The 62,819-nt window shown below is 38.3% G+C and overlaps 1 protein-coding gene across 1 annotated transcript; it reads right to left on the bottom strand.

Annotated features, from left to right (window-relative positions):
- Positions 1–25,220: 25,220 nt before the first annotated feature.
- Positions 25,221–62,576, bottom strand: STX7 (syntaxin 7). Its single transcript, XM_026666114.2, has 10 exons — positions 62,398–62,576; positions 52,769–52,909; positions 42,548–42,617; positions 41,851–41,941; positions 36,348–36,485; positions 34,606–34,658; positions 33,559–33,649; positions 32,386–32,458; positions 30,352–30,434; positions 25,221–26,878 (listed from the first exon to the last, which is right to left on the bottom strand). Exons 2-10 carry the CDS (start codon positions 52,851–52,853, stop codon positions 26,783–26,785), a joined length of 780 nt encoding a protein of 259 aa, XP_026521899.1. The 5' UTR covers positions 52,854–52,909; positions 62,398–62,576; the 3' UTR covers positions 25,221–26,782.
- Between the last annotated feature and the right edge of the window lie 243 nt (positions 62,577–62,819).

Genomic DNA, 62,819 nt, shown 5'->3' with positions numbered 1-62,819 from the left:
GGGCATCTTTATCATTTTCCTCCTGCACGTCGCGCGGGCCATAAGCCCGATCCCCGAGTGAGGCGCCCAAGTAATTTTGGCACCCGAGGCAGAAAATCCTGCAAGCTCTTCTCCTGTTGCCTGGCAAGCAAATAATCCAAAAAATTAAAAGCCATTTTCTGCCCATTCAAGGGACCGAGGCTACCTGCCACTTCGCTTTGCTGAACAATCCTGTAAAAGAATGGAATTAAGCAGAGGGGATGGGGGGGGGAGGAAACCAGGAAAGATGGGCTGAATATTTTTCTTTTCCAGAGCTGGGTGAAAGATTCAGGAGACTCATTGCCTCTTGAAGACAACATCAGTCTTCATACTGAATTATAACAGATTAGGCACCATAACAGATAAACGGAAGGGACCTTATAGGTCATTTAGTCCAACACCCCCTCCCCACCCAAGCAGGAGACCCTACACCATTTCTGACAGCTAACAGTCCAGTCTCTTCTTGAAAGCTTCCAGTGATGAAGCTACCACAACTTCGGAAGGCAACTTCTGTTCCATTGGTTGATTGTTCTCGCTGTCAGAAAATGTCCAAGTCTCAGGGCTTACAAGGAGGTGTATGACTGTCAGAGACAGGGGGAAGAGCCATAGCTTGTGGCCATGGCAAATGTTTCTGAAGAGCCTTTCCCTATTTTTTTTGGCTGTAAGGGTGACAAAGGAAGAAATACACTTTCAGACTTGCAATATTCTATTAATAAAGTGGAATTAGGTCATCTGGGTTTATTTCCTAACTGGAATATCTCAGAAGGTTGACAGAGAGGTTCAAGGGCTCAGCAGAAGCACAGCAAGGGCCTGAGTGAGATGGAAGAAGACAATGTAACATTTACTGTAAAACTTCCCTAAGTTTTGTGCTGCAATGAGAAACTTTCTTCAGATGTTGGGTGCAGAGATTTTGCATGTGAGATTCTTCCTGTGGAAATCCAACAAGGTGATGAGCAGGTTGGGGCATAATCAGTGTGATTCAGAAGAACAACTTTAGTTAAAAAAAAAAAAGTGAAATAAAAACCCTTTATACCTAAAAGTGAATCAAATCATGACCACTGCTCATGTTTACTGGCTGGGCTATCATCCAGACTGTTTACCACTGTTCTAGCATTGAATCAGCCATGAGGTAAGCTGCAGTCTGGACAAGTCACAGCATATCGTGCAATTACACAGGGTGGAAGCATTTCTTATTTTGACATTTTATGCTATTGTATCTTGAGAGCTAAAGACAGGTCATAACAGAGTGAAATCTGCATCCCAAAAGATTTAAGTAAAAATCCTGTGAAAAATACTGATTATGCATACTCATCTTAACTGCTAATTAGGTACTCATTTCCAACTTTAATTATCTAGTAAAATGGACACCAAAGTGGTTTATTCATCACCATTTATTCTATGCAATGTGTATAAAATATATGACAATCTTAATGCAAACACATTTTAAAAGAAATTTTAGTGTAACAGCACTCTGAATAATGTTAAAGTTTAAGAGTGATGAGAGTTCAGACACTATACTTGACTACTGGAAAATTCAAAGGATGAACTCAAGCAAAGCAATGTTTATTGCATAAGATTATGTGATACTGCTATAAATTTTATGCACCAGAAAGGGCTGCTATGTATAATCAATTTTTACTCTTTAAGATGTAGAAGTTATTTATTCTTAAAGTTATTTTTCCAGTCATTCAAACAAATGTTGAAATCATAACTGATAACATCTTGGAAAATTTCTAAAGCAAATGCTGAACCCAAGGGCTAGCAAGCTGTTGAAATTCACAAAAGCACCAATTGTGTAATAGAGGTGTAGTTTTGATTAGACCAAAACTCAGCTGCAACCATTGCTTTTTCCAATGTCTGTTGCTCCACCAGACTAGAAGTAGGATTTTCTTTTCTTCTTCTAAAGACCATCAGGATCAATTGCCTTGTTAGAAGAAGGAAGAAAACAATATCTCTGTCACCACATTAAATAAAGCACATTACTGAGTTACTATTCTTACAATAACGTTCTGTAAATCTTGCAGCTGAATCTAAGAAGTTGCTTTAGCCTATCCCACCTAGTGGAAATTGGACTGTCTGGAAGTGGCTTTCCAAGATTTCAGTTTAGAGATGTGAGTGACAACATCATATTTAGGCACCATGGATATCAAAATAATAACACCAAGATTCTTCAATCTTTATGCTTTGGGGGAGTAATGTTAAACTTAGTACTCAGGTCTTGTCTCTACTGTTTACTAGTACTCTGGCTCATATAAGCAAGACCATTAAAGAGAGATTTGTTTTGCTTTCAAAGGGGAAACAGGAGGGATTCTTGTGATTCTACTTTTGTGTAAACATTCTCTATATTTTCATATTGGTCCTGGTTAATACAAAGTGTTTTTTTTTAAATTAAGTGACATGCCCAGTTTTCTTCCTCTATAATGTATTTTTCAGTTCAAGTTAAATTACCTGGTCTTTTTCACAGTAATTAATTTGTGTGATTGCTCATGCAATCACATGATATTAAAGGGGTGGGTGAACACTTATACTTCTTTTCTTGCTGTCTCCAAAGTCTATTTCAGTTAAGCTTATCATACACTTCCAAATTGAACAGGTTCAATTTCAAGGAACATTTAATGTTTTAGAGGTGGGTGGAAGTGGTGGGGAGAACAATTACTAAGACATCAAGAATAAAGGCATTTTTGGCAGAAGAGTCATAGACTAACCAAATAAGTATGGAAGAAAAAATATACACCTCATTTGAAATAATGGATTGTTGATATAGTTCAATTCAACGTTTGAATTATTCTTTTTCTACAAAAGGAAAGGAAATTTTCTTGCAATATAATATTTTTTAAAAGATCTATTTATATATTACAATTATAGTGTCCTGACTCTAAGCAGTTTACAATAGAATTTAAAAACAAAGTAATCAAAAAAACTTAGAGAAATCAAACTCAATGTTTGTTCAGACAAAATTATCTTAACTACCTAGCTGAAGACAGATAGAAAAATACTAGGTCCATTTTCAATGCATGAAAACCACAACTGAGAAGGATTGCTTTGAGATTTGATTATGATTGAATTATCCTAAGGATGGGATCTTGCATATACCCATTGGCCAGGCATATTCTATCTGGACAAAATGATTCCTACAGAATATAGAGCCAAGGATATAGATCAAAACCAGTGCTTTGAAATGTTAATAAAATTTTCTGGTCCTTCCACCTGTTGCCATCATCATCAACTTTAAAGTTATATTATATTGTAAATATCAATAAATACATATATATCTTTTTTCTGCTAATTAATTGGAGTAGTAAAATCTGTCTACTAAACCATGGAATTTAGAGTTACCAAACTTATTTACCCCAACAGAATTGGATGGCCTCCAAATAAGTTCAAGCCAGTTTTGAAATTAGGACCTAAACACAAATATGTATGAAGTATCTTTTTTTTATTTTTAAAAAAACCCTTTTAAATTCATCTCTGCTTTTGTTTCAGCTGGTAGAAGCATTTTATCGGAGACTTAGAACACAAGTGTAAGAGGTCTCTCAGGCGTTAAAGCTGGCCTGGGTTTAAATGTAGAAAAGGCGCTCCTTCTATACTGAAAGAAACTTTAGAAGGAGATGCCCAGGAAATAATCAGAAATCAAGCTGACGTGAAAGAAATTGTACGCAGAAAGCTCCAAACAAACTTTGTTCATTGCCCTAGTTAACATGCTTGCAACTGGATATCTGATAATAGGAAATATTATTTCTGATGTAAGAATTTTGCACATCAAGAATAATGTCTCATTTTATTTATTACAGGCAGAGAGAAAGAATCATGTAGTCCTTTTCTTTCCTAGTTTTCATTATAAAAGATCATTATGACAGGCTATTACTAGGAAAATATCTCGACACACTCTAGGATATCTAGCTGAGTTATTCTACCATGGAAAGTAAGGTATTTTTGACTTCCCAGCATCATGCAGAAATAATAAACTTAATCTTTGCCCAGTCCTGAATTGTAGGTCATAGCTGCGTAACCATGCAATCATAATCAAGAGTAAGGTTTTAACAGAAACATCTCTTACTAAACCAAACCAGCCAAATCTCTGGGTATAAAAATGGATTTGCTGGAGAAAAGGAAACAAAAGAAAGCAGAAGAGTCTTCCAAATAAAATAATATAGTCAGTTGGATGAATGAGTTACTTATTATTATTTGCATTAATGAGATCTTGGATTTAAGTGCATGTTTTAAGAGAAGGGAATAATCTGTAGTTGAATAATGGGCAGGATATACAAGTAACCAATCAGTAGTGTCATAATAGAAATAAAAAAGGGAAACCATTGCTTAGAAAAATAAATCATGAAAAGAAGACAGTTCTTAGAAATCAATAGGAATTCTTCTGTTATGTACAAGATTCAAATATATACATGCCAAGTGCTAGAATTGGACACAAAATCACAATTTTTCAATTTGTCTTTAGGTTTCCATTTGGAAATTTCATAAACTGTGCTGTGTAGACATTTTCATCTGAAATATTTCCTGTTCCAGGTCCTCACAACTTCCTCTCAAACACCTTCATCCACAGCTCATAGTTCAATGGAGCAGATGTTCTGAACATGTTTCTGAAACTTGAGTGTCCCCTGAGCATTTCAAAGAGCATTGCCTTCAAGCCAGCAGGCTTTTTCCATGCACTTGTTTCCTAGATCTAAAATGTGTATTTCCATCAGAGGCCTATGTGCTAATTTGTTTAGATGCTAGCAAGCCTTGCAGAACTGTATCCACTGAAGAGGGAAAAGATCTCTGAATAAAAATGAAAGGTGCAAACTTCAAGATAATGAAGGGAAACTCTTTAAAATATGGACTGGATTAGAATGCTGCTAGAAGTATGAGCAATGCAGAAATCTGGGGAATACGTTTGACCCATTAAAGAGGATATATTGAGCAGCCACTTAAATTTAAATAATCAAAAGATATTCTGAGTTCATTTATCCATTGTAACCATAGTTTCTAGAATACACTATACACATATATTTGAGGCATAAGGAAATTGTGCACACAGAGAGAGACATATATGTCTCCATGTAAGTATGCCAATATACACAACAATATATTGCTACAACTTTAAAAGCACAGCTATAATGATGTGGGAAAATACCCGAACAAAGCTGAATACTGTAGCAACGTTTCGGCAGAATCTCATCTGCCATCATCAGGCTTCTGTATATTGTTCGTCTGTGAACCATACATGAATACCATACATATAAATACCTGCAAAAACTTAAGAAAACAAATATATATACATATATATAGTTCCTCATGGAACTAGCAGAACACTGCTTAACCAACACATATTTCATATACAAAGGACAAAGATACAAGCAAATTGAAGGAGCCCCTATGGGATCACCATTGTCACCCGTCATTGCAAACCTGTTCATGGAAGAATTCGAATCCAGAGCCCTAGCTAATGCCACCCACAAACCCAAACTTTGGTTAAGATACATCGATGACACATTTGTGATTTGGCCCCATGGAAAAGAAAACCTAAACAATTTCCTAACACACCTAAACAGCACACACCCCAAAATCAAGTTCACCATGGAAACGGAAACAAACAAACAACTACCATTCCTAGATGTACCGTGTTTCTCATAATAAGGCCGGGCCTTATTTTTGACCCCAAAAAAAACGGCTGGGACGTCTTTTCGGGGTGACTTAATTTCCCCCTCTTGCATCCTCGGGTGGGCGGGCGGCCACAGCTTGGATGTTCGGGAGACCTTCCGCCACCGTTAATTTCCCTTCCCCTTGCTGCCGTGGCGTTACAGCAACGCCGGGCGTTTGGCGCAGCCACGTGCAGCCAGTCAGGGCTCCTCCCTGCAACCGGAGCCCTGAGGAGACACTTTTGCTTCAGGCGCTCCTGTGGCCGCCTTCCCTTTGCCTTCGATGGTAAAGTGAATTATTTTAAAACCTCCTCTCATCCCATCAGGGCCGTGCGAGCTGAGCAGAGCCGGGAAAGCAAGCATGGGTGTTTCCTGGTTCTGCCCAGCCCGTGCGGCTCTGCCGCGACCCTGGCGGGATGAGCAGAGGTTTTAAAATAATTCACTTTACCTTCGAAGGCAAAGGGAAGGCGGCCACAGGAGTGCCTGAAGCCAAGTATACCAACAACAAAAGGCAAATCCTCAAGGTGGGCTGGAGGGAGGTGGCTACGTGCCCCCGGGCTGCTTCAATGCAAGGTCCTGACTTGCAGCATCCTGCTGTTGCCGCCGCGTCCTTTTCGCCGCCGCCGCCGCCTCCCTCTCTGACTGCAAAACTGTGTGCTTCGCCAAACGCTCCGAGCGAGGTGAGCTCTTTCTTTCATACATAGGGGGAAGACGCCGGCGTGCTCCGGCGGCTGGCTCTTTTCTCTAGCCGAGGCTGACAGGAAGTGCCTCCAGGGCCATGGCAGGCAAGCCGCGGGTGTTTCCTGGTTCTCCCCAGCGCGCACGGCTCTGCCACGGCCCTGGCGGGATGAGCGGAGGGCCCGGGCGGGGAGGCACTCGTTGCCTTGGTGACATTTCGGGTGCCGTTGCCGCCGCGTCCTTTCGCTGCCGCCTCCCTCTCCGACTGCAAAACTCGTATGCTTCGCCAAACGCTCCGGCGGGCGAGCTCTTTCATACATAGAGAGAGGGGGGAGACGCCGGCATGCTCCGAGAGGCTGGCTCTTTTTCTAGCCGATTCTGACTGAATCTCTATCCCGCTCCTTTATCCTCACGGCGGGGTCGGCAGCGACGCTCTCTGGTGCGGCCACCTCAGCTTGCCAGCCTTGCCCCGCTATGAGGGCGATACTGTGACAGCCGCTGCTGCCGCACTCCCTTCTCTTTCCTCGCCTCTCCTCCCTTCGCGGCAGGAGTGTGCGCGCCTGCTGCCACTGCCGCCGCTCCTGAGGCCATCTGGGGCGGGCAGGTGGGAAAGCAAGCAAGGTGGCTGCGCTGTCTTCTTTTCCCTCAGCGAAGCGCCGCCGCTTGCCGCCCGCCACCACCTGCGACGGGCGAGGAGGTGGCGGAGGCACCCGAAAATGTCACCAAGGCAACGAGTGCCTCCCCGCCGGGCCCTCCGCTCATCCTGCCAGGGCCGTGGCAGAGCCGTGCGCGCTGGGGAGAACCAGGAAACACCCGTGGCTTGCCTGCCATGGCCCTGGAGGCACTTCCTGTCAGCCTCGGCTAGAAAAGAGCCAGCCTCTCGGAGCACGCCGGCGTCTTCCCCCCCTCTCTCTATGTATGAAAGAAAGAGCTCGCCTCGCTCGGAGCGTTTAGCGAAGCACACGAGTTTTGCAGTCGGAGAGGGGCGGCGGCGGCAAAAGGACGCGGCAGCAACGGCAGGATGCTGCAAGTCAGGACCTTGCATTGAAGCAGCCCGGGGGCACGTAGCCACCTCCCTCCAGCCCACCTTGAGGATTTGCCTTTTGTTGTTGGTATACTTGGCTTCAGGCACTCCTGTAGCCGCCTTCCTTGCCTTCGAGGTAAAGTGAATTATTTAAACACCTCCGCTCATCCCGCCAGGGCAGCGGCAGAGCCGTACGGGCTGGGCAGAACCAGGAAACACCCGTGGCTTGCTTTCCGGCTCTGCTCAGCTCGCATGGCCCTGATGGGATGAGCGGAGGTTTTAAAATAATTCACTTTACCATCGAAAAAAGGGAAGGCGGCCACAGGAGCGCCCTGAAAGCCAGTGTCTCCTCAGGGCTCCGGTTGCGGGAGGAGCCTGACTGGCTGCACGTGGCTGCGCCAAACGCCGCAGCATTGCTGTAACGCTATGGCAGCAAGGGAGAAGGGAAATTAACGGTGGCGGAAGGTCTCCCGATATGAAGTGCTCCACCAACGCAGGCAGCACCATATCCGGGCATGCAACAAAGTACTTCCTAACGGCAAGCCTTCCCCCCCCCATTTCACATGTTTAATATGGGCCTTAATTTGGGGGGAGGGGCTTAATTTGATTTTATGCCAATAAATCATGCTGGGGCTTTCTATTGGTGGAGGCCGTATTGTACTAATCTACAAAAAAACAGATGGCACACTAGGACACACCATATACCAGAAGAAAACACACACCAACTGCTACCTCAATGCCCAATCCCACCACCACCCAGCACAGATAAACTCCGTGGCCAAAACACTAATCGCCAGAACCAAATGCCTGGCAGACAAGACACACATAAAGACTGAACTATGCACCCTGACTAAAGTACTGACAGCTAATGGCTTCCACAAAAGCAAAATCACCGGCTTGATCCACAAAAACACACTGAGACATAATGGAAATCTAGAAGATGAACAGACCTATGGAACAGCTGTCCTGCCCTACATAAGAGGTACTACAGACAAAATCAGCAAGATACTACACAGGCATCACATCAAGACTGCCTTCAAAACAGAAACCCCAAAGATAAAACAGAAACCCCAAAGATAAAATTGATCTGAAAAACCAAGGCATATATGAAGTCCCCTGTGCATCATGCCCTGCCACATACATTGGACAGACCAATAGAAGAATATGTACCCGCCTGGATGAACTCAAAAATGCAGTAAAAAAGCTGGAACACACTTCCTCACTAGTCCAACACATGAAAGCAACAGGTCATAGCATCGACTTCAATGGCAACAAAACCCTAGCCACTATAGAAAACCCCAGCCACAGAATTATCAGAGAAGCCATAGAGATTGAAAAAACACCCAAAAGCATGAATAGAAGAGATGATTCCGCCAGACTGTCAATTATTTGGAAGCCTGCACTCACAAACAAAAAAATCTCCACACCACAAGCCAGGCAAACACCTGGGCACAAACAGACCCACTCTGATACCTCCAGCTCAAACACACCTCAACCAGGCACCCAGATGAAACCTAGCTTCCTAATAAATGATAGCTGTCCATTTACTCAGAGCCAAGCCGCACTAAAAGCCTCCAATACAGGAACACAATGTTGCCAGCCAATCAAGACAAAAAAAGCCACAAAACAGACAGAAGATATTAGAAACACCAATCAAGCAGAAGACAGCAAACTCCAAGACCAATAAACACAGACCAAGACTCCCAACCAATCAGGATTAAGAAAAACCATTCTGGCACAGCAGTAGGCTAGACCCAAATTTAAAACAGAAACGGCTGTGAAAGTCTGACTCACAGATGAACCCAATACAGAAGCCTGATGATGGCAGATGAGATTCTGCCAAAATGTTGCTACAACTTTAAAAGCACAACTATAATGACGTGGGAAAATACCCGAACAAAGCTGAGTGCCATACATATATGTATGTATGTATGTATGTATGTATGTATGTATGTATGTATGTAGATAGATAGATAGATAGATAGATAGATAGATAGATAGATAGATAGATAGATAGATAGATAGATAGATATAGATATAGATATAGATATAGATATAGATATAGATATAGATATAGATATAGATATAGATATAGATAGATATAGATAGATATATGTAAGGTTCCCCTCGCACATACATGCTAGTCATTTCTGGCTCTAGGGAGCATTGCTCATTTCCGTTACAAAGTCAAAGAGCCAGCACTGTCCAAAGATGTCTCCGTGGTCATGTGGCCAGCATGACTAAATGCCGAAGGCGCATGGAATGCTGTTACCTACCCACCAAAGTGGTCCCTATTTTTCTACTTGCATTTTTACATGCTTTTGAACTTCTAGGTTGGCAGAAGCTGGGACCAATAACAGGACCAGTTACATGGCGCTAGGGATTCAAACTGCCAAACTGCTGACCTTTCTGATCGACAAGCTCAGTGTCTTAGCCATCCCCCCTCTCCCTCCCTCCCTCCCTCCCCACTCCCTCTCCCCTCTCTATATATATACATACATACATATACATACACACACACACACACACACACATATATATATTCAGGAGGTGTATATGTATCTCTATATATATATTCAGATATTAATCTAGATTTCTCCATATATATATGTGTGTGCACACATATATGGAGAAATCTAGGTTAATTATCTGAAATATATATGTTTCAAGATTTTTTTATATATACTGTATATATATACTACTGAAGGCAAGTAAATTGGAATTAGTCTGCCACTAAGACCTTTCCCCCCAATCTTTCAGTCATTTATTTACCTCAAAATTGCCTGAAAATAATATGTCATTGCTATTCCAAATGGAAAGAAAAAAGATTGAGGTTGAACACCTCTGCCTTTCTGAGTAAGCAATTCAACTTTTAAAACATTTCTTTTTGGTAAAAAAAATTTTCCAGATATTCAAATTTCCATTTTTTTTCTCTATCCACAAGGAAGAACAGATGTTCACCTTCTGTCACGGAACATTTTTTTCAGGTACCTGAAGATAGTGTCATACTGTCCCAATTCAATCCCATCTTTTCAAGCTTAAACATCACCAGTTCCTTCATTCCTGGTGAATTACGTAACCTTGATCAGATTTCTCCAACATTCTTTATACCAATTATAATGTAGAAAATCATAATGTTTTTGGTTGATTTTTTAATGGTATTATTTAGATATTTTACTTTATTTAGATATTTATGTTTTACAATAAATAATACACGAAATGAAAAAAATCTATAAAAAGAAGAAAAAAAATCTAAACAAAAGAACTTCCCATCTGCCTTTTTCTGTAATTTTGCTAGGTTTTTCTTGTAATTTGTATGCAATGTTTGTGCATAGATGGCAGTGGAAAAATAAGAATCTTCAGATCTCTGGGTGAAAGATTGATGAAGCTTCTACCATCCCCAGTTTTTCTACCTCTCTTCATATCCCACCTCATCTTAAGAATCATGTTCAAAGGCTGCCTCATTTCCATTAACAGGGTTGTCTTCCAAGGACACTACTGAGAAGGGGAGCTCTGTCTGCCTTGGGAAACAAGTATTCTAAAGAAAGATTGCTACAAAATAGGAATATTGCTTGGAGCATGGCAAATGAGTTTGACAGGTATAAGACTACGCACGAGTGTGTGCATGCAAGTACATATCCATCCATCAAAGGCACAGGCAATGTTCATCCTACCCTGTTTTTACCTGTTTAACTGATAATATTTATGGCAGGAGAGGAAGAGAAAGTTTAGAGTTGCTGTTGATTCTTCCCCTTTAAATATATGTCTGAAAGTGCCTGTATATATGGAATCTGTAATCTTACGCATACTGTAGTGGATATTTGAATAAGTAGAGTTACTGAATGCATGGATATCTTTTATAGACTCAATGTACGTATGTATGGGACTTTACACATCTTAAATTTACTTGAAATTCATTCACTCATTAAAAAAAACAGATAACACTAAAAAAGTAAACACAAATCACTCCTGAATATATCATGAGGCTGAGATACCTTTCTTTGTATTAATTAATAACGGCTGAGTTTTGGCCAATCAACATGACAGTATTTTGTTCAGAATACAACCTGAAACAACATGTACAGACTTCAGCTGGTTGCTTTTTCTTTTTACAGGCTCCACTTATAGTTCAATCTGTAATTTTGCCATTTCATAAGTATGCCAATCATTTGGGTTAAGATGCACAGCAAAATAATCATGTAGTTTTGTTAGGAATGGCAAAACCTAGACAATTTGCTGGGCATTACAGATGTGGAATCATCTAGTTTGTGTGTGTGAGTGTGTGTGTGTGTGAGAGAGAGAGAGAGAGAGGAGGAAGAGGAGGAGGAGGAAGGAAAAGAAAGAGAGAAAGAAAGAAAGAAAGAAAGAAAGAAAGAAAGAAAGAAAGAAAGAAAGAAAGAAAGAAAGAAAGAAAGAAAGAAAGAAAGAAAGAAAGAAAGAAAGAAAGAAAGAAAGAAAGAAAGAAACTTCTCTGTGTAAGTGGGAAAAAGTACATCTTGATTTCATTCTTTTATTTCAAAATGTTCAAAGACAAAAGCCTTGCCAAGAGAGCATACACATATTACTTTCCCATGTTAGGGCTAAAAGTTTCTTAAAGCTTTTGCTCTCTAACAATTACTTGAGGAATTTTAAGTGGAAAAATTGCAGGCAACAAAGGGTTAAGTAATTATAGCCCTCACTATTTTTTTTTTCTGTTCCAGATGGCTCTCAAGTTGCTGCAAGTTTGAGCAAAGAAATAGCCAACCTTAGTTGTTCATTCCCAAAGATACATTATGTGCTCTAAAATATTTCATTTGGCTTGAGATGAATGATGATTTAGGATAATCTTCCTCAGCCTGGCACCTTTTGTAGGTGTTGAAGTACAGCTGTCATAATCCTCATTTAATAGAGATGACAGGAGATGTTGGCAATGTTGAGGAAACCGGAATAGGGTGTGGGGGAGGGGTGCGAGAGAGAAAGTTTAGGCAGTTCTCATTGCAGTGAACTGTAAGCATCTTCCACAGCTTTGAAAGATCTACTTTAGATACAATCAACGATTACTACATTTTCCCTGCTCAGTTCTTTTAATGGACAGAGCTAGAATCAGAAAAAGGAAGGCTTTAATTTTTTAAAAAAATATTTACAGTAAAATTTAAATTAAAAAATATTTTAAGTCAGTTATAAAAATCTGCCAATCTGCAGAACTGCCACAATTCTGTTGTAGAAAGCCTGAATTTAAAAAAAAATCATTTTGACATATAAAGATATGCAAAGGGTTTTTAGAGAGATTGAAAATAAGGAAAATATTAGATTAAAGTTACCCACAAGACATATTTATAAGAATAATAATGTATTTACCCAAAATATAATACTCTTTGGGAAGTATTATAGCATTAAATATATACTTGTTTCTGACCTCTCAACTTATGTAGTATAAACAGTCACACCCTTTGTTTTGGGTTAATTCATATCTCTTCTGTAAATGGGAGAGAAAAAAACTGAGTAGAGCTAAGGCTGAAATTGTATGTTTAGCTGAAATAAGCTCCACTAAAATTGGTTCTAAATAAATAGAGTCAGTGTTATATTGTAAGCAAAACTGAAAGTGATGGGAAAGTACTTGTTAAAATTTGTGAGCAAAACAGGTGATAGAGATGCCCCATTTTTTATAATCTCTGTCTTCTTATATTTACCAGAATACTAGATCGGACAAAAGTAAACATGTAACTTTATAAGATGAACACCGGTTTATTTTCTATACAATCAGACACCTTCGTTGATGAGGAATATCACTTGTGTTGAAGGCTGTAACTGAAAAGTGAATAGGGAAATCTGAAAGTGAGGAATGAACCTATTTAAAATTAATGGACCCTAGGTCACACGTGATACCCCCAGAGAACTGAGAAGATGTAAGCATGAAACCTGGTCTGCTGTGAAAGCTACTCTGGGTTAACATCATATCATGTATTCATGACAGGAAGATTTGTAATTTATTTATTGAATAAAGCTTCCGAGGGATCTTTAAGATCTACCACTATGAAGAACAAAGTCCATAAGACGACCAAAGCTGATTGTCTGTCTGGAGGGTTTCCTAGTCCAAAAATGGATGAAATTGGTGCAAAGATGAATCTCTTCTTGGCCACAACTACCATTTGCTCCTCAAGCATGAATTCAATCTGGGTCAGTGGTGGGATTCAGCCAGTTCGCACCACTTTGGGAGAGCCGGTTGTTAAGTTTCTGAGCAGTTTGATGAACTGGTTTTTGAGAAGAAATCATTAGGACAGAGAACCGGTTGTTAAATTGTTTGAATCCCACCACTGATCTGGGTGTGTGGTTGTGGAGGGAGCACCTCTAAAATTACAATTTTGGAAGCCACTCAGTCTTACTGGGATTGTGTCTGATTCTGTTTCTTCCCATTCAGATCCCGTAATCTCAAAATATCCAGCAAGACTTTGATATGGGATTGTGAGATCTGCTCCCAAAGCTTCAGAAAGTATATTCAGGTGTATTTTCTTAACCTAGCCAAATTCAAAAGTTAATATTTGGGGGGAATTTGAATGGATGAAAATAAACATACACTGTCTTCAGCCATCATGCAGCAGATCAAACTCCAGAGAACAACCATAGAAAAAGCAGAACATTATTTAAGCATAGGTACAAAGGAAGGAGGATGATATGCAATCTGCCATTGTATTGTTGGAAGAAATATCCTTCTGGGTTCAATTCCAAAGGGGGGGGGAAACACTGGAAACATGGAGGCTGTTTGGAAAGATGGTTTAATGGTGGACAGGACCACATGGCCTGGAGCTCCAAAGTGAAAAGGATGATCACATGCTTCAGGATGTTGGGTGAAGGAAAAGAAGGGAGGTCTGAGATGCTGAGAGTCCCTTATATACCCTCTGTCGGGATTTGAATTTGAGTTTGTATTCTGATTGTTTGTCAGACTCCCATGGGGCAACTCTGTTGCCTGTCCTGATTGCCAGGCTTGGTTGTGGCTTGATGATGTAATGAAAGGACTTTGAGCAATTCCTATTATAGCTCTACCTGGAGATCTTCGTTATGTAAAATATTCTGGCCCAGGCCTTAATGGCCCACCCATTAACAAAGGTGGGGGTGAGCTTTTGCTTCTGAGGTGAGTTTCTGCTTTTGAGTTTCTACTCTTTTGAGGGGAAATATTCTGCCTTTTTAATATTTCCTAGGATATTTCATTTTTCTAGGAGAGGGGTGGGTGCTAACTTCCTACAGTATATCAGGAAAATATTTACTCTGTTATTCCAACTGCCTATTGCTTTGAAATTGAAGAAGCAAAAGTAAAAATAATTTTGGCCTCATTCATCCATGAAAACAATCTGGGCCACCAATTGCTATTTGAGTAAGAACACTTGTTATGGGAAGATCAACCTAGTCCAAAAGCCAATTTTAAACCATCTGGTTCTGGGGTTCAGGAATTCATCTCCCCCTCTTCTCCTTCCCTATATCTGCTAAATACTAAGACCCAGGTGTCTCCTAAAACAACTACATTGTATATCGTGAACTCAAATGTAAAAATCTCTAATTTCCTGGTAGAGAGCTTGACTTCCATATAATAACATCTGGCTACTCACATCTTAGAAATCCCCCAAAGAATGAAATTGGTCATGTGAAACCTACCTCCTAATGATCAATTTTCTAATACGTCTATTCTTTTTAATTTCCAAGTCTGATTGGAAGCTTAGTTTCTTTTTCTCTCAAACTCTCTTTGAATTGCAATGAGCCACTAAGCAGAAAGAAAGGGTGAGAGAAAAATTAGTATAATCAAACTAGAGAACAATCTTGAAGAAGAGTACTGTAAGATTGTTAGTCTGATCCATTGGAAAGGCCCTTCTCTCCTGAACAGTTCTATTTATTGTTAGTCAATACTATTGATCTACTATATTCCATAGGAATAAGGAGTTTTGCCTCCAGAAAATATAACTCACCATGCTAAGAATTTTATATTGTTCCTATTTTTTCAAACAGTAAGCTACCCAGAATTATCTGGGAGTTTTGAAATTGCTTGAGGGAGGGGGAAGCCACTATGTAATGTGTGAGGTAAATTAGATGTTATAATTTAGCCCACACAGAATTGCCAATATTACTTTAGATATTATGACATGATAAACACTGATTGAAAGACAACACAAAGAATAATGGCATTGATTAAAAGTGAAACACAAATTGAGGAAACGTAAAGTTCCCCCTTAATTGAAGTTTCTGTAAGCTTCTGACAGAATAACCTTAAATTATTAGTATTTTAAACCAAACCAAATAACTACATTCACAAGGCCTTGAAAATTTTGCTTTGGGGCAAAAAAAAAGTAATTTGGTTGACATAAGTGGCACTTATGTCAGGCACACTGGTATGGTGGGAATGGCCTTGGGAGACAGGGGAAAAAGCAGCAGGCAATTTAGCCCACAGAAAGAATTGCAAATGTCTCAGAAGTGACCCTCCCTATTTCTTGGGCTCTCAAGGTAATAGGGGAAGAAATGTACTTTCAGATTTCCAAAATTCTATTCATGTAACCTTGCAATAAAGCAGAATTAGTTTATCTGGGCATGCTTCTTATCTGGATTGCCTTGCAAGATCAATCATAGGTGAACAATCATAGGCTGCTTCATCCCCAAGAAGAAAGACAATTTAGCTCAGAAAAGCAAAGGTGATATTTCTAGGGTGCACTGGTGCACTGAATATGCCTGCCCATAGTGGAATGAGGGGCCAGCAAGCAAAACAAGCACTTTAAAATCCCTCTACTATAGATACCGATAAATGTATGCAGCATGAGCACAGATGTCTGCTTCTTTATGCAACTGTTTTGAAAACAGGTTGCAAGATTAAAGAAATAAATCTATCAAAAGCATTGGATTGGTTAGAAAACACAATAATAGATATTGTTAGCATAAAAGCTTAACGTTTTGGTGGTAGACATTAAAACCGTAAAAGAAGAAAAACCAATCACAAATCCTGAAAAATCTCTTGTGAATCAAAAGGGGGGGAGGGGAAATGAGGCAAATGTCCACTTGTATTACTTCCAAATGTTTTCAGCTTCAGGCAGAGACATATATAGAGATAAATGGTTTCCCCAATCAAATAAAGCAGGTCTTTATTTCTCATGATAGAGGAGGAACTGGAAATGAGGGAGTAGACTGGCTTTTCTTTGAACGTATGTAATGATTGGCAGCTTCTGCTCGATGGGTTTGTTGAGGCCCAACTTTGCAAAACCACAGATCCTTCATATGCAAGTAAAGGTAGCATCCACAATACAGTCAGTGTGGGAATTGATGAGCAATTACACGCTGGAGTGGCAAGGCTGAAACCAGACCTAATACAAGTTGAGTCCCAAATCTGAATTCTGGGGAAATTGTAAAGATCGAGTAAGGAAACTGATTTTGCCATCCACTATGTTTGCAATTATAAATTAAATTTTATTTGTGGTTAACCCATTTCTGTAACATGCAAATGAAGATACCTTCAAAAACTGGGAAATAATTTCCTCTTTCTGACTCAGAATTTGTTCTCAGTTTCCAAACTTCATAATTCTCCCCTGTAAGTACAGCAGTCAATGTTGAATGAGATCAATATGGCCTTTCTTTAAAGACTTTTTACATGAAAATATATTTGCATTCATTTTTCCTAATGCTCTCATATGTCCACACATACGCACCAAGGAAATACACATGTAATGATGTGAAATCTCAACCAGTTTTTGGTTGTTGTTGTTTTTTTTAGCATCCTTATGTCCTACATTGGTCATGATTAAATGCAGGTGGTGAGGCTTTATTTCCCACCTAGGAGCTTTTAAGGCATAGGAGAAGAAAGGGGGGAAATGCATTTCACCAAGAAATTAAGACTTTGACACTGTAATTCATAGGCAACACCCATAGTTCAAATGATTATTTAACAGTATTGATGGCACTGAAATTCCCTTTTTCTTAATTTGCCCAAAGTAGCTATTCTAAAACTTGTAAAATGCAATAAGAAAATAAGAAGCATTGATAAAAATAATGTAAAAATAAAGTTTGATATTTGATTTTAATCAATATGCATTTAACATCAGGGGTGGGATTCTACCACTTCGCATCTATTCACTAGAACTGGTTGTTAACATTCTAAGCAGTTTGGAGAACCAGTTGTTAGAAGAAATTACTGGCCTAATCCTGTAAGGAAGGCAGGAAGGAAACATTCTGGTGTTGCTTATAGAAACTGCCTCTCTGTTAACCCTTATTACATTCTTGGCAGGACTAGACTTCCTGTCTCAGGAACCTCTCTGGAGTTTTCTTTCCCTCTTTTGCTGGTACTTTGTTTGTATGGAGTGACCATTCAAAGTTACAATGGCACTGAAAAAAGTGACTTATGACCATTTTTCACACTTACAACTGTTGCAGCATCCCCACAGTCATGAGAGGCCAGGCGAGCAGATGCGTGCCTCAATGTGAGTGATATTGAGTTGGCCATGCCCAGCCAATAACATGACCACCAAGCCATGTCCACCCAGTCACATGACCACCAAGCCATGCCCACCACCTAAACCATGCCCACAGAACCAGTTGTTAAAAAATTTGAATCCCACCCCTGTTTAACATGTTGCTTTATTAGTCCCTATGTATTTTTTTTTCTAGATCCAAAATTACAATTCAGTGGAAACATTGGGTAGGTTTACATGATGCACCCAAGGATTTGAGGTGGTCATAAAATTTTCATTCATGTGATAAAAGAAATGAAGCTTTTTGAAATATGAAATGTATACTTGTCTTATTTTATTCCTGGTCAGATGAATACATTTAATATGTGGAATGAGGTGTCATGATTAAGATATTGGCCTGGGCAGTTTCTGCTTCCTAGAATTAATGGTAGTAGAAAAAATGTAAGTGGGCGGGGGGAGAAAGAGGGAGAGAGAGAGACTTCTAATTTTCCATAAGAGATTATCTCATTTTTTAACATAATAGCATTTGAAAATATAAAACAATATGCACATTTACATTCTGTTTCTGTCCTGAAACTATATCTTTAGCTGGACATTTTTAGCTAGTTTGTTTTTAGCTGCTTAGTTGTCAGACACACCTGCTGTAAATTCTATGGAACTGAAACCATCTACAAGGAGCTGAACTCATGGATCTTCAAACTTCAGATCATCATATACAGTGCATTTGCTTTCGGAGCTATCACACTTGGCCAATAAAGTATTCATTCTCTCTCTCCTCTCTCTCTCTCTCTCTCTCTCTCTCTCTCTCTCTCTCTCTCTCTCTCTCTCTCTCTCTCTCATCTATCTATCTATCTATCTATCTATCTATCTATCTATCTATCTATCTATCTATCTATCTATCTATCTATCTATCTATCTATGCCCTAGTATTCAGAGGCTGTAGGAAAAGATATAGACAATATAAAAACTCCATACTCTCTCTCTCTCTGTGTGTACATGCATAATTTTGTATTTATTTATTTATCTTTTCATGTTTGTGTTTATATTAGAGGTGGAGACCCTTTGAGAACTGTATGCATTGTAATTTCATTTTAATGTATGCCGATTAATGTACATTCAAAGTGACAATAAAATTATTCTATTCTATTCTATTCTATTCTATTCTATTCTATTCTATTCTATTCTATTCTATTCTATTCTATTCTATTCTATTCTACTCTACTCTACTCTATTTTTCATGTTCTCAAATCACAAAGATAAAGATTTTATATTATGCTATTCTCTGTGTACAGTTTTTCATATGACTACTCCTCCTTCTGGAGGTGAATGTTTTTTTTAATTTTTATTAATTTCTCTAGGAAAATGTATATTTTAGACCAAGTTAAGAAAGCTCTTTATAGTAAATACTTAAAATGTGTGTGGGGAAAATGTTGATATTAAATAACATATACAGTCAAGAGAATAGACTTCAATATATATTTTAAAACAACCATTGTGATTGTAATAGGGTGATAATGGGCTGGGTAGAATAAATTGGAATATAAAAACAGGGGCATATGGTTCCTTTTCTTCTTTTTCAGTTCTTGTTTACCTAACTAGTTCTCATTAAATATGAACCTTTTGTTCTGGACACATCAATTTTAAAGTACATTTTTTACAAAGACACACATCTTAAAAGTTGGTAACAGAGTTTATTCAGATCATAAAGACTAGTTAAATCTACATCTCCCTTCTGATGCATCCACCCTTTCACTACTTTCCTAATGTGCAGCTGTACATAACAGAGAGAAACCTACTTTTTAACATCATGCCTATAGAAGATAATGGGAATAACATTGGATTTAGACTAAGGAGCTCTGGATCCAGATGATATGCAGCCAATATCATATCAAATTACCTTTATGAACTTAAGGTTGTAAACTATGGTGTCTAGAACAGAGCAACCATAGCTGCATATTTAAAAATATACCGTATATCCTTTTTCTACCTAGGTTCTCCAATAGATAAAATTCATGGCTGACTTACAATCACACATTTTATTCAGCTTATTATTCAGCAGTATCTGATTAAATAAGCAAGATTCATTCACATGGAACTGTGCAGAAGTTTGTCACACACATATATGGTGAGTATTCCAAGAAAAACATATTGATTATTTTTAAAAAATCCCAAGAAATCCTGCCAAAAACTACCAGTCCTCTTCCTGCTTACCTATTATATACAGTATATGCAGTTAGGATTGTTGTTCATATTCAATCTGAAGCTTCAGTTTGTACAAGATTCAGTTAAATTGTCACTTTAAATTCCACCTTGAAATCAACTTGCTGAATCCGGTGCCTTCAAATAATCAATGAAGATTCAATGAACTCCTATACGTACACAAATGCATATTCATTGAAACACTGGAATAGGGCATGGCTTTAATCCTCATTACTTTACCAGTGCTTAAAAAGTTAGGAATTTAACTAGCTATTTGATTTTAATACCCATAATAAACACCTTTTCAATTTTTGAAGTGTTCTACTTCCATTTCTGTAATCTGACTTTAAATGCTGTGTTGACTGTTGTGAAGAGTTTGGACTGCTTGATAACCCTCACCTTAGTGAATATTGTTTTTGCCAGATTGCGATTTGACAGAGAACACATAAGAAAAAGGACTGTTTCAGACCATAGAATTTTACTCTAACTCCACCCATGCACCAGGATACAAGAAAGCTTTGTGTTTCTACAGGTGAAGCCTACACGCACAAAGCTCTCTGGAATGATTATTATTTTTGCTTCAGTAATTACTGCAGCAAGAAAAAACATCCTTGTAACCTCCCTGCCCTCAAAGTTCAAAGAATATGCAGCCACATGTGATTCTTTTTCCTGTACACATTGATGCCATGCTTCAGGTTGAGACCTTAAGTGCACTAGAAGGTCTGCTTTCTCTTAAAAATAGTCAATACCATTAGCTTCATAGCTTCATCTGAAGCTGACTATCTTCAAGCAAGCATGAAATTATGTCTTCATGGTGTTTACAATATTGATAGTTTTTATGCAGGCTAAAATATTTGTATATACCATCTTTTTATTCTTCTTACACTTAAGGGCTAGGAATTTAAGCAAACAGATGCAAATTCCTCTTAAAGAGCTAAAATGCAATGTCTGAGGTTTTACTGTGTTGAAATCAAATGGTGGTTTTTTTTAAAAAAAAAAAAAACCAACCACCTTAACTCCTAATGCATATAAACTCTGAGTCTAAACGAATCATGAATATGATGCAATTTGATTGTTCTTTGAACATGGATATGCAGAAGAAAACACCAAGGAAGTATTCTGGGAAAAAATATTGTCTTTTGAAATTGCAGAAGATAGAAAATGGGAGAAAAACTTGGGAGGCATATGAGATTATTATTTTTTAGTTTATTGTTTGTTATATAGCATGCCTATAGATGATTGTGTGAATATTGTTGGATTTAGACGAGGGACCTCTGGATTCAGATGCTGCTTAGACCCAACATTTCTAGGACACAAAATGCACATACCTTGTACAGACAAGATACAATTTCTCTTCTGCAGTTCTCATCTTTCCACCTCCCAAAGTACAGAAGATCTTTATATAATACACACACACACACACACACACACACACACACACATAAAATATTACTTTCTTAGATGAGGAAAAGGTGTGCAAACAATATTTATCCCATGGGATGGCAGAATAATGACAATAGCAGAAGACTTAACAAGGCTCTGGGCTATGTTACAATGCATCATATTGACAACTGTTCTCCTTGAACTGCACAGGTCACTGAAAGGACTGCATATAATGCACTATTCCAGTTTTCCATATGTGGAAGGCATTCATAGTGAAAACTCTACAGTGGAAAGCCACGCATTAAGAGAGACTCAAAGGCCAAGCAACTATCTTGTTGGCTTCAGCAAATCATTAAAAAAAAAACTGGGCTACCTAAGCAATGGATAGAAAAGTTTTTTTTTTTTTTCCCTTTCGGTTTTAGGGGCCAATAAAGGGGGGGGAACCGGGTTGCTTCCGGGGTTCTTTTTTTGGGGGGCCCGCGAGAGAACAATGGACACAATTGTGTTCTCTTAAAAGTGTCGCGGGAGCCAATCCTTGGCTTTACTAAGTTAAAGAGTCATGTGCAAGAGCTAGTAGTTCCAAACAGATTTAGCTTGTATTTAAGAAACAGATCAAGGTATAAAGTTTTGAATATTTTTCTCCAGTACAGTTATGGTGACAAAATATCAGTCTGAAAAAGTGGATCTGCCAGAATAATATTCAAACTTGACTTGAATTTCTTGAGAATACGGATTTCTTCCTTGATTGGTGTGATGGATGAAGAACTACATTATACTGGAGCAGTCACCTCTTCAACTGAAGTTGTAGTAGAGGAACAAGAATCTCTTTGTGCGATTCAGGGCCACACAACTTTTGGCAGCTATAGAATGTTAAAAATGTGCTTTATGTGTCATAAACTTCAGGGATTTGGTGATTTTCAAAAATGGTGCATATTGCAAGTCATAGACCAGACATTAAGAGAAGACAATGAGGTTGATTAGTGCCATATTTTTGGTTGTTCTGGATATTTTAACAATCCTGAATTTTCATTTACCTTGTTTCCTAATTGGCAGGCTATAGCAATCCACCATTTTTGTTATGCCATCATGGGTATAAAAGAGCCCATTTATTTATTCTTATAAATAAATAAATAAAATATTAAAATCAGATAGCACAGGAGCCAAGTAATGCCAGATATTAAATCCAGAAGCATTTTGGTCCCTCTAGCCACCATTATGGTTGTTCGGATTGAATTCCACTATGATAAGATTGGAGTTTTTGAAGCTTTCATACTAGAATAAATGTGTCCTTATACAGGTGAAACTCAAAAAAATAGAATATTGTGCAAAAGTTCATTTATTTCAGTAATGCAACTTAAAATGTGAATCTAATATATGAGATAGATTCATTATATGCGAAGCAAGATAGTTCAAGCCATGATTTGTCATAATTGAGATGATTATGACTTACAGCTCATGAAAACCCCCAAATCCACAACCTCAGAAAATTAGAATATTGTGAAAAGGTTCAATATTCTAGGCTCAAAATGTCCCACTCTAATCAGCTAATTAAGCCATAACACCTGCAAAGGGTTCCTGAGCCTTTAAATGGTCTCTCAGTTTGGTTCAGTAGGAATCACAATCATGGGAAAGACTGCTGATCTGACAGTTGTGCAGAAAACCATCATTGACACCCTCCATAAGGAGGGAAAGCCTCAAAAGGTAATTGCAAATGAAGTTGGATGTTCCCAAAGTGCTGTATCAAAGCACATTATTAGAAAGTTATGTGGAAGGGAAAAGTGTGGAAGAAAAAGGTGCACAAGCAGCAGGGATGACTGCAGCCTGGAGAGGATTGTCAGGAAAAGGCCATTCAAAAATGTTGGGGACTTTCACAAGGAGCGGACTGAGGCTGGAGTCAGTGCATCAAGAGCCACCACACAGAGATGGATCCTGGACATGGGCTTCAAATGTCGTATTCCTCTTGTCAAGCCGCTCCTGAACAACAAATAACATCAGAAGCATCTTACCTGGGCTAAAGAAAAACAGAACTGGTCTGTTCCTCAGTGGTCCAAAGTCCTCTTTTCTGATGAGAGCAACTTTTGCATCTCATTTGGAAACCAAGGATCCAGAGTCTGGAGGAAGAATGGAGAAGCACACACTGCAAGATGATTGAAGTCCAGTGTGAAGTTTCCACAGTCTGTGTTGATTTGGGGAGCCATGTCATCTGCTGGTGTTGGTCCACTGTGCTTCATTAAGTCCAGGGTCAACACAGTCATCTACCAGGAGATTTTGGAGCACTTCATGCTTCCTTCCGCAGATGAGCTTTATGGGGATGCTGACTTCATTTTCCAGCATGACTTGGCACCTGCCCACAATGCCAAAAGCACCAAGAATCTGGTTCAATGACCGTGGGATTACTGTGCTTGATTGGCCAGCAAATTCGCCTGACCTGAGCCCCATCGAGAATCTATGGGGCATTGCCAAGAGAAAGATGAGAGACATGAGACCGAACAATGCAGAAGAGCTGAAGGCCGCTATTGAAGCATCCTGGTCTTCCATAACACCTCAGCAGTGCCACAGGCTGATAGCTTCCATGCCATGCCACATTGAGGCAGTAATTGCTGCAAAAGGGACCCAAACCAAGTACTGAGTACATATGCATGCTTATACTTTTCAAGAGGTCCGATATTGTTCTATGTACAATCCTTGTTTTATTGGTTGTATGTAATATTCTAATTTTCTGAGATTGTGGATTTGGGGTTTTCATGAGCTATAAGCCATAATCATCTCAAATAGGACAAATCATGGCTTGAACTATCTTGCTTTGCATGGAATGAGTCTGTTTCATATATTAGTTTCACCTTTTAAGTTGCATTATTGAAATAAATGAACTTTTGCACGATATTCTAATTTGTTGAATTTCACCTGTGTCTGATAGCCTTGGTGTAGTGTTTAGAATGCAGTACTGCAAGCTACTTCTGCTGAGTGCCGGCTGCTTGGCAGTTCAAATCTCACCAGGCTCAAGGTTGACTCAGCCTTCCATCCTTCCGAGGTGGGTAAAATGAGGACCCAGATTGTTGGGAGCAATATGCTGACTCTGTAAACCGCTTAGAGAGGGCTGTAAAGCACTGTGAAGCGGTATATAAGTCTAAGTGTTATTGCTATTGCTATAACAGTTTGGCTAAATAAGTCAAAATTGGATTATTTAATAAAATAATAATCCACAACTAGAGCTTTTCTGCATCTTAATTTGGCCAGTTATCAAAACCACCAGTAATATTTTAATAATAGACAAGTCTTTATTTACTTAATGCATATGCAGATGAGTTTCAGATCATATTTCTCCCCCCCCTCTCTCTCCCTCCCTCTCCCTCTCTCTCTCATGTCTGTCAGAAATAATTAGTAATGTATCTTTGGACCATGGTAAGCAGAATGCAAGATTAACTTTCTAGGCAATTCTATATTTGTTCAGGGAACTCAAATCAAAATGTGTTCTAGTTCTCCCAAGGCTCAAAAGTGCTTTTAGGAACTTAGACAAGATCGTTCTTAGTGATGTAATTTTTACTTTTTTTTTTTTTTTTTTAATAAAATGACGAATAGAATTGTACTTGATTGTACTGCACTAGGGGAAATATTGCGTGTACAATCTTTATCTGAATCGCTATGTCCATTGAGACCAGAGGATTGCCTTATGGCAGGGACCCATCTGTAAAAGAGAATCAATGTAACAATACTACCACCAGCAGGGCAATTGTAGTAAATTCAAATGAAGCAGTATTATTTTTACTAGCCTTGTTGGTCTTCTTTTTCTGGAGTACGTTTCACCCGACGATTACTTCCTTTCAAAATGTTACACGTAAGGATAGAACAATTAAACATAACAGCAACAGATTCGCTTTTTAAGGTATCTTTATTTAGATGGTATAATCCAGGTTTGACTTTATTTCAGACCCCTTCCCTCCCCAAAAATCTTAAGTCTCAAGAGTTCACACTATAAATGCTGCTTCTCTATCAAACTGCTGTACAAAAAAATGTAACATTTATACAGTAATTTAATAAGTTTAATTTATACAGTACAATTTAATACATTTTTTAAAAAGCAAAGAATTGATTAGCTGGCAAATAACAAATTTTTAAATGGAAGTTATCTCAAAATGGCACCCAAAAAAGCAGTTTTAAAAACCTTTAATCTTGAGACAATTAAATGGTATGCAATTCTTCATAAATCAAAAGGTTTGATGAGGAAAAGAGGATTAATTGCTTTATTAAAAATTGGATATAAGATCTGCTGTTCATTGTGGCAGTTGATTGAAGTAGTTCAAATATAATTCAAACTGTTATTGATTGCTCTACGCAAGATCTCCCCCTTTATTCTGAGGTCATGCAAATAGGGAGCCAGATGACCTGACTGTGTTTTACTCCCAGTTTAAAAGTTTCATCCACTCCTTGGGGACCCTGTGGGTCACAAATATATGTAGGATTACAGATCCATGACTCAAATCCACTCACAGAGCTCCCACTGCCTCATTCAGTTGTGTTCCACAACATAACTAACAATACTTCTCCAAAGAGAGAATTGCAAACTATGGGCATTTGCAGTAAATTTGCAGTTAAGCAGCTATTCACATTAACTTTGCCCATAGACTTTAATCTTCAATCACCTAAGGAGTGTATAAATTAAGGTGCAAACAACTTGTTTTAAATGTGTCCCAAAGTCCCAACTGTAAAGTTATACACACAAAACTACACTGCCCAAGTTTTCTTGTTCAATGAGAATTGGTCAGGTTTGCAGATATCCAGTATCAGGTTTATACACCAAAAATGTGGCAATACAAAGGCAAAGTTTTTAAGCAAAAGAAAAACAGCAGAAACACATTTTTGAAAATGACAATAAGCATTCTCCAAGAACCTACTAGAATTAAGCTTGGCACGGAGTGAGCTAAATGGGCAGACCATTCTCTGATTAATGGAATGAGACAATGAACAATACATGATATCTCAAAGACGGGACATACTATCAGAAAGGCAGCCTTTGTTAAAAAAAATGTTCCTATAAAGTTGGAGTTAAATTGATATTTTAAATTGGTGTTTGACAACTGACAGCCCGCATGCACAACCCTCTATCTAGCCTTTGATCCATGTGTAAAAGGTTAGCCCACTTGGCCCAATAAGCTAAAATTCTCCTTGTATGCAGAATTCCAAGTAGTTTGGTCCAGAGGAGAAGAAATGCAAAGGAGAGGTACTATACAAAAACTTGCCCACCCCAGGGTTAAATATTGGTGAATTAGATATAAGTGATAACTTCAAATTAATCCTAGTACAGAAGCTAAGAAAAAGCACTCTTGGATTAAAAATGCACCTTGTGATAAAGCAGAAATTATCAAGTTTGACGTATCATTTACTGAACAACTTTCAACATGGGACATGACCAGAAGCCTCTTGCGTAATTGATCCTATGACTTCACTGTTCCCCATATAATTAGACCAAGGACAATTAATCCTATTGCAAGTATAAGGATGATGATGCATATTTTCTTCCGGGACTTGCGCTGAATGAGGGGAGAGAGAGAAAAAAAGGACACTATTAGTTTCACTTTCCAAAGGTGCAGAAATATACATTTGATCACATGCGATCATCAAATAAGTGCTTCAATGAGTTGCTTTTGCCTGTTTCAATATTAGGCTTTTATGCCCTAGATTCCCTCTACAGAAATTTATTTATTTAGTGTATGACAAAAGAGTGCAGGTAGTCCTTCACTTACGACCACAATTGAGACCAACGTTTCTGGTGGCTAAGCGAGATAGTCATTAAGTGAATTCCCCTCCATTTTATGACATTTCTTGCTACAATTGTTAAGTGAATCTGGCTTCCCCCTGGACTTTGCTTGCCAAAAGATCCCAAAATTTGTATCACATGATCCCGAGACACTATATGAGTCATAAACATGAACCAGTTGCGCAGCATCCAAATTTTGATCAGGTGATCATGGGAATGCTACAATGGTCATAAGCATGAAAAAAAATTGTAAGTCACTTTTTTCAGTAGCGCTGTAACTTTGAATGGTCATTAAGTGAACTGTTGTAAGTCAAGGACTACTTGTATATGGATGACAGTAGTAAAAATATATAAAGATATATAAATATATATACAAATATAGGAGCCTCTGAGGCTCAGTGGTTAGAGTGAAGGATTGCAAGCTACTTCTGCAGCCAGCTGCCTACATTTGGCAGTTCAAATTTCACCAGGCTCAAGGTTGACTCATCCTTCCATCCTTCCCAGGATGGTAGAATGAGGACCCAGATTGTTGGGGGCAATAGGCTGACTCTGTAAACCACTTAGAGAGGGCTGTAAAGCACTGTAAAGTGGTATATAAGTCTAAGTGCTACTGCTATAAAAGGAGCACATAATACTATGTGTATGATGGAAATATGTAGTCGCTTTTGTAAGGCATGAGGAACTCAAGAAGTTATATATAAATTATAGGTTGCACTTTGAACTATGTTAGTTCATGAGAATGGAACAAGTATATTAATATCTAGGCTAGGGGTGTCAAATCCAATTTCTTTGAAGGCCGCATCAGGGTTGCGTTTGACCTTTGGGGGCCGGGGTGGGCGTGGCCAGCTTGACGTCACTCGTGCTGGGGGCGCCTGTGGTGACCCGAGCGCTCTGCGAAAGCAGGCTCCCGAGCTCCATTTTTGGCTGCAATGGCCTCCTCTGCCAGCGAAAATGGAGCTCCGTAGGACCGCAGCCCTCCCGAGCTCAGTTTTTGCTGGCAGAAGCACTGCAGGCCAGTCCTTCGCTGTCTCCAGGGTGGCCCCACAGGCCAGATCTAAGCACCCCATGGGCTGGATCTCCCCCCCCCCAGGCCTTGAGAGTTTGACACTCCTGATTTAGGCCATTTAATCAATCGAGAGCAGTGTTCGTTAGTTGGAGAAAATCTGCTTTTCCTTCTGTATAAGCTCTCCAAGGGCAGCTAGTCACTAAATGATCCAGTGTCTGACAAGGAGCACCACAGTCATCTTCAGGGGAAGATACTCTGCCCCATTTAAACAGACAGTCTTGACAGATGTCATGCATCCCATTCAGAGTTTTCCAGCACTGGCAGGTGGCATCAAAATCTGCTAAATTTTGTGCTGGGTCAGATATATATATTTTTCCAGAATCTGGACAATCAATAATCAAATTTACTTTTCACTGGAATTTTACATCAAAGGCAGTGTTGTGCGATTGCGGAGCAAATATGAAGTGTGGGGGTTTCTGAATTTAAAGTATGATAAGTATGGCATAATGGTTAAGTATGGAACTGGCAGTTGTGGGTTACTGACAATTTTTTGGGGTGCACTCTGAGAAGTGCATCTTGTCTTGTAAGGCTGGTGGGACAGTATGGGAAGCCTCTCCACAGAAAAACACTACTGAGAGGAAAAGGGACACCGGCCCTTCCCTTTTTATACAAGCAGAGCTTTTCAAAGGGCAACTAGTTCAGTCATGCAAGCATCGCAACTTGCAACCTGAAGTGTGAAATAGCAATAGCTGACTCTAACAGCTTATGACCTTATGCTCTTATATTGGTTTTTTTTAACTGTGTTATTGTAAGTTTGGTACTGATGGGTCAATACAAAATGCTTGCATCTACTGCTGTTCGTCTTTCAACTGCTTTGTTCAAATTGTTAAAGGGTTAATTGTTAACTGCTTTAAATAGCTGAATCACTGAGGTACTAAGGCACAATAATGTAACTGCACAGGCATTTCTCACTTAAGAACCACTTTTGGGACTGACAACTTGATTATTAAAAAAAATGGTTGCCAAGTAAAACCACGATTGCATTTATGAGGTTCCTTCATCTTTACTTTGTTTTGCAGGATCACAAATTGGCCATAATATTATTTTTTCATTGCTATCATAACCGTGAATGGTTGCTTAAACAAGGCAGACACGAAACAAGAACTACCTGTAACCAAAGTTGGCTGGACTGTTTGTAGTTCCCCAAGAAATAGCATTCTCTCATTGAGAAGGATTTCTGTGCTTACAAAACTTCACATAAGTGCATTACTCTGGCTTAGCAAGGGATAACAAATGCATCAAACTGTGTCCTTCATATGCAGTAAAAGCATTAACTACCATTACTTGGCTGCAATCCAGCCGGTCTTGAGGCAAACTATTAAAGCAGAAGGGCTCAAGAAAGAAGAGGCAGTTGAGCCATACTGACAAAATTCAGACTACACAAGATGCTTGGCTTGCAAGGCAAGGAAGCATTGCCTTGGAAAGCCAGGAGAAGCGCAAAAGTATGCCTAATCTGAAATGTAAAGTTTAAGCTCTTAATGCATGAAAAGTGTCTAAAATACAGGCAGTCCATGTTTAGCACGGTAATAAAAAGTTCATTTTCTAAGCAATGCCCATATTGACAAGAAGAAAAGCCTTCGGTATGAAACCGATTAAAGTCTGGTCAGTTTCAGACCAGTTGCACCTAGTGGGTTCTAATCAACTAAGATCACAAAGCCAAGCTTGTTAACTTGCAGTTAACACTCTTGAAGGTTGCACTGTCCTGCTAAGAAAAACAGCTCTGGAAGAGATAGCTTGTTTAAGCAATCTCTATGCCTTGCCAGAGGGCAAAAAAGAGGCAAAGAAATATGCTAGGTACCAGTTTATTATACTAGAGAACATTATCTATAGAAGAGAATATTTGTAGCTCAGGGTTGAATCAAGGGATCTTTAGTGCTCTTTGAACTTGGTTATTTTCATACAGATGTTTCACTGATTATGTTACCTAGTTTGGTAATGAAACGTCTGCAAGAAAAATATCAAGGTCAGACAGTATCAAAGATCCCACCGAACTTTATCTGAATGAAAGAGCAGGAACCAGTGATGTGGTAGCATCTCTCTCTCCTCTGTCTCTCCCTCCCTCTCTCCCTGTGTTACATGTTCATTTAGCAACCATTTCACTAAATAATTAAGTCATCAGAACCAATTGCAGTTACTAAATGAGGATTATCTGCGGTACTTTTGATTATGGCAATCTTTACCTGGTAGTCGGATGCTCTTGACAATTGCTGATTTGCTTGCTGAACGTGGACTTCGGCTGTTTCTACATTAGCTTCTATGCTATCTTTGAGAAAGGAGAAAAAAGCATTACAATTTGTCTTCTACATTTCACATGCACGCAGAAACATCTTGTTCTGAGACTTTATATTTTTAGATCCATTTTGTAGCTTTGGAGATCAATCCCAAGAACAATTATTTGAAAAGGTATTGAATTAAAAGCAAGGACAATGGTACATGTTCCAAGACAGGTATTATTATTATTATTATTATTAGCGAATGGGGTTGTTACATTAGCCAGGAAACTACAGTGCAATTGAAGACTAGAAGTTTGGCTGCCAAGGTACTGGCTCTGCGTAAGAAATGCTCGTATACTTCCCATAGCGTGCCACAAGAGGGCAAGCTGGCTTTGGGCCAGAAAAAAAACACCAAGCAGATCTTCCTTTAGTGTCATCCAAGGCCCCTTCCCTCTCTGGAATTCCCTCGCATATGGGGTCCTGCAACCAGGAAGGTTCAGAGGGTAAGAATCTGACTGCCTGCATGAAGCACCAGCTCATTCCTTCCACCAAAGTGGTACCTATTTTATCTATTCACATAGAACATGTTTTTACACTTTTAGGTGGACAGAAGCTGAGGTGAATGACAGGAGCTCACGCGACACACAATGCTAGACCTCGAACCACTGGAGCAGAAACCACCTCCAGCTTCATTAAGACACTGAGCCGCTACATCTTTTCCAATACAGATAGTCCTCGACTTATAACCATTTGTTGAGTGAGATTCAAAGTTACAACAACACTGAACAAAGTGACTTATGACCAGTCCTTGCACTTGTAATCGTTGTAATGTTCCCATAGTCCCATTATCAAAATTTGGGGACTGGGTAACCAGCATGTATGGAGGATGGTTGCAATGTCCTATGGTCATGCTTTCAGTTGGCTACTGATAAGTCAAGTCAATGGGAGTAGCTGGATTTGTTTAATGACCACATGATTAGCTCAACTAATGCAGTGATTCACTTAACAACCATGGCAAAAAGGCACAACTCACTTAACAACTGCCTTAGCAACAGGAATTTTGGTCCCAATTGTGGTCATACGTCGAGGAGTACCTGTGCTGGATGCTGCTGGAAATGGCAATAACAGTATCCTGATAGCAGGAAAATGTGTGTTTTATGTCCCAAACAATAGGAATCAAGACAGAGAAAAAGAGACTAAACACTTCAAAATGGGAGAAGCTATGTTGAATACATGTAAATTATGGGGTGGAGGGGAGAAAAAGAATTCATAAATGACTGGCATTTTAGTAGAGGCCATTCTTGTTCTTGTTTTGAAGCATAGTTTCAAACATATTGTAATTCCTTTTTATTATGGATCTCACCTCCTGTATTATAATCATAACTATTTTGTTTTGAAATGAGCTATGTATAAACCATGCTATAAAAGACTTTTTAAAAAACCCTCATTGCTCAGGTATTCTGTGCATGTTATTATTACTTTTAAAGTTCTAATTAAACAAGACTACTTCTAATAATTCTGCTATGCATTCTGACCATTTTAACTCTGATCTGAACTCTTTGTAGGGTAAAGCTACAAGAAGTAAAGCTTCAGGAAAACCTGGAAAATACCAGGGAACAATTTAAAAAATTATAACTCTTGATTATTCTTGTTCTCAAAGAAATGGAACACCTGATGTTACATGAAGGTACCTGCACAACAGATGATAATATATTGAAATAGAACAAGGCATTCCATAACCAATTGCCCCTCCCAATGAATTTGAGCTAAAACTCTCATCCTAACTATATAACATATTCAAGGACCTTGAGACGACTAAGCTTTTGAAATCAATCTTGCTTCAGATTCTGGTGTACCAAATTTCCTCTTTATGTAAGTCTTTTTCCTAATTAATTATAGATTTTTCCTCAACTGCTACAACTTGTAAAAGCGAATACAATATAACTAGCATGCCCAAATGCGGCAAAAAGGCAAGGTTTCAAAAGGTTGACCTTTGCTTACCTATTACATCTCCTTGTTCATGAATCATCATTCCCAGATCTTTAAATATTTCATTTATGTCAAGAATGTCTGACTACAAAGAAAGAAACTGTATTAAAACAATGTTCAACACTGAACAATACCATCGCAGGAATAAACCACAAGCAATTTAGAGTAGAAAGAAAAGGAGGAAACAGACGTAGGACAGAGATGTTTTGATGAGACAGCTAGTTTGGAAGCAGTTTTCAATTTGAGAAAACTAGAAAAACCACCCTTGGGGAATGTAAATTTGAAGGATAGGATAAAAATTATGAATGGGTTGTTTATTAAGAGAGATTATACATCAATCACAGTGAAATATGATATATGTATATATGTGTGTGTGTGTGTATCACCAGTATCACAGGCATGAGCAAATTTTGTGTATTTGTATGCATATTGCTTAATTAAAAGCAAAAATAGAACAAAAAAATCACAAAGTACAAAGTAGAATAAATGTGTTTTAAATGCCGAATGTAAGCATGAATATGACTGTGTTCATTTCCTACCTTTTTAAAAATATAATTTTAGGCTTAATTCTTCCAATAAAATCATTTTAACTTTTTAAAAATATAATTTTAGGCTTAATTTTTCCAATAAAATCATTTTATTGCATTGATCAGACATCCTGAGTAAGAATACAAAACTTAGAAGAATTCTGAGGCAATTATTCATTTCATGTTTATATTATACAACAATAACGAGGACAGAAGTATCCAGTATTTCTGGTTCCACAGCCTTAATTAAATTCAAAGACTTTGCATTTTACAAATGGGTGTACTTTTGTCTTAGCAAGTTCTCTGCTGAATGTGTGGATTACACTTAGGTTATTCTATAGCAGTATTTACCTCAAAACTGGGGAAATTCATTTTAGGAATCAGACTCTAACTTCCAATGGGAATTGAGAGCCTAGCAGATCTTCAAGATTATGAAAGACCATTTTAATGGTCTAATACTTTGATATCCATGAAGAAAGCAAACTTTAAACTCTTGTAAAGTAAGGTAATGCTATGTGATGTCCTGAGTAACGCTGTACTTATTAATTATAGGAATTAATAACTTAAAGGGCAACCAGTTCCATCTCGAGCTCTTTTAGTTCACGGACATAATATAATAAATAACATCTTGTTCTTGATGTCATTGGCCAGTGCTCACCTCCAGCTGCCTGATGGCCGATTCTCTTTCTTCAATGAGCCGAAGGTCATCTTCTGTGATTTCTTCATCTAGTACTTGGGTCTGAGGTTGGCTTTGGGTTAAACATATACAGAACATATTATGCACTACACATACATAGTACATTATGCACTATTAGACTATTATATATGGAAAAAATATCTTTACTGCATTAAAAGAGATGCACCTCAAATTCTGTCTTTTCCTCCCTATTCTCTCTGGAGCCGCATGTGGCTCTTTCATCCCTCTGCTGCAGCTCCCTATTGCTAGTTGGCTCCACAATTGATAGGGCTTTTGGTTTGGACAGGTAGAGGAAAAAGGATGCCGCGCTAGGAGGAGATTCTATGGTAGGGGAACCGCCATAGAGTCTGGTCAGTTCCAGAATTGAACAGGGAGCTCCGGTTAGGACCTTTGTGGCTCTTTGAGTGTTTAAGGTTGCCAACCCCTGCCCTATTACATGTCATGATAGTATACTATCCATGATTTTCATGGATGATCTGTTTGTACACTAGAGGATTCATGGGAAGAAGGCAATGCCTTTGGCTCTTAGAGTTAATCTGCCACTCCTATCAATCCTCCAATTTCTCTTCAAATTGTACACAATAATGATGGGAGATAGACCATCTAAACTAAGGGACTTTCGAACAATGCACATTAACAATGAGGGGAAAAACATAATTCTGAAAACACAGAATATCAAGTTAAAATCAGAGTGTACTTTGTGTTGTACTATTGTTGCTTATTAGAGATGCAAGGATTTATATCTCTAATAAGAAGCCGTGGTGGCACAGTGGTTAGAATGCATTATTGAAGGCTTCCCCTGCCAGGTGTTTGATCCTAACTGGCTCAAGGTTGACCCAGCCTTCCATCCTTCGGAAGTCAGTAAAATGAGGAGTTTACAGAGTCTGCAAACCACTTAGAGAGTTCTATAAAGTGCTAGGAAGCTGTATATAAGTCTAAGTGCTATTGCTGTTGCAATCAAATTAAACACAGGGGTTTTTTCATACTTTGATTTTTCATATTTCTTACCTATCCCAAGATACAAGGGTTCCTTCTCTGTAACTTTCTTCTGTGGCACCACCCTGTCAAGTGATATGAAAATAACAAGTTACAACTTTGGAAACGGACTCAAATGTACTTCAATGCTCACCAGCAAGAGTTCAGCACTTAATAAGAGACCAGATCTGGAGAACTGTAGTTCCAAATTAAACTCTGATATAACAAGAAGAGATCAAGGGGTCTATGAAATGTTGTTCTAGAATCTGGTATTAGAAGATTTGTATACCACAAGCATTCAATGCTGTATGTTGCCCAAATCCAAGCATAAATGTGATTTAGACTATGGCTTAATATAGAACATTTAAAAGACCAAAACAAAAACAACCACCACCCCCAGCACCTAGCATCTTTCTGATTAAAAATAGGCACGAAGATTTGTGCATTGTGATAATAAAAACTGAAAGACAGAGAATGAAGGCAAAACAGAAATGGGATGTCATGGAGGTTAGAGATTAGCCATCTGAGTGGGTTGGGAATATTTTATTTTCCTGTTTTCAGAAAACAAGAGTGGATATCTATGTAGGATATCAGATCTTATAATGCTCAGGGAAAAACAACTGGGATAAGGTTAGATGCAACTGCTTACAATAGTAATATAAAAAAGGAAGTCTAGCAGATTAAAGACTAAACTGCCTTTTCTAATTATTGTGATCCTGAGCATCCTTCAGAGACGGTTGGGGCATTCCTCTAAATATTGTGAGATCAGTGCAAGAGTGATTCAATTTTAGATTATCCTTTCCGTCCACAGCAGCAGTTTTATCTGATATCCCGATCCTCTATAAAGGCTTTTTAGAGGAGAGGGGAAGGTGCAGGAGGTTGTATGGGATGAAGAGATTAAAATATTCTATCAGTTTTAACTTCACCTAAATAAGGATCAAGTTAATACACTTCCAAGTTCAGTAAAAACTGCTTAAGATTCACTGCTCAATGTAGACTTCAACTCCGTAGAAAAAAATAGCAGAAAGTAATGATTAGAGAGATGGTTTGGTGTACTGATTGGTTAAGGCATCGAGGATTCATGGGAAGAAGGCAATGCCTTTGGCTCTTACAGTTAGAAACCAAGCGACTATGACTTCTAGTCTTGTCTTAAGCACAAAGCCAGTTAGGTGACTTTGGATCAGTTACTTTCTCTCTACCCCAGGAAGCTAGCACTGGCAAACCATTTCTGAAAAACTTTGCCAAGAAAACTTGGAGAGACTTGTCTGGGTAGTGTCTAAGAATCAGGTATGATTGAACAGAAGAAAAAAAAATGCCGAGAGTCTTAGGGTAAATATTTACTTAGGCAAGTATAGTATCAAATAGCTGCACCACACAGTGTTAATTATTCTATTCAGGTGTCTGTAAATCCCACACACTGACAAAAATAAAGACGACAGTCCTCTTTTTTGGTCCATCATGTCACTATATTCAGATCTGACTTGGGCTGGCATGATTCCTGGACACGAGAAAATCTCTCAAGTTATTATTTCCTCTTGTCTCAAACTATTTATCTAATGTATAATTTATTGCGATTACAGAAGATCAGGCATTTGATCAACTGCATTTCCTAAACGGACTTTAGTAGCGGATTGCACAGAAATGATATTAATACTGTACTTCAGGCACTCTAAAACATACATTGTAATGGGAAAAGAAATAATATCATCTATTCTAGTTCTTTCAGTATCTTCCAGAATTAGTAGTGCAAGTGTGGATTAATTAATTATACTTACTGATACCCTAGAACTGGCCCGAACTCTGGCCACAAATTCTCTCTCCTTCTGAGCAGCTTGTCTTTGGACCCGCTGGAAATTTGTAAGCGCTGTGGTGAACTCATTCACTAGTCGATCCTTTTGAATTCTTCTCTGTCGCTGAGCAAAGAAAGCAAACAAATCAAATCAAAATAATTTCACCGCAAACCAGTTCTTTAACTAATCTGCTGAAGTTTGGTAAAAATTCAGCCACTATGACAAAATATTCGGCAATCATCTACCCCTAATTCTTGTTATGTAATTTTATAAAGTATCTAATTTAAATAAATATATCTGTATGTACAACTACATGTATATGTTGATTTCAATTCAGTTTCTTCTGACCTCTATCTATCTATCTATTTTATTATCTATCATCTATTATCTATCTATCTATCTATCTATCTATCTATCTATCTATCTATCTATCTATCTTATTATCTATCATCTATCTATCTATCTATCTTATTATCTATCATCTATCTATCTATCTATCTATCTATCTATCTATCATCTATCTTATTATCTATCTATCTATCTATCTATCTATCATCTATCTATCTATCTTATTATCTATCTATCTATCTATCTATCTTATCTATCATCTATCTATCTATCTATCTATCTATCTATCTATCTTATTATCTATCATCTATCATCTATCTTATCTATCTATCTATCTATCTATCTATCTATCTATCTTATTATCTATCATCTATCATCTATCTTATTATCTATCTATCTATCTATCATCTATCTATCTATCTATCTATCTATCTTATTATCTATCAATCATCTATCTTATTATCTATCTATCTTATTATCTATCTATCTAATTATCTATCTATCTATCTATCTATCTATCTATCTATCTTATTATCTATCATCTATCATCTATCTTATTATCTATCTATCTTATTATCTATCTATCTATCTATCTATCTATCTATCTATCTATCTATCTATCTTATTATCTATCATCTATCATCTATCTGATTATCTATCTATCTATCTCTATCTATCTATCTATCTATCTGGTCATCCAACTATCCAATGTAGATGGTTGCCCATCTCAATGAGTAACTTGGTGGTGAACAAAATTAAATTCAAATAAAAACAATTACAAGCATTATAAAAGTTAAAACATAAAGCAGCCAAGCAGCACAAACTCCAAATCATTAATATTTTGTATCTATTTGCAATTCTTTTTAACGTTCGCTGAAAAATAGGTGTTCACTTTCATGCACATTCCCCACATACACTTTTCTTCCATTCTTTTTCAAGACTGCATTGCAAAATGTGGAACAATGGGAACATTGTGGATATAACTATATTTCAGGGAATACAGAAGTGGAGATGAACTTCACATTAAAATGCAAATAAAATAATTTCTTCACCATCATTATTTATGGCAAGGTAGAGTGGTGCGGTGGCCTAGAGGTGGAGCTCTCGCTTCACAGGAGGCTATGAGTTCGATCCTAGGTAGAGGCAGATATTTCTCTCTCCGAGCACAATGAGAATATATCTGCTGAACAAAACTCTTCACTGGCAACAGGAAGGGCATCCGGGCATTAAAACACTCTGCTAGTTCCATTCAGTTGCCCAGACTCCATCCCGCAAGGCAGTGGTCCCCAACCTTCTTTATGCCGCAGCCCGGTACCGGCATCGGCTGGGCGCCGCCATCTTGTTTTGATGAAAAAGGGCTTCGGTGAGCTCACGGAAGCCTTTTCATCAAAAGATGCGGCGCCACTCCGTGAGCTTTTCCGGGTAGAAATGGCTTTCTACCCGGAAAAGCTCACCGGAAGCGCTGGGCGCCGCCATCTTGTTTTGATGAAAAAGGGCTTCCGGTGAGCTTTCTACCCGGAACCAGCGGCCCGGTAGGATTTGTTCCACGGACCGGTACCGGTCCGTGGACCGGTGGTTGGGGACTCCTGCCGCAAGGGATTATGGGGTAGTTAAATGAAGATGATGATTATTTATGACAAGGTCAACTATTATTATAGCATATCTGGATATTAATAATTATAGTATAATTATTTAGTATAAGTATAAACGTTTAGACATCTAAATGGACATAGGGACAGCTATTAAGGGCTGCCATACCTGTTCAAACAGACATCTATTTTGGGTAATTGTGACTTACCCAAAGGTATCTATATTCTAGTAACTCCTATCCCAAACTACTTAGAATATTTATTAATCATATGTATATTCTGCCTTTCTTTTAGAACAGGAGTGTCAAACTGGTGGCCCACTGATCGGATGCGTCATGCGCATGCCACGCCCACCCAAGCTCCCAGAAGGGGGAAAAAAGTCATGATACATCACATGACAGCAATGCGACACTGTGAGTTTGACACCAATGCTTTAGAAGTTCAAGATGATGCACATGGAGATTGCTTCTAATCACTGCACCCAGAGGTAACTTGGACAGAGAACTAACTAAAGTGATCAAGAAGAGGACTGACAAGTAGATAATTCAACCTGGGTTTCTTTGGTTCGAGCCCTTCTATCTTACCTACATCTAGTAGATAGATAAATAGGAATGCAAGAGATATACAAGAAGACAGAGTCCCATTGATTTTGGAAGTACATTTAGTGGGACCATGTAAAAGGACCTTTTCAGCAGTAGCCTCTTCTCTGTGGAACATCAACCTTGTTGCTTTTCTGAAAGATCCAAAAGTATGGTTTTGTCAGAGGGCCTGGGAATCATGAATGGAGAAGGAGCAATCAATTATTTGATTGTATTGCTGCTGCCAAGGGGGTGAAGGTTATAGGGAGTTGTGGTGGCACAATGGTTAGAATGCAGAATTGCAGAATGACTCTGCTCACTGCCAGGAGTTTGAGCCTGACTGGCTCAAGGTTAATTCAGCCTTCCATCCTTCTGGGATCAGTAAAATGAAGGTCCAGAATGTTGGTGGCAATATGCTGATTCCGTAAAATCATTTAGAGAGGGCTCTAAAGCAACATAACATGGTATATAAGTCTAAGTGCTGTTGCTATTATAGGTTTTTATGTTCTGGATTTTTATATATTGTAAGCTGCCTGGAGTCAGCTATGTGTGAGTTGGGTGGCTGTATAAATTTGTTTTAACCAACCGATTAATTAATTAAACACAATTCACTGATAAGCTGAACATCTGTTTCTAACACGTGTGTGCTGGATGGACTTAAATGAAAAAGTTTGAATAACCTAACTTCTCTTTTCTCAAAAGCACAAGAGGCTATTTACAGCACAAACAAAATGAAACCAAATGTTATGCTGTATGTCTTTTACATAAACATCTCTCAAGAGAATAGTTATCAAGAGGGATGTGCAAAACATTTCAGCCACCTGTTTTGGTCTCAGAATAATACATCCACATTTCAAGGGTTTTAGTCCCATCTCAGTTTTTTTTTTTTAATGTGAAGATTTGTTAAAAATTCTTTCCCCCAGCCTAGTCAAAGCAGTAATTGGCAATTACTGCTATTAATTTAGAAAGGCCAGGATGAGGTGGAAGGGAATATGGAGAAGAAAGCAATGAGTTGAACACATACCAAGAGAAAATGAAACTATTCATATAAGAGTGTCTGCCAAATAAATTATTGCTGTTTTGAAAAGATTCTATGCTATAAGGAACTTAACTGTGTATTTAGATAATGAACTGTAGTTAAAGCTCATAGGAGATGTGTTTTCTTGTGGGTTATTCTTGAAGTTAAGAAACAGTATCACACCACACACACACACACACACACACACACACACACCAGCAATTCATTTACATCAGAGGTCTCCAAACTTGGCAACTTTAAGACTTGTGGACTTCAACTCCCAGAATTCTGGGAGTTGAAGTCCACAAGTCTTAAAGTTGCCAAGTTTGGGGACCCCTGATTTACATGCTCAAACAAGAACTTCACTTACAATATCACAATAACGTTCGGGAAGGGGACTTGCCAAACTTGGTATCTGATCTTAGTAGGATAACATGGCTATTACAAACAAATAAAAGGATGCTGCATTTTTATGAAAACTTTTAAGGAAACGTCTCACAGGAACTTTTTTTAAAAAAGTATATTTTGTGCATATCTGCCTGGTTTATTTGTCTGAAGGCAACAAGAACTGCTAAGTGAAAACCGGTTGAGAGGTTAGCTCTTCTGTCCTACTAATACAGAGGTCTCCAAACTTGGCAACTTTAAGACTTGTGGACTTCAAATCCCAGAATTCCTCACCCAGCTATGCTGGCTGAAGAACTTAACTGTCTATTTACTGTACTAATATGTCACCCCAGTAGTTCAGGAATTATTTAAAGAACTTAAAATACTTCTTTGCTGAAATTAAAACCTTCAGCTCTACCAATAAAAGATTCTAATCTGAACAAACTGCTTTTTCAATAGGTGACAGCAGACTTGCATTCCCCTGGTTCTTCTGGGGATTTATTTTGATATTTTACAAACTATTTTTAAAAATGCATTATATTCACCAACGTTTCAGCAACATTGTCTAATAGCAGTCAGCATGGCCTGCCATTTCACCTTCTTTCACAGCCTTTATTCTAAATTTAATTGATATCTCTGAAAGAATTTCAAGATTTATCCCATCAGAACATAACTGATTAAAAGAAATAGATGGAACATTTCAATTTGGGTGTTTTATCCAAAACATTAAACAAGACATGTTTTTCATTTTGTGTGCTTCCTATCTACCAGGAAAAAAGTTCCTTCCTGAGTTAATTCTATAATTCCATAATGTGGCAAAAATACCTTTCTCAAAATGATGTACCCCAGATATAGCGTATTCATCACACTAGTTGAAATTCAGGAATTTAGATGGATGTCAGCGGGTATGGAAACTATGTTGTTTCAGAAATTTGGACTAAGTGCACAGAATTTGGGGTTTCTTTAATCTTTATCCTTATATCTCTCATGTTTAACGCACATCCTAAGCAGTATTCACACAAAAAAGGCACCTTTTAAAAACAGACCTATTCTGGATCTTTTTCATTCACCAAGATAGCAACCTAGTCTATGTTTCCAGGCTATGATATGAAGATAGTTCTAAATATTTTATAGTGTCATTATTAGACTGCTATATTACAACTGTTTTCTTTTGTAACATTGATAGTCACAAAATTGCATATTGTACACACACACACACACACACACACACACACCAACAAAATATTTGCTCCAGATTCAGCTTAATGTGTTTTATATGCCAACTCCAGATATTCACTGCAGCTCTGGGTATATTTTAGGCCCAATAAGATCAATATGACAATTGCACATTTTTACAGTCTGTGTTATTACAAGTACTATAATCAGCAGGCCAGTTTATAATCCAACCAGTTCAGAAATATCAAGCTTCTTCATTATGACAAATACACCAATTTGTTTTAGTATGTTTTACTGGATCAGGAATCAATGCTTACAAGCACATACCATAGACTTAAAGAATAACAACTTTATAAAAAAACCAAAATGTTTATACAAACACTACATTTCTATACCTGCTCACTTATTGAAGGCAGAGATCCAAATTCTTTTATGTATTTGTCTGTCTCTTTGGCAAGTTGGTTTGTATATTGCTGCTTTTGTTGCCTAGAACAGAAAGTTACAGGTGACTTGCTGGGTATATTTTACAAACATTACTATATCACTATTGTCTTTAAGATAAACCTTTGGGAAATAGATATTTATTACTGAATGTGTCCAAAATAATTCCTGGCTTTAGTTCAATGCAAATGAAGAACAAAGAACTTAATAGTGCTAGAGCAGATTTCACTTCATAAAAAGAATAGTTACTGACCAAAATTGGTGACATAAACTCCACAAAAGAAATTTAGCATTTATACATAGAGAGGCTCACAAAATCTTCATTCTGAGTTTGTTGCAGTTTGAATGTAACATTCAATGATAAATGTTGAAGATAGCAAACATGTAATTCAAACTATCTGAATCAATTAGATGACTTTTATTAGCTCAATAGTGGATTTTTTTTGTTTCTATCTGAGTGTTTGGCAATGCCAAAAATATACTTGATGTATTAACATGTCAATAAACAGATAAATGTTCACTCCCTCTCTCTCTTCCATTTTGTTGTCAAATGTTTTCAAGTTGCTGAGCACTTTGATAAGACCCCAGCATTTACTGAGAAGTTGCATCTACAATGCAACCCAATGAAAGGTCACCTCATGAAGCACTTACAGCTCTTGCCGCAGTTCGTGTGTGTCTTGTGGGGTTCCAAGTTGATTCAGTACTCTTTGTATTTCTGCAGCTGTTTGGGGATGGGGGTGGGGGAAAGTAGAAGAGATTTTGTAAGTGATACAGCTCCACCACAACGCCATGCATTCCTAATTGCAAATTCAGAAATGCGTACCAGTTAACAGGGTTGGAGAAGATCCAATTCAACACAACTATTGTGATATACATGCAACACTATATAAAACAGATCACGGTGCAACTGAACCAGTGAAAACTGAACCCCTTTCAAATCACATTTTAAAAATCTCTCAGTGCTTTAAGTAGAACTGATGCTATACAAATACTAAATGTTTAAGAAAAATTTTACTTGATATCAATAATCTCACGTTAATAGAACAAGAAATGTACATCAAAACAGACCGATAAAGGGCCCAAATCCATAACAAGGTACAGATGATTCCTTTCTGTATTATTTCAGGCAATGAAAATACTACAGATGTGACAAATACTGTCAAATAAAGATGTTGAATCTAGTTCTTAACTCCCTAAAATGTAAGGAGATTACTTACAATTTAACAAAAAGAAAGAAGGATTGTATGTGGAGATGACCCATTCTTGTGACTAGGAATCCTATTTTTAAAAAATCTAAAACCTTCACCCAAATGTACACAAAGCATGGGATATACTTGCTAGAATTAACCCTTTCCACATGCATCAATTACTACATGAAATAAAGAATGAAAAGTTTTGTATTTTGTAATCACACATATAAAAAAAGTGGTTATCAATTGTCAAGTACTCTTTTTTTTACTTTTGAATTTAGATTTCACTTATTCCAGTCCTGAAATTGGTGTAGTCCTCCCCAAACACGTGTTAAATTTGAACACTAGACAGATACACTGAAGGAAGAGGGAACCAGAATAAATGTATTCAAGAATTCAACATGGTTAACATACATCCTGGAAAATTAGTATGAATTGGATCTTTTCTTGTGTTTCTCATAGTTCCAAATCTCCATTTCTAAGAATTGAAAAATGAAGCCAAAAGAACCCTTCCCTTCTTGTGCATCTTCTTTGTACTTTTTAAGCTCCATTTTCAATTCATCTAGAAGTGATGCCATTGTATACATTTTTAAACAACCACCCGATTAATTTTTGTCATTCAAATGTAATAACCAAGAATCCAAAGATCACCAAATAATCCAAATACACGCAGGCTGTTTCTTTTTGCTCTTTTTTTCTTCACTTTCTCTTCCTGGGGTTACTATTTAGTTGCAAAGTTTCAGTTAAAATGTATCTTTTAGAAGTCTTGTTGAAGTTTTACTGTAGATTCTTTTTAATTCCAGGCAGTCTCCTCCCTCTTCCAAATCCTGCCCTTATTCTTTTTCTCTCCCTTCCTGCTTATGAAAAAGAAAATTTTTAATGTCCAGAAATCTTTATTATCCCTTTGGCATTTTGTTTTATTTTCAGCTTAATTGCCTGTTGATGTCAAAGCGGATTTTTCCAATTTCTTATTAGTTGTCTCTTAGTTGTCAGTATAGGGAAGGAGAGAAAAAAAAAAAGCCAAACCTTTCCCTTTTCACTTTCCTTCGCTGCTTCCGACTCTTCTTTGGGAGCGATGTTATTTTTTTGTAAGTTTAAATTCCAGGGTACCTTGCTTGTTGCTTTTACAATTTAACCCAGTCACCCAAACCTTTAACTTCTTATCTTCCTCCTGCACATTCTTTTCCAGTCGAGTTCTTCTTTGTGGTGGCCATTTCTGACCACTGCTGCAACCGCCTTCGGGAAAGGGAGTAATGGCCAGCTGAGGAGGAGAGATGTGGCTCTCCTCGACCCTGCTGGCGGTCTCCCCCTCTTCACCACCTCTACGGGGTGGCTTAGCCCCAAACCAGCCGGCTCGGGCGCCCAGCGGCGAGCCCAGACAGAAACCGTGCACGATCGCAGATTTCTGTCTGTCGCCGAAGCTCCTTCAAACCGGAAGTCTCCAGAATATTTAAAACTAATTCTTAAAGAGTTCCCAGAGACCATGATAGAGAAAATATATAAAAATGATCTGTAGAAAATGCTTTAAAGGCTTGAAAATTTATAAAAGTGATTTACTAAAAGTGCTTGAAATGCACAAGCTGACACACTAGCTTTTAAGATTATCGTTCAGAATTCACCCATCTTGAAGGAAGTTACATTTATGTCAACTCGTAAAGCATTCCTTTACTTAATTGATTTACTGAATTGATTTATTAATTTACTTAATTGGTTGCACATATTAAATGTGGTCTGAAATGGTATACAGACCACTAACACGTTTTTATGAGTGACTGCCACCTGCTGGCCATTTTTCTACAGCTTTAGAAATTAATTCCATGTCAAAATTCGCCCAAGAAATATAAACTTCTATTAAATGATTTCAGAGCAATTAAAAAAAATAAAGATTAGGCTAAGTTACAAGGAAACATTCTATTTGTTAGTTTTTCAGTCTCTCTGTTGATGTGAACCAATAGATGCCAGCATCTAGCTGAGCTTGTCTAGGCTCTAAATCTAAGTAGGTTAGAGCCTGATTAGCATTTGGATGGGAGATCTCCAGGTGATATCAGCAGTGTAGGTGAAGCTGGAGCACTCAGATGGCGATAGCAAACCACTTCCCAAATGTTGCCAAGTAAACAAGGGTGCCAGGAACAGAGCTTGACTTGAAGATGTTATAACCGATTGAAAATGTGGCCTTAATTAGTTAGAGTAAATCTAGTTAAGGTTGACTGAAAACTAGCTTCTTACAAAAGTAAATTATAAACTATAATCTTACACCTCTCTCTTCCTCTCCCTGATTTCTATTGTGTAACATTAGCATTTGAGGTATTGGATGGGCCACTAAAATGGAGAACACTCAATTAAGTCAATTATGTTTTTATAAGTTAAAAAAATTAAAAGTACAGGATTAGAACAGGGTTGGCAGTCTGATGTAGTTCAAATGTCTTGAACCCCCCATCATATCGAGCTAGTATGGCCAATGGCTAGAGAATGCCACTCTTGCTTACAAATAAAATAAAGGCATCACCTAGTGCAAGAATTGTCCTCAAAAGGACATCAAGGATATAGAAAGAAAAGTGGAATGGTGGAAGTGCTTAACTTTATTATAATTTATGCTGATTGTTTAAAACCACGTCTTTGTAGGACTCAAATGGCTTGACACATATACTGATAAAATATTTGGCAAGAAGAGGAAGGGCTGCTACTCATCCTTATGAGACTCAAGCACCAAAAATATTATTGATCAACATGTAACGATGAGGGTGAAAGTCCTTAAAAATCAAACTGAAAACTGCTGCTCCGGAGAAGTTTCATAAACTTTCAAACTACACCCTACAGATAAAACTGAAAAAACTTCTAAGGAATGATGGCTTGACATTGATCACTTATAAAACAGCTTTGCATCATTACTATTCCTTTGTTCTGCACTGGGCTAAATAAAGAGAAAAATAATGTTTCATAATGTTACTTCTAAAAGATGTCAGTGATGTCCAGGGTCGCAGAACACTCCACGTTAAAGATCATCATCATTTTATTCCTCTACTACACAGAAGAGCACCCATTAAGCTAGTAAATAATACATTTCTAAACTATAAACTGTTATTTAAATTGAAAGACATTTGGTCATTGTTTTAAATGGTGATATAGTTGACATTTTATAAAATAAAGTTTCCTGTCTTCTGATCCACTTAAGTTATTATCAAGAGCAATGACCAAATTCACATAATGCACTAATGTAGTTAATAATTGTCAGGGTTGGCATAACACTAAAGTATAAACCACAGGAATTAAAATTTACAGTCAATGCTAAATGAACCACATTATGATTCATCAAGATATGCGAACCTAATCAATATGTTCATCTTTGTTTTATAAAATAAGAATATTTTAGCACATCACATTACTACCAACAGCTAAAAAGCCCAGGGAATAGGACTATGTAAAGTAGCATTCTGTACTGTTATGTGGTAAAGACCTTGAATGATGGGGTAAAGAAATGCTGCCGAGGGAATGGTCAGATAAGAGAGAATATAGCCCAGATTTGAACAATGGGCAGAACAAGAGGCTCAGAATGGACTCTCCCTAGTTGCTCAGGCTGTGAAGATGGCAGGAAAGTTGTACATTTGCATGATTCTATTAATATAGCTTTACAAAAATAGCTCATCTGGTCATGTTTCCTGCCTGGTTTGCCTCCTTAATTTTACTGATTTCTTCTTTCCTGATGAAATTTGATAGCTGTGAAAAATTATATATATATAAAAATAATTTTTCACAGCTATCAAATTTCATCAGGAAAGAAGAAATGTTTAAGAGCAGATTGTATTAACTGAAAATTATAAAAAATTATAACATTTTTATGACCAGAAGTAAAATGCTTTCCATTATATAATATCTATCACAACTCCTTTGCCAGCTACATAGGATGAAAGTATTATATGCACAGAATGACTATTTAATTAAGGGGAATTTAATTATTCCATCCATCTTGCTCTAATCTTAAACACAAATGAACTATAGTTTTGCAGTTTTGTTGATTCATGTAGACTTTTAAAGATAAATTCCTACTGTCAATTCCATGGCGAGTGTTCCATGACCCTTGAACTGAATCTTGTTCTATCTAGAATGATTCAGAAGTTAATAAATCACCGTAGTAAGGTTAGATACAAAATTGTGTCAACAGCATAATCTAATTGCCTGTGTTTATCCTCCTGTCATTCCTACTCAAGGACTTTCCCAATTTGGAGTTCTGAAATTGAAAAAGGAAAGAATTCAAATGTTGAATAGTGGGGGGGGGGGGGCAGAACTATTGTGGCTAGATTCAAACATTACTCTATTATATTTTTAATTAAGGAGATCCAGTTGATCAATATTTATCAGATTTATGCTAACCTGATGTCATTCTATGTTCCTCACAACAATCAGTTGCCTTCCAGATGTCTTAACTCCTGGATGTTGCAACTTCCACTATTCCTAATAATCGGTGATGCCGGCTGGTCCCATGAATAGATTACTAAGACACTACATGTCTTATTTCTCAAAGCGACTGTCATGTAACAATACCTTTCATTTATTATTACAATTGTTGAGTCTCCCCGTTAGGAGAATGAGTGCACTCAGGGAAACATAGTGAGAGTGATGTTGAATAACACACGACCAGCATATGGATATACTGAATAGTAAAATATAGGTTTTACTTCCAGTAAATGGATAAACAAAGTCCAATAAACAGTCCAAATCATACACGGTTAAAGCAGTTAGTATCAGTCCAGGGATAATCCAAAAACGAAGTCAAGTATCATAAATAGAGTTCAGTAAACGGAGTTTGCTAACAGTTGCAAGACTCACAGCAATCCAAACAGAATGACGATCAGGCAATACAGCAAAACAGGAAATGCAAGGAGAGAACAAACCAGGTTTCTGGCTCCATCTTATGGCTGTTGGAGGAACCTCAGCCAATCACAATTACAGCATTCTCTTAAAGATACAACAGTATTAAATGACTATCCTGGTTTATATATATTTAGCCAACCCAACTGTTAGGGGACTATCATTCCTAATAACCATCAAAGCTGCTTATCACTGCCAACTCTCTCACAATGATGGAATATATGGCAGAGCCTGTGAAGTAGTTGTGTTCATGTTGGATTTTAATAGCTGTTTATAGTTTTATCCTGATTTCCAATTTTATATTTGCTGCAACCCAGAGTCATGACAATGAGATGGATTGCCTTATAAACCTAAATAAATAAATGACAATTGATTTTAGTGCAAACTGATGTGTTGTAGATATTTTGAACTAGAGCTTCTGAATGATTTTGTTGAAACCATCCAAATCCAAAGATGTTGAGACTTTGGAAAAAGTGCAAAGAAGAGCAACTAAGATGATTAAAGGCCTGGAGGCTAAATCATATGAAGAATGGTTGGAGGATTTGGGTTTGGCTAGTCTAGAAAAAAGAAGGACTAGGGAAGATATGATAGCAGAATTCCAGTATTAGAGAGGCTGCCACAAAAAAGAAGGAGTCAAACTTATTTCCCAAAGCACCAGAGGGCAGGACAAGAAACAAGGGATGGAAACTAATCAAGGAGAGAAGCAACATGGAACCGAGAAGAAACTTCCGAATAGTGAGAACAATTAACCAGTGGAACAGCTTGCCTTCAGGCGCTGTTGGTGTTTCATCACTGAAGGTTTTTAAGAAGAGACTGGACAGTCACTTGTCTGAAATGGTATAGGGTCTCCTGCTTGATCAGGGGGCTGGACTAGAAGACCTCCAAGGTCCCTTCCAGCTCTATTCTGATTCTGATTGATCAGTGGAAGCTATAATTCAAAATGTCAGAACTAAATTGCTTTTTCAGTGGAAAGGATCTTTGTGTATCTTGTCTTTTGTCCACAATTTCACCACTCATAAACAACAAACCTGCCAAGCAGTTTGGATGTCATTTACATGTGAAATAAGAATGAGTCACATTGGTAAATATCTACATGTCCATGTATAAAAACGAAAGGGGCAACGCTGATTTAAATAAAATGTGATTGAAGGCAAAGGAGGAAGTAGAGCAAATCAAGCTTAACAAATCCTTTTAAATATATACAGGTAGTCCTCGACTTACAACAATACATTTAGGGACTGTTCAAAGTTACAACAGCACCAAAAAAGTGACTTATGACCATGTTTCACACTTATATCCTTTGCAGCATCCCTGTGGTCATGTGATCAAAGATGGAGTAGACAGATCTTATCATCACGTGGGAGATATAACTCAGAAGTGCAGTTTTAGAAAAATGTTTGCAGTTTGAGAAATCCATTAAAGTTGAGAAAGAGACGTTCTAAAAATGCTCCATTAGATAAATGATAGTTTGCTTAGTTGCATCAGTTGTGTAGGTTCAGGAAGCCCTGTTCCTAGCCTGAATGCAAAGCTCCACTTCTACTAGGCGAGACATTCCTGTTTGTAGAATTCTCTGTAGCAGCTTCAGAATTAATTCTGAAAAGATTTACAATCCCATGAACTTCCTCATGTTCTCCTGAAAACTTGTCAGAAAGAAAGCAAAAGGTTCAATTCTGTTTTGGGCTAACCACAAATTATCATGCCAACTGAATTTTAAACTGGTTGATTATAGTAAGTGATCACAAGTCGGATTCATAAATTGTGGTTGAAGTTTACTTATATCCACTAACTAACCAAACTATCATCTATCTAGCTTCAAATGACTTGATGAGCTGTGATAAATTTTATCCTGTACTGAAGGCTTTCCAATATCTCTGTGGCCATATGGGAGAAAGAAGAGCAAATGTATAATCCTGGGAGCAAGCTATTCTTAATCTCCTAATAAAAAACAATTGTTTTTGATCAATATGCCATCCAGATCAATCCACTCGTGGTTTGCTCTCACTATTATTCTTGAAAGCATCATTGTTCATCTTGTTATTCATATGCATAATAAGCCTGCAATAATTTTAGAATGGAATTAATGAGCATTCACTAAAATTATTCACAGCTTTGAAAATCTAGGGTAGCAACATGGCTGAATGCCAATCTTTAACAGAAAAAGAAGCAAGGATATTCAAGTAGTAAGGATTTGTGTGTGGTGTGTGTGTGTGGGGGGGGGTGGATGTCATAACACAAATGATTTTTTAAAAAAACCAATACCCGGCTTGTATAGATTTTAAAATAGGAACATTGTTTCATTAGAAATTGTGTCTATTCAAAAGGATGGTGTGAAGCAAAGCAGTGCCTTTAGCAAAGCAAATCAGTCATTTAGCATGACATTTCAAAAACTGTATATCAGAAAACTCTGAGAGTTTGCCTACTCCTATTGAAGATTAAGGTGATCAGACTTCTTTATGTTTCTGCAAATTTTGGAGTTTTCCAAGATGTATCCCTCTTCCAATCTAAGGGTGTTATGCTGGTAATGTAAGCACTTTCATTTTTAAAAAGGAAATATGTCTAAGTAAAAAAATGTTACAACTATTGGCACTCTTATTATATAGATTTATTTAAGAGCTCACAAAAAGGGATCTTTGTTATCCAAATGCTGAATTGAAATTTTACAGAAAGAAATATATCAGCATTAAGTTGACAAGTCCAAAACCAAGAACGACACATTGGTGATTCTCCCAAGCTGACTTCTTCATGGGTTTTACTCCTATAGACAAAGTCTTGACAGCCTGAGGATTCTACTATTTGGAACTGCAATATACTCTGCGAACTACTAGGGAGGGGGCTTCATCCTTTTTTCTCACTTGACACCTGAGGACTGAGTTGCCTTTTACTTCTCTGTAATGTACCCCCTCCCTCCTGGGACTCCACCTCCTTACTACATTTAATCACAAAGCTATATATGGCACCCAATGATGCTGAAAAACACATTTCTTAAAAATTACCAGGTCCTCATAAAAACTAGTTTTAGCAATCATCAAATCCGGTTGAGTATTTTTATACTGGAAGAGAATCCACATGTTGTAAATTAGATATATTGTTATATGCTAGAATCCACTGGAGTTGGGTAATAATACCCTGTTTCCCTACCCCAAAATAAGCCCTAATTAAGATCATGCCCATCCAGAGTGCACGGGTAAAAAGCAAGGGTGGGGACAGGGGGTGGTGGAGCTGCTCTACTACTTACCTTTGGACAGTTGTAGCCAGGCCTCGCACACCCCGACACCTCCTTTGCCGGCCCATTTCTTCTGCAGCCTGCGAGGCTGGCAAGGCTTTCCTGAAGGCCTCTGTAGCTGATAACAAAGCTCCGGGTTGATCCAGAGCTCAGTTATCGGCTGCAGAGGCCTTCAGGAAAGCCTTGCCGCTCGCAGAAGAAGTTTCTGAAGGTCTCTGACAGTGAAAAGGAGGCCGGGAATGATGCACACAAGTGAGGTTAGTCAGTGGATGACATCCCCCCAAAATAAGACCTGGTGCCTTTTTTGGTGGCAAAAAATCCATATAAGACAGGGTCTTATTTTTGGGGAAACACGGTAGTAATAACATAGAGGTGGGTATAAAACAGAAGATGAACTTTGTGGTTCAATTGTTTGGACAATTTTAGATGGTGCTTGGTCTGGACAAGGCCTGTCAAACTGGCAGTCCATGGGCCCAATGCGTCACACACAAGCCACGCCCATTCCGGTTCCACAAAGGCAAAAAGGTCATGATATATCATATGATACGATCAAGTTTGACACCCTAGACAAACCAAAATGGAGAGCATTTTCTTTTCTCCTGACCTAATTGCCACATGCTGCCATTTGTGGCCTTACCTCTTCTCCATTATCATTCATGGCAATATACCTCTGCCTGGATCTGTTTGCTTCAGACTGGGTGGAGAGACCAATTGAAACCGTTTTGGGCACAATCCTAATACAATAACACTTGGGCTATTATGGTACTCAAAAGCAAATTGAATCAACAGGAATCGGAAAACACATCAGGAAAACACCAACAAATTTCTGTAGAAATCTAATTCGCATTCTCATGAAACTCAACAGCCATAACATTATATATTATACATTCTCTGTTTTTCTTATAAAATTCTGGGTCTACATTCATATGAAGCCAAATGCACTGAACAAACAGAACTGAGCTATCCATTGTGCACAGCTAATTTTCTTTAGCTTTTGGGGATGAAAAGTGAAAATCTCATACTGACACCTTTTATCACATTCATTTCACCAATTAATATGAAGCATAAACATTCTTGCAATACTTCTATTTTAACAACAGGATTGTTTTTTCTATTTTTTACATATGAATACCTCTCTTAAATTAGCACCTCATCATCATTTAAAACAGCAAAACTAATTTTTGCTTATAATTTCTTCCCCGCCCCACCCCCAAGGTTTAATAACAGATAATAAAGCGAATCAATTGAATGGCATATATTCAGATTCTACGTGGAAAAGAATCTTTCCAGGCCTATTTTGTCCTCTGCAGTGTTTTCTTAGCACTTAAAAACATTACACAAGGTGAATTCACTCTTAATTCTTCACCACTCAGAATATATACTTTAGATAAGATTATCAAGAGGTTTAATTAGTAGCTAGTACCAAACATTTACCACACAATAGGCACAAAATATCACTGCCTAACTAATAAAGTAAAGAATTACAAAAATGACAGCATGCTATTTAATTGTGGACATTTAAAAGCTCTTTTAAAAATGAAGTTTCTAAATTTGCATCAGTCAAAAAATTGTTAATATGAGTAGTTAACTTACTGCATTGTGTGATTTTCTGTATATTAGACGTTATATGTTGGGCCAACTGGTTAGCATCCCCAGCAGTGTTTGCATTATACGCCATGGTGTATTATAACCCCACTAAAGTCATAGAGTTCAGGGACCACTAAGCAACAACACCTGAAAATAAAGAAACACAGTTTAAGGACTTATATACAATGAGGAACTGTGCTGTAAAACCCACATTAATGAAGTCCTTTCAAAAAAAAGAATTTAATTTGGAAAAAAAAACATTAAAGTACAAAATTACAACAAAAGAGAAAAGATAAGAGATGGGAACAACAGGGAATGTTTAAAATTTGACATTAAAAACAAACACACACAAGAATAACACAAAAAATAATGGTTACGTCTCACTCTCTTCAATATCAATAACATTACATAATAAAATAAGTTTAAAGAGTTATACACAATGTAGAACTGTTCTATGGAATCCATATTAACTAAATCCTTCTTTAAAAATTTCTTTTGAAAAAAATAAAATACAAAATTACAATAGAGAAAAGCTGACAGATGGGAACAACAGGGAAAGTTTAAAATTTGACATTAAAAAGACAAACACAAAAAATAACACAAAAAAGAAATAAATGCCAACTCTCTTCAATATCAATACTATTATATAATAAAATAAACTCTTGTTTTAGATTATCAATAGAAAGATACAAAACTAAAAATATAAATGCAAATAATAACAGCAACATTATACATCATAATCTATTAATTTGAATAAAACATATCACCCATATGTGCATCATGTTATCATTCCAAAAATACACATTACTGGATATTTCTATAATGAACTTCTAAAATAGAACATCCTCTACTTTCAAATTAGCCAAAATATAAACACCTAAGGTAAAAATGTGTAGCTATCAATCTCCTACATTTCTCCAATCAGAATAATCCAATCCTTCTTGAAATCAGTAACAGATTTCTCAAATGCTTGTTCAAAAGGCAACTGAACATTCTTGTTTTTTCCTGGATTTCACTTCTCATCCAAGAAGCTTCTTCAGTTTCTTCTTCAGAACAGAAGAAGCTTCTTGGATGAGAAGTGAAATGTCTTCCAGGAAAAAAAAGTCCAGTTGCCTTTTGAAAACGTACCTTCGGGACAACCATGACCTGTCTGTGGGGACTCCCCCACAGACAGTAACAAATACCCAAATATATAAATACTGTATAACCAGAATACCAAATATTACTGTTGGGCTCCCATGTAAAAATAATAATTTGGTATACAATTTGCTTTCCTTTTACTAGCTGTAACATTTTTAAAGAAATGTTAAATTTTATTTTAGTTACTTTTCATATTCCATATAGTTTATTTTTCATAGGCTTCCCATTTCTTCTGAAAGATTTGCTTTCATGTTGGCATTTGCAACCCTGAGGAGGAACGAAAGCTTAGTAAGGAAGCAAAAGGAGAGAGTTCAGGAGAATGAGACATTGAAGGCAGTTAAGACTTCCAGCAAATCCCAAAGGAATCACATTAATAAATAAGGACAGCTAGATGGGGAAGGAAGACACAACTCTGAAAAACTGTCTGTGTAGAGAAGACCAACACATTTCTATACAAAAATGCACTTGAACAAATACACATCTAACACAGATTGAAATTATCAGAGATCCAACCTAGAACTAAGAAGAAATTCTACATCAACCTTCCCCAAACTGTTATCTTCCCGGTTCACTGAATTATATAATGCTCAGACATCACGAAGGATCAAGGAGAACAGAATTGTTTTTGCCTATTTCAGGAAGGTTTTTATGAACGTAAAAAGCTTTGCTAAAACCTATCTGTCAGATGTATGTTTAAAAATAAAGAAGGCATAAGATGGATGAGTAAGAACATTGTGAAGCCTTCCACCCAATTTCAATTGTATCCGAAGCCACAATAAAGATACAAGCTGCAGCTTTTCAACCCTATTTTTAAGTTCTTTTTCAATTCCTTTTACTACAGTGTCATCTTTACATATGGTGATATTTCCTCTTTCTCTGTTTTCAGTCTTTAGCAATTTCTGCAGAATTGGCTTAGGGGGGTAAAAGAAGTTTCCCAGGGACTTACTGAACTCATTGGGTCAGGGTTTCCTTCATCCTATTGTGTAAGGTATTAATCTGGAAAAATCAGCAAATTTTCTTTAAAAACACACACTTTTTTTTTTCTAGATTAGAACAATCACCATTCCTATCATCGTATTCCCTTTTGGGATAAGCAACATATAAAAAGGTGAAGAAATTGTGGGAGCACCATCACTTGAGACTTTCAAGGAGACATTGGACTGTCATTTCTCAGAAATAGTGTAGGGTCTCCCGCTTGGGTGGGGGGTTGGACTAGATGACCTACAAGGTCCCTTCCAACTCTGGTTATCTGTTATTTGAAATGAAGGACTGTGGTATAAAAAGCAAAATACCGTATTTTTCGCACTATAAGACGCACTTCTCCCTCCAAAAGTGGACGGAAACTTTTGCGATGGGAGGAGTGAGGTTGGTGTGCTGCCTCTGCTGGGGAACACTGGAGCTTTCGCTGCTGAGCAGCTGACTGGCAGTTGGATTGGCCTCCTGGAATACCACCGATCAGCTGTTGTAGGTGGCGGGGATCACCACTAACGCTGCCTATTGCCACCCGTTCACCGCTGTTCACCATTGCTGCTGCCTGTTCACCGCTGATTAAATTCTTTAATTTAAATAGGTGGCGGTGAACGGCAGCGATCCCCGCCACCTAGAACAGCTGATCGGCAGTATTCCGGAAGGCCGATCCAACCGCCAATCAGCTGCTTGGCAGTGAAGGCTCCAGTGTTTTCCAGCAGCGGCAGCAGCTCAGCTCAGTTGACTGGTAGTGGGCGCAATGGAGCAGAGCCCTGACAAGTTATGTGTTGGGGCTGCGATAATGTGCTGAAGCTGACCAGGCTGTTTGCTGCAAGGACGCTAGCCAGATGAATACCAGATGGATGCTGGGAGGCAGAGGCCGATTTTGTTTTCTTGTTTTCCTCCATTAAAGCTAATGTGCGTCTTATAGTCCGGAGGGTCTTATAGTGTGAGAAATACGGTAAATAAAAATATACAAATAACAAAAATATGGTATATTACAAATATCCTTCACTGTGCCTCTTTATACCTTTATATCTTTACAGATCACCTTTGTTTCCACTATATCCATTCATCATTTCAATACAATAGTTTTTTTTTTCTTTCCATCTTTGGACTTCCCATCTCTATAATTTTCAAGAACTCAAAAATTCCAGTTTTCCCAGTCTTCCTCTCCCCTCCAACAACTAGGTACTTTTTCCAATTATTTGTTACGAGAGTTAAAGTCAGTTTTCTTGAACAAACCACTTCTTCTACACTGGTCACTCACTTTTGTATTGATCCACATTCACTTAGCTCCCATTCATTCTTGATCTACTTCTGGTTTTACCACTCAAGTCTTAAGTGCATCCCATTATTTACCTTTATGTTTCTCCAAACATGCTCCATTGCTCCTTTCATTTAAACAAAAGAGGCACAAAGTATGCTCTTATACCTGACTAAGATGATTAAAGGCCTCGAGACTAAAACTTATGAAGAACAATTGCATGATTTGGGTTTGGCTAGTCTAGAAAAAGAAGGACAAGGGGGACATGATAGTAGCATTCCAGTATTTGAGGAGCTGCCACAAAGAAGAAGGGATCAAATTATTTTCCAAAGCACCAGAAGGCAAGACAAGAAACAAGGGATGGAAACTAATGAAGGAGAGAAGCAACCTGGAATGGAGGAGAAACTTTCTAACAGTGAGGACCAAAATGGCCTGAAAAACAGTCTGGTTTTTTGGCTGTTTCTCGGGCCATTTTCTGGCACTCTGGCACCCATGAAGACCACCTGGCCAGCATGCATGTTAGCAGTCAAAAACCAGAAGAGCACCTGGTGACGGAGTACATGCCCACAGAGAGGGCTCTGCGTGCCACCTCTGTCATGCTGGCCATAGGTTCACCATCACGGTTATAGGGTCTCCTGCTTGAGCAGGGGGTAGGATAGAAGACCTCCAAGGTGCCTTCCAGCTCTATTCCAATTGACTGATTGACTGGTTTTGATTTATTTTGACATTCATTCCTCACCAGGGATCACACATTTGATTTTATGCCATTAAGTCAGTTTCCATTCTTAGTAAACATATAGATTTCCTCTATGATGGATCACATTCTACCCTGTCCCTTTCTACCAAAATTTGTATGTCTTACAATTTCTCTAGCCTTTTTCTCCTATTTAGAAAACATTCCACCAATGTACAAAATGCATGTGCCTGCTCTAGTTATTTTGCCACCTACAGTATGCATAGCTAAGAACTATCCAGTTTTCCCTGTCATACCCAATTACCTTGCCTTCTTGGTACATTAATTCTCAGATCTATATGCTTCTTGGCATCATGCAAGCTACTCTATGTTGCAAATTATTCAGGATCTAGTCAACAATATGACAGCAATTATAACCATGAACATCACACACTCGCATGCACACCCAGTCCCCTTCTAAAATCACTACATCCTTTATACTTTATTCATAAATATATTAAACAACCATGACGCCCTATCCTTCCTGTTGACTGTTGAACCATATTCAACTTCTACATTTATTTTCACTTGTTTTTCTCTCATATAGTCTTGTTTTGAATTTAGCAACTCACTCCAGTTCCATCTAAAACTTTCCAAAATCCGGTTATTCACTTTATTATGTGCTTTCTCTAGTTCAATAAACGTGGAGTAAACTTTCTCATATTGAAACATCGCCTAATGCCATATTTCCCAACTGTTGCTCTCTGCCTTTCACTCTATGAAAGATTGTGGGCAGGCCAGTCCCCATCTAAGCAACTCTGTTGGCAATTCATCTTATAAATCACTATTCAGCAGAGAGACCAAGAAATCTGGGACAAAGCACTTCATCCAAAATAATCCAAAAAGTTTCTGACTCAATATAATGAAACTTATAAATTCCTTCCGCGGTTTCCAAGTTTTTGCATTTATCCCAAAATTAGCATAAGGTTTCCTTAGTAAGGTCTGTATAATTCTTTGATCTTTGATCATCAGCTGTGTGGTTCTTGATAACATCATAATTCCGCCAGATATCTTCCCAGACACATTTAACCAGCTAAAACCCCAAACCTTTTGCATTTACTCTTGCTATATTTCCTGCTGTGTAGGGGGACAGTAACAGCATACTTCTGATTGTCAGACATAAATCCAGTCTTTGCATACCTAAAACAAGTTGCACAGCCATTTTGTAAGCAACCCATATCTACATTTTAAGGTTTTACAGGTGTCCCATGTACACTTGCAGCCTGGTGGTTTTCAGCATGATATCTTTTCAAATCTGATTAGTAATTTTCTCAGAATGAAGACAAAGCCAATCTAAGAAATGAAATCTGGGATAAAGGTAGGGAGAGGTATTAAATCCATAAAATTGTGTTTCCAATGGGTTATAGAACTGACTGGTCTGTTCAATATGTAACATTCCAAAATTCTCAGGAAAAGTCTAATAAGATCACTGGAGCAATTCAGAAAATTACTTGAGTGAAACAAGCGCACTTTAAAAATACATATTCAGTTCAGCTTAATTATTACAAAGAACTCTTTAACTAAATCATGATTACACAACAACCAGAAGCATCAGCAATACGTTGTTAGCACAGTTAGCTATCCTAAAGCTGGGATTAGGTTCTGATTTTGTTTTAGAAAAAAAGAAAGCAACTAAAATATTTTAACTAAGAATACCAGAGTTGGAAAGGATCTTGGATATCTTCTAGTCCTTGGTCAAGCAGGAGACTTTATACTATTCCAGACAAATGGGTATCCAAACTCTTCTTAAAAACTCCATAGTACCCACAACTTCTGGAGACAAGCCTTTCCACTGATATTTTGCTGATGGACTATCTTACAAATATATTGGGAAATTTTAAAGCCACAGATTTGTGTTTTAATATTCAGACATCAGCCTTTTCAGAATTTGAAGAGGGCTATAAAATTGAAGTTCATCTCAATGGCAAATACACTGGACTGTTGTCTTGCTGAGAATGGAAAGGCAGCTTCCATTAATGTGGGGAGTTGAGATCTTACAGAAGTTTCCCTTTGAAGATTAATGTGACATCTCTGCCAATATCCCTGTAGCACTTACATTTTCTATAATGCTCTGGATATCATCAACCCTCTTCAGTGGTCCTCCAAGAGGAAGACATCTACATTTGTGGGCCTCAACCAAAGTCAAATGTAGATGCTACTCCTTGGCTGACTTCATACATAATGTAATGCCGCTATTCATTTATCTGCACTTTGCTAAATAAATTCCAGTTGGCGCGTTTGCCCATAACGCATGACTCTATAAATCATGCATTATAAACGAGTATGGGCGGATTCACACCAAGCCAAAATCAAACTAACCATATTATAATTTAATATTTAAGGAAAACAGCCATTGTTTCAAACTGCAAGACTGATTGCACAATCAGCAGAAATTCACATACAATTCCTTGGTGTCCTAAATATTATTCAATGGCACTCAAATTAGAACTGTTGTCAACCTAAAAAAACTTTTGTTAGTTATACTATTGATGAGAAAATGTATAAACAGCAATGTACAAATTTTCAACGGAGGAGTTTATACAAATAACTACTTAAGATGCCAAACTGGCTAAGCCTTCATCTTACCAATACTTAAGTACTTACCTAAATACTTTGCAAACATCTCTTAAATTTTCAAAAAGCATCTCAAAAAGCAAAAATGAACTGAAATTTCTCTTCCATTCAGATTTTAAAAAATCAAAAGCTCTCAAAAGACTACAGATCAAAAGAGTGGAAAACCATATGACCAAAAGATGATTATTTGCATCTTTTCTAACCTGTTTTTCCACTTAGGAAACTAGAAGCAACCCTCTGGTCAATCCAGCATTGAGTTCCCACACAGGGAGGATGCAGTTCAACCCTCCCAGCAATTAGCATTGAGAAACTTATTGCTTCTGATCCTAGACCTAAGATGCACCCATTACTACTATTTTACTATTTATTAAGCTTTGTCAAGCTAGTTTAGGAGCTATTGACAACCTTCTAACATGATTTTGCTTAATCGCCTCTTAAAACAATATAAGGCTTCCAACACCACAGCATTTCCCCCCCCCAAAACACAACAAGGGTTAAGTTAATCACGGATTACATGCTTAATTATAAATTTATAATAGCGCTGGGCTTGCATCTCACAAATACAGTTGGGTTCAAACATTGGTGTTCCAAGGTGTCAAACAAACCCAATTATTAATTTTAAATAATTGTGAACTTAATAAGTGAACTAGTTCCCACCCCACAAGAACTCTTTCATCCAGCAGCCTCTTCCCTCACATTCTAACTTTCTTCACCTTGACTTTCCCAATTCCACTGTTTTGGATAGTGTTAGAAGAGGCAGAATGAGGTTGTCATATTTCACTCTTTGTAGTCTAGACTGGAAACAATTAATTCTAATTATACTACCTGAGACTGATTATACTACCTGAGACTTCTCAGAAAACATCAAATGAATGAAAAACTGCTGGTAACCTTCTACTGCTGCACCAGAGTGCATTTTAACATACTGCACCACTGTATGGTTTGCCAATTGCACAGTGGCAGATAGGAAAGCACTCCAGAGGGTTAATGTCATTGCCCAGAAGATCACTGGTTACCCTCTTCCCTCTTTGGAAGAGCTTTATAGCTCCTGCTGCCTTAAGAAAGTTCAAAACATTCTCAAAGATCCATCTCATCCTGGGAACCCTGTTTTTGAACTATTACCATCTGGCAGAAGGTACAGAATAATAAAAACAAAGACAAATAGGCTGAAAAACAGGTTCTATCCCAGGGCAGTAGCTCTTTTGAATTCTGCTGTATAGTGCAGTGTTGGTGTGGTGTGTGTGTGTGGGTTTCCGGTTCAATGTGTGAAGGATGAAGGATGCATGTTTGTGTTTATTTTCATGGTCATGGTCATGATGTGCACTGAAGATGGTGTTTGGTTTTGTTGTACCAAGGTGCAATGACAATAAAGTAAACTAACTAAGGAAGAACCAAATGGTCTGATTAACAGCATTCCCTGGAAAGAGCAAAGTTACAATACAAGAATACCAGTGAATACGCTACATTCAGAAAAGATACCTACCTACCTACCTACCTATACAATTTAAAAGAGAATTGTTCTGTTTCCTACTAGTAGTCTTGCCTCTTTAAGGAAATCTGAATCTGTTATCTGACTTAGTAACAAATTCTTATCAATGTGAAAAACAATGGCAGGGAGGGTAAGAGATACCGATCTCATTTCTGTCAACATCCTCCAGTTGCATCTCCTTCCTCTTTCCAACCCACACCAAGCTTTTCTTAAACAAAGTTCATTTAATAATGCTAAGCCAGAGGTGTCCAAACTTAGCAACTTTAAGACTTGTGGACTTGTGGAAGTCCACAAGTCTTATGAGGACCCCTTTGCTAAGCGATGGGGTGGTTTCTGAACCCAGGCAACTGCAATTTTAATTAACCATGGTTAAACAAACCAAAAGCCCTACCTATGTATGACGGGTAGCTATATTGAACTGATTCACTTAAAATTAAGGTGGAGTGCTTCATGACTGGTTATGTGCCATCAAGAGTGTTCCCCACTCCAGGGGATCACATACATTTAGCTAGATTTTCTCCATGTCTTTGGCCCCTTCATACCAACCATAGCAAACTTCTACAAGGGAGACTTTAGCGGCAGGGTCAACCTACAAGAACTCAAAAGACTCCCGTATAAAATACCAATATATGTTTACGCGCAGGCTTAATCCTTCTTTTCCCTTCCCCCTGAAGGCTTTTAACCCATAAAGGATCGCGGTTTTCCTACATTATCACTCTCACATGACTGCTCCACCCAGAGGCGCTGACCAAAAGCCAGAAAGGAAGGGGCTATTTTCTCCTGCCTGGGCGGTCAACCCCATGGCCCTCCTCCCTCCACAATCCTCAGGCACAAGGCACCCCGCAATTAATCTCTTCGCTCCTCGGCTCCCAGGGATGCTGCAAAAAAAAAAAAAAAAAAAAAAAAACCACCCGACAGCGCAGAGCTAGCTCTCCTGCTCAGCAGGAAAGGGAGGCGAAATCCCACAGCATCAGGAAACCAAGGGCAGGAAAAGCAGGGGAGGCCGGGCAGAGCCTTCGCCCGCTTGTAGGATAACCCCTCCAAGGGAAAGCGCAGGAGCAAACGTATCCAAGGAGCAGCGCGGGGCAGGATCGGTGAAGCGCGCGGGGGGCTACTTAGGCAGGAGGAGGGCTGCGGTCGCAGATTAACCTCCGGCTCCCCCAATGTAAGGGGAGTGGGGGGGGGAAATGCGGAACTACCGGCCAGCGCAGCAGCCTCAGAATTCAGCTGGGAAACTGGGCCCAGCGAGTCTTCGCCTATCTTGCTCCCCCCCTCCACCAAAGAGACCCTCTCCGCCCCCGTTTCTTCTGGTCCCCCAATCCTTCCCTCAGGATTGCAGTAGCTCTGCGCCGGGGCTGCGCCTGAGCTATGCCACGCACACAGGGATCAGGGGCAGCCAGAAGCAGGATCCCCCTCCCCACCACCATCACCACCAATCAATCCGGATGCACTACTCCGCTTCTTACCCCCAAAGATTTGGCCTCTCGGCGCGTCCCGGGGTATATGGGGTGAGGTGGACGAAGACGGGAGCTAACTCTCCGGGTTCCGGAGTCGGCTCGCCCGAGCGCTCAGCTGATCCGCCGGAGACAGCCACTCCCCTCAACCCAGCCCAGTTTACTGCAGTAGGAGCATTCCCGGAAAAGGAGGAGAAGGAACCGAGGCAGGCCCCGCCTCGTTTCCAAAAGACGCTTCACACAGCTGAGATTTCGGTCGGCGTAACCTGCGGTGGGGAAACTAGGCACGCGTGGGTTACAAGTCTTGCTCGCGCGTGTTTTTTCCCTGGCTGTCCGGGGACTCTGTCCTAATCGGCTACGTTCAACAACGAACCACTAGGCTCATGTGTGGAAAAGGGCGGTGGAGGCAACTAAAAGTGTCTCCCCGGACAGCA

The sequence above is a fragment of the Notechis scutatus genome, chromosome 1, assembly GCF_049901735.1.
Source record: "Notechis scutatus isolate UNSWTSFEM ecotype Mainland chromosome 1, rNotScu1.2, whole genome shotgun sequence".
NCBI lineage: Eukaryota > Metazoa > Chordata > Lepidosauria > Squamata > Elapidae > Notechis > Notechis scutatus.
Note: the sequence above shows the minus strand (reverse complement) of the source record. Positions and strands in the feature narration are given on the sequence as shown.

Coding starts and splice junctions, on each gene's coding strand:
- STX7 (XM_026666114.2), bottom strand. CDS start 52,853: ATGGCGTATAATGCAAACACTGCTGGGGATGCTAACCAGTTGGCCCAA. Junction 34,659..36,347: donor GGGCCAGTTCTAGGGTATCA/GTAAGTATAATT, acceptor ATCACTTGACAG/GGTGGTGCCACAGAAGAAAG. Junction 33,650..34,605: donor ACCCTTGTATCTTGGGATAG/GTAAGAAATATG, acceptor TTTAACCCAAAG/CCAACCTCAGACCCAAGTAC.